Consider the following 72089-nt stretch of genomic DNA (forward strand, 5'->3'; position numbering starts at 1 on the left):
ATAATGATAATAGTGAGAAACGACCACTGTGGATAAGAACTGAATGCTGAAAGGATGACCTTTCAATATCTGTATCTGTAACCATGATACCTAAAAAAAAAGAGAAAGAGGAAGATAGGGGACAGGAAGAAGAAGCAAGAGAGAGAAAGAGAGAAGAAAAGTGTCTTCCATAGAGACAGGAGCAGGGGGAATATGGTTGATGGGATAGAAACTAGGTACATTGGTGGCAGAAAATGTATACTGGTGAAGTGATGGGTGTTAGAACATTGTGTGACTGAAAACCAATCATGAACAACTTTGTAATTGGTATGTCTGTGTATCTCAGTGATTCAATTTGAAAAAAAAAAACACTTATATGAGTAATCTCCACTGGGTGGATCACATAATAAAGAAGCAAATAAAAAAATCATTTTATACTAAAATACAGAAACCCAAAACCGTGAGGCCACTAGGTGTGGTCACTCGACCTCATACCTCTTCATTCTCAGCAATGGAAAACAAATTGTCAAATGCTTCCTTTTCAGCAGGTCTGACTTTAGGGGGGAGACTCTCCGAACAATAATAGTGAAGTTTTGTTGAGATATTGAATGCAATCAAAGTGAAAGTAAAGTGAAATTTATCAGTTACACAGGCAATGGGGGGGCTAGGGGTGTGGGGGGATGGGTGGAGCTATGCTGTGATTCTTGGTGGTAGAATATGTGCACTGGTGAAGGGATGGGTGTTCGAGCATTGTATAACTGAGATTAAACCTGAAAATTTTGTAACTTTCCACATGATGACTCAATAAAAAAAATTTTTTTTAAAAAGTTCAAAAAAAAAAGAAGTAGGTGTTTGGGTTTTTGGGTTTTTTAAATTTTATTTTATTTTTACAAAGTTGTTCACAGTGAGGGCATATGGTGCTGCCAGCAGGTCGACCTGTACCTGCAGGGTGAGTGCATCAGCATCCTTATGGTGACTTCAGGCTTCCTGATACCCCTAAATTGCTGCTGTGCCTTTGGCCAGACCCCAACAACTTGGGGCCAAGCTTACAAAGAAATTAAACGGCCAAAAGTTAGTTATGTGGGAGACACACCGACAAAGCACCTCCGGCTCAGTTTATAAGCTCATTTTTGGCCTTATTTCAGAGACCCATAAATCTCAAAAGAGATCAAAAGATGCAGTTAGGTCCGGTAGCACAGAGGTAAGCAGGAACCTGTGACTGAGATCTCCAGGCCTGCTTGGATTGGGACTGGCCCTCCTTCCCCCAGGTCCCCAGTTTTCCAGTAGCTTGGCAGTCACACCCACAAACTGCCCCTGGTGCCATGTAATCTCACCAACTGTCAAGACCCAGAGACTAAACTAAAGCTCCTGGAAGAGAACAACACAGAATTTCCTGAACATTATATTCTATCCATAACAAGCAATACAAAACAAATCGTCTAGTATTGCCTTTTTAGCAGGTTTGAGTGATGGTGGGAAGGGTGTCGAAATATTGAATGTAACCAAAGTAGAGAAAGAGTATGGGGAAAATTGTCTGCCACACAGGCAGGGGAAGGTTTGGAATGACGGGAGGGCGAGGGTTGTTGGAATACTGAGGATTTTGGTGGTGGAAAATGTGCACTCATGAAAGGATGGGTGTTTGATGATTGTGTGCCTGAAGTTCAAACATGAAAGCTTTGTAACTGTATCTCACAGTGAATCAATAAAAAGGGTGGGGAATAATAATAATAAAATAATAAAATAAAGTTAACATTCTGAATAAAAAATCATTTTAGGAATTTTCAAATGTAGGACTTAGGAAACTTCCATAAAACTGTAGTTTTGCTAACGTTTAACACCTCTGCAACTGACTTTTTTAAAAAGCACTGAACAGAGATCACGAAGATAATTCAGTGGCTAAAAGCTTTAGCCCAGCCAGCAAGGGGTTATCAGTCTAAACCCTGGAACTGAGTTTGAGCCTTGGTCCCACTCACATACCTAGAAGCAATCCTCTTAGCTCTGCAGTCTTTCCTTCTCATGGAGAAATGAAGAAATACTGAATTAAATAAGTGCCTTCAGCAAAGAAATGGGAAAGTTGATTCACAGAACTGAGTTTGCAGGAATGGAAGGTTGAAAGGAAGGACCCTGGGAGTGTTGGGGGAGGAAGCTGTTACTCTGGTGATGGATGTGGTCTTGGAATTCTGTTCCCATAAAACCATTATTAACAATATAGCAAGTCACAGTTATTCAATGAAGATAAAAATTTTACATAAATTAATAAATGCCTTTACTATGACTATGGTTATTTTTTCACATTTCTCACCAGAGTTACATGGTTACTTTTAAGTCTCTACATTGAAGATAGTACAGCAAGTAGGACACTTGGCTTGCATAAAAATGTCATATCCGGGTCAATATTCCAGTAAGCTTGAAAATTAAAAAATTTAAAATGCGGTAGCTTTGTATTTTCTATTAAGATATGTCCATCAGTCTTGGCAATTTGGGAGGCTGGGGGAGCTGAGAAAGTTCTGTAGCAGTCTTTTCTTTAAATAAAATAAATTATTCACAAACTGTGATTTATAATACTGCAATGGTAAGGTTTCAGGCATAAAACATTTCAGCATCGTATCCAGCCCTTGTCCAGGTTCCTTCCCGGAGCCTTGATCCTAACTAGACCCCCAGGGCAGCCAGTTTTCATCCTTGATCTATGGGGGATGGGAATTGAAGCACACCACAGGAGCAACCCAAGCTGCAGCATTGGGGGGGAGTGGCAGGGGGGCTCCACTTATCCCGACCCTAGCCAAGGCTCCTTCCCAGAGCCACGACTACTTAATGACTGAAAGTTATTCTCCCCCAATCATATCTCATAAGAATCATAAGTTACCCTCTTAGTTGGAACTTTCACTAGGTTAGCTAAACCACTAGAAACACATTAGCCAATAACTCATTAAAACCACTTCAATTAATACTGTATCATAAGCAGAATAGTAACACTGAGCGTGAAGGGATAAAACACATAGGTCACAATGGTAAAGCAATGTAGAACCCTACCAACCTTACTTATTGAAGAGGCTATCCCAGAAGACCCCAACAGCAATGAAGTGCTAAAGAACCTCTCATATCAATAGATGCAGAGAAAGCATTTGACAAGATCCAGCACCTGTTTATGATAAAAACTCTCAGCAAAATAGGCATTGAAGGAACTTTCCTTAATATAGTCAAAGCCATCTACCACGAGCCCACGGCAAGTATCATCCTCAATGGGTAAAAACTAAAAGCCTTTCCTCTCAGATCTGGCATAACACAAGGCTGCCCACTTTTGCAACTCCTACTCAATATAGTACTGGAAGTCCTGGCCATAGCAATTAGACAAGAAAAAGATATCAAGGGCATGCAGATAGGAAAGGAAGAGGTCAAGCTATCACTATTTGCAGACGATATGATACTATACTCAGAAAACCCTAAAGACTCTACAGAAAAGCTCCTAGAAACAATAGGTTGATACAGTAAAGTGGCAGACTACAAAATGAACACTCTAGTAGAATAATTGGGCAAAACTCAGAAATAGTGCAAGTTTGGTTCCAGACAATTTAATGAAGTGCATCATGCAAATTTTTGGCTTTCCCATCTACAAAGAAGTTATATTTGCAATATACTATAGTCTATTAAATAAAAGTACTCTATTGTAGGATAACATAGCCTCAGGTAGTTTAGGTTTATTGGGTTGTTCCCATCACAGAGCTCCCTTTCCTCTGTGTTTGTTTGTAACTTCTTTCTTTGTGTTCTGTTGACTTGTAAATATTGTTTTTCTCTTCTCCTTGAGTCCTTTGCATAGTTTTTCAGAGCCATGTCCTTTTGTACGGGCACAGGAAGACAGTAGCAAATGCTATGCTTTTGTAACCTGGGAGTCACTTGACTCTGCATGATATTTTCCTCCTGGGCATCTGTTTTCTGGACCTAAGCCTCAGCTGCCCTTACTTCCTAGCACCCCCAAAAGCAGTGTCCCGATGAGGACAGACCCAGGGCAAGTGGTGAGTCATGTGCTACCCTGGCATCGAGATGGGCCTAGCCAAAGTGCCTAATGCTTAACTATAAGTTAAGAGCTTGGTCATGGACAGATGCTGTCATAATCCAAAAAGTAACAACTAGATTCGGACCCTGCTAGGGTTAGGAATGATTAATCTGGCCTGAGCGCTGTAGTCAGTCTGAGCCTATGGCAAGATGTTGCCAGAAGAGCTGCCCTACAAGCCTCAATGTCTCTATTACTGTGTCCATACAAAAATAACTAGTATTAAGATGTTGATGGAGTTTTTGGACTAAGAAAAGTTTTTCTAACACCTTAAGAGGTATTTTACCTGTGGACCTCAGGAAGGACTTTCTTATGTTGATTTTGCTACCAGACTCTGTGTAGCCCAGAGGGAAAGGGGGAGAGACAAGTAGAAGAAGAGACTAATCATCCTGTTGTCTATTGATTTACTCAAGTGGGTGCCAATACTGTCTCCACTCGTCCTAACCCCGAGATTTTAGCAGCCTCTCCTTACTTGTTTTTCCCAACAATTGGAGGCTCTTTTCAGGGTCAGGGTAATGAGACCTGTTATCGTTACTGTATTTGGCATACCATATATGCCACTGGGAGCTTGCCAGGCTCTTCCATGCAATGACAAATACAAATACAAATATTACCAAAGGAAATACTTAGTAGATACAGTAGGGAAATATCATAGTTCAAAAGTCTGTAAGTATAGACATACTGCTTAATAATCACCTGGATATTATTTATATTTATTTTGGTAGTTACTAGTTCAAATTCACTGATAAATGTTAACCCCATATATCACATAGAAAACTAAGTATGAATACTTTTTAAAATAGGGGTCATACCAGGAAGTAGTTAGGGGGCACATAGTGCCAGGGATTCAGAGTCTCACATATATATGCTTAACTATCTCCCCAGCCATAAAGGCAATTCCTTTTTGAAAAGTTATTAGGAAATGAAGCCAGGACCTCACACATGCAAGGCAAATGTTCTACCACTGCACTAGATTCTTGGCACCCGAACGTAATTTTTAGACTTCACACTGAGTTGATGTTGTCTTAACCAGATAGCAAACACATACCCTACTATCATGTAATAAAGCAATATTAATTGGGAAATGTCTGACACCTTTTCCCTGCTTTAATAAAAAAACATAGACTGGGAGAAAATATTTGCCCATCACTCATCTAAGAAAATATATATATATATATATATATATATATATATATATATATATATATATTAAGATATGGTAGAACTTAACAAGAAAATAAAACCCAACCCTATCAAAAAATAGGGTGGAGATGAATAGAAGCATCTTCAAAGAATACTTTGATGACCAAATGGTATAAAAGAATATTATGATCATTAATCATTAGGGAAAAGCAAGTCAAAACAACAATGAACTATCACTCCACATCAGTGAGATTGGTACACATCATAAAGAAAAAAAACAACCAGTGTTGGCACAGAAGTGGGGAAAAAGGGCCCCTTATTCACTGCTGGTGGAAATGTCTGGTTCAGCCTTTTTGGAAACCTGTATAGATAATACTCAAGTTAGTGATTGAACATCCACATGACCCAGTAATTTCACTTCTTGGTATCTAACCTTAGGGACCCAAAATCTTTATTAATAAATAACCATTTTATGTTTATTACAGCACAATTTATAATAGCCAAAATCTGGAAACAACCAAAGTTTCTAAGAGAATATGACTGGATAAAGTAACTATGGTATATATACACAATGGAATACTACTTGGCTATAATCAAAACAAAGGCGTGGTGATTTTTAATAAGAGTAGTTTTACAAAGACTTTCATAATACTTAAATATTAAATTTATAAAGTTAATAGTTAACTAATTTTTTAAAACTCAAAAGTTTTAGAAGTGAGGGACTATAGGAAGAACATAATAGATTCTAGGAAAATTTCATTAATTTAAAGAAATCTCTAATTGCTAATCATGCAGTTTCGGCCAAAAATTTTAATACATATCATGATGTTCTCAATTTTTATAACTATGATATTTTAACTGAAGATTTTTTAAATATATTTTTGTACTGTTGTTCTTGTTTAAATGAATAACTGCTTAAAGTTAGAAAACATGCACTAAGTTAGCTAGCCAGACTTTTAAAACTTTGTACAATTTTAATTAGAATTTTTCCTACATCCTCTATAGAAACAAGTTTATATTCAATTACAAGTTTAATGATAATTTTACACAGATAATGTTGAAGCCAACAACACTTACTATAATGGTTCAGCTCTCTTGTATTTAATTTAGATCATTCTTATTTCTCAATCATTCTCTTCCTTAAATTATTATAAGAGCAATTTAAAATATATAAACATTAACCTGATATGTTTCAAATTCATGCATATTCATAAGCCTAAAATATTGTTTTAATGAGCACGCCTTCTATAACCAATTTAAAAATTAATTTCACTCCTATTTCCAAGTTGTTGGTTGAAACAGATGATACTATTTTCTCAAGTAAGGTCTTTAGAGGACAGCAGATTTATTGCTTTCTAAGTTGAATATAGACTCAATTCTCCCTTACTTGCCCTATTCAAATTTCTGAACATATTTGTTTCATGTTGTAAACCTCATTTTTTAAGTTTCATAGAAGGCAGATCATTTATTTTTACTAGAGTTTATCATCTCCTTTGAATTATTTTCTCATCTACAGTATCTCTTTCATTAATAATATGGTTAGTGAAAGCAGGGAAAATGACTCAAAGCACTGGAGCTCATATCTTGCATGGGAGTCCAGGTCCAATCTTTGTTTTGTTTATTTTTTTAGGCTAGGAATCCTGCTATTTATTCAGCCATTGATTAATCTGACTGAATTGGGCATGAATTGCACCAGGTTCAATCTTTGGCATTTTAATGGTACCCCTGACATCATTCGAGTATACCCCAATCTTATGCCAAAAATTATATGATCAGTGATAAATGGAAGATTATCTCTGTATGAACCTATATACGTGACAACAATGAAATGGCATATTTAGCTTCTTCCACAATTTATAACATTAGTAATGCAACTCTTTTAAACCTTAGGTCCATTTGTTAACACAGAATACGTCTATCAATTTTTAAACATGTCAGAAATCACACAGTTTTTGGTTGCTATATCACCATCCTTTCTAATCTAATCTGCTTCTAGGAACAAAATAGAATCAATAGAATGTAGCGTAAATGACACTGTGTGATTTCTGAACCCGGCCACAAAAGATGCTATCGCTGCTGCTATATTCACTGGCCCTATGTGCATGGAGTAGTGAGCTGTCAATAAAGAGGGACAAACCTGAGATTGTCATGCAGGAAGGAAACTAGAGAAACCATGGATTAGTGCTCTGGTTGAAAGATCCAGTTACTGCATTCCACAGAATGGAAAAAATTATTTTCCTCATACCCATCTGATAAGGGTTAGTATCAAAAACATATAAGGCACTGATAGAATTTCACAAGGAAAAAAATTAATCAAACCCATCAAAAAGTAGGGATAAATGAACAGAAACTTCTTCAAAGAAATTCAAAAGGTCAAAAGGCACATAAAAAATGCTCTATATCACTAATCATTACAAAGATGGAAATCAAAACAATAACGAGGTATCATCTCACATCACAGAGACTAGCACACATCAAGAAGAACAAGAATAACCAGTGCTGGTGGAGATGCAGAAGAAAAGGACTCAGTCATTATTTATGGGAATGCCAAGTGGTCAGCCATTTTGGAAAACAATATGGACACTCCTCAAAAAGCTAGATATAACAATTTCCATCAATAACACTTCTGGAAATATATCCAGTAGACCCAAAAACACACTGCAGAAAAGTCATTCGCACTTCTGTGTTAATTGCAGTACTACTCACATAGCCAGAATCTGAAAACAACTAGCGTGCCCCAAAAACAGTCATCTGAATAAAGAAACTAGATATATCTACACAATGGAATACTATGCAGCCACCAGGACAAATGAAGACACACAATTTGCTGATACATGGATGGACATGGAGAGTATCAAGCTGAGTGAAATGAGTCAGAGGGAGAGGGACTGACAGAATGGTTGTACTCATTTGAGGGAGACAAAAAAACATAGTACAAGATTAATACTCAAAGATAGCCCAAATGAGGACCAGAAGGACTGGCCCATGGTTGGGAGCTTGCCGAAATATGTGGGGGGTGAATGGCAGTTTGGAGAGAAAAAGGATCACTAATAATAATTGGAAATGATCACTCTGGGCAAGAACTGAGTACTCAAAGTAGGTAAAGGCATATACTTGAAAACCTTTCAGTACCTGTATTGCAAACAATGCCCAAAAGGAAAGAGAGGGAGAGAGGGAGGAAGGGAGAAGATAAGTGTCTACCACAGAGGCAGGTCGGGAGGAGGGGGTGGCAGAAGGGAAACTGGGGTAACTGATGGGAGGAAACGCACATTGGTGAAGGGAGAGGTGTTGAAATACTGTGTGACTGAAACCCAATAATGAACAATTTTCTAACTGTATATCTCATGGTGATTCAATAAAAAGAAAAACAGAAAGATCCAGTTGCTGATTTTATTCATATCAACATTTTTGCTTTAAATTTCCTTTTGATTTCATGTGGCTTTAGTCCTGCCTATGTGTTTCCTTTATTGATCACCTTATTTTCTGAAATTACCAGGAAAAATAGTTGACCACAAATATTTTCAAAATTCTAATATAGTTAATGACATTTTTTAACAAGTTCAAGAACATTAGCAAAATACAAGCTGGTATAAAACGTTGACCAGCGGCCTTAAAAATTCCAGTTTGAGAAATCTGAAGAGGACAGAAAAAAAATCTTTTCATCATATGGTCATCTATTGTGCTGCTTCTTTCACGCTAAATATGTACTTTCATCAGGATGAATTTGCAATTTAAAGGGATTTTTTGTGTTTGAGACTCTTGAGCATGTGTCTGTTACTTAGTAATTTATATATTTTCATGTTTAGCAACTCACTAAGGAAATTGCTGAATTTTATGAAGTGACTAAATTTAAGGGAAAAAAGTGAAATAATTGGGAAGAAGTAACGATCCCACCTTTTTATAAACATTTAAACTTAAAATCATCATATAGCTTTTATTTTTTAAACTGAATGAAATAGAATGTGCGAGTATACAGATCCTTGCTGACCTAAAAGAATGAGAAAAATTACCTTTAATTCTAATTGATATTTTTTTCAGGCTTCTTAAGCTTTCAAAATTATGATTGCAGAACTCCAAAACGTTGAACAGTAAAATACAAGCATTTTTCCTCAAGTCAATATCCATCAGTTATTTTTGAAGACACTTGCCTTCTGTTTATCTGCTTGAATCTTTAACACCCAAATTGTCATCTAATTTTTCTGCAAATTGTTTGCTGCATTCACTATTTTTGTTTTAGGGAGGGGGTATCTGGTGATAACACAATAGCATCAGTGCCTATCTCCTGAACTTTGCTTCTTTGGGGGGGTGTAAATAGCCCTCCAGAGGAAGCACCAACTTCTAGCAACAGTCCTGAGACCAAAGGCTACCAGGTGAATCCACTCTGATGGAGTTAATCAACCCCCCTGTGCACAGGCCAACACAGCAATTGGGCTGAATCATGCAGGCAACATCCATGTGGGCTTAAAATAAACTCCCCCGAAGTCCCTGGAATCGTCAGTGTATTACCTGCTCCCTGTGAACCTGATCAGGAGAAGCAAATAGTTCTAGCACTTTGGTGTTTCACATGAGAAGAAATAAAGTATGCAACCATAAAACAAGAAGAGATATAAACTACTGTCTATTGATAACACATGGAGTACTGATGCTCAGATAAATACGTTTCAATAAAGATCAATAAGTTCCCCATACCCCCATTTGAACGTTAAAAAATAAAAATCAGTTTCTCAAGTCCAAAATCTTGATGTCTTATTTACCAAGAACATATAATCATTTTATTTTGCATTTTAAGAGTAATAAAAGTTTTCATTTTCTTTAAAACCTACCATGAAGTTCATTTTTCCTTTGTGGAATACCTGATTTTTTCAACATTTTCGGTCCTTCTACTCTTCTGTAGCATCATCAAGGTGCCTCCCTCTCAGAGATGGTGTTCAGGATAAAGCCTACCAAATGCAGGACCCAACAACTTGGGAACTTGGCACTGACCATTTATCTCTGGATTGGCATCATCATTAGTGTAAAAATAAATTAGAGGGTTGGAGGTGGTGGGTTTGGGACCCACCTGGTGCTGTTCAGAGGTTGTTTCTCACTCTCGCTGAGGCGTGATCCCTGGTGAGGCTCAGAGAAGCAAACTGCAGAGCCAGGACTGAAGGGGGTCAGCTGCACGCAATGTGAGTGCCTAATCTCCTGTATTGTCATCAGAACTTTATGAATTATCATAAACTGTAGAGAGAACATAAAGTGCCTTAAGTAGGAATGATATGAAGTCTATCTACATTCTAAAAATGATTTTGGACTGGTGGAAAGAGCTTCTTTACATGAGTAATTTTACTTCTTCATTTTTTTCATGTTAGGGTATTAAAGAGCCCATAAACTCTAAATTAGTAAGTGATTGACTATCATTTCACATGGTGCTTTTCAAAGGTAAAAACCTTTGTTATAAATATTAACTTGCTAACTTCTGTACTAGCTTTATTCATTTGGTGCTAATATAGGTATACTCTGGAGGGCACTGATAACAAGAAATAACAAAGTAAGAAATTATTGTAGGTGCAGATTGCAGCTAAACAAAATATCCACTTAGTATCACACTAACATTTAAAAAAAACAATTAGTGATACAAAGACCTTAGGCTAAAATTTAGAGGTAACAGTAATCTTCAAATAGCTCCATTCTTTCTCTTATACCTAAAGTTTATAGTTAAAGTCTGAAGTTAGAGGAGAAATTACATTACACCTAAATGTGTCCATTATCAATTCCTCCTGTAATTTTCTGCCATCTCCTCCCCCTCTGAAAAGTACCAAATGCCTTTGAATTCTTAACTATTTTTTACTTCCCCTTCTAACCTAAAGACCATCATCATAAAAATTAATATTTACTGAAAGGATAAAATTAATAACAGCACAATATGCATCATACAGAATCATTGAAGTTTTAAAAATATAAATATGGTTTTGCAATATATTTTTTAAATCCCTGGAGACTGTTCCAAAGTTAAAATTTCATTATCTTCAAATATATCTTCATAATAGGAGGATTCAAAAAATTCTATGATTAGCCTTTTACTTCTAATTTAAGTGATGTCGTTGGAAAACAGAAGCAATAAATACATCATAAGCTTAAAAATGTTTCTGTAATGCCCCATTCCACTCCTGCATACCAATAAGCCTATTAATACATTAAATGCATTTGCTTTCTTTCTTTAAAATGCCAATTATTTACATCTGTTTAAAAAATAAATCTGGAATGGGAAAAAAATTCTATGATTTATATTTTAAATTTTAGAATATAAGTTCCTATTTCACCACATGTTGTTTTCATTCTGTAGAACCAGAATAGGATTCCCATTCTTACCCCCACCCTACAAATATCATCTGCCCTGAAGCTTTATGCATTTCTACACTAAGTTGCCCCAGAAATAGTGATGCTAAGTGTAAGTTCCTAGTTCAAAGGCCTGCCAGGCTGCCACTGCCCCTGCACAGTGTCAGCTGTGCCTGGAGACATGAAGCCTGCACTGGAGTTCAGTCCTGCCACCCTATTCCCAAATCACCCACCTCCCAGAATGAATTCACCTGTGTAAAGTGGATAGATGGATACTATACATGCACTTACCACCTAAAAGCTCACTGCACTGCACTGTCCTCCCATTGTTCATCAATTTGCTCCAGCAGGCACCAGTAATGTCTCCATTGTGAGACTTGTTACTGTTTTTGGCATATCGAATACACCATGGGTAGCTTGCCAGGCTCTGCATAGCAGGTGAGATACTCTCAGTAGCTTGCCGCGCTCTTAGAGAGGGATGGAGGAATCAAAGCCACGTTGGCCACGTGCAAGGCAAAAGCCCTACGCGCTGTGCTATCGCTCCAGTCCTAAACAGCTTGCAGACACACAAAATAAAATTGTCCCCAAGGCTGAGCTACCAGGTCTCTCTCCATTTGGAAGCTTTGACTGTATCAGTCTGGCCTGCTCATCACTCTGTCAGTAAACTTACATCCCACTGTCCTGCTAAATTCTTTGACCACTCAGTGACTCGACCCAGCTGGTCCTGAGCTGGAGCATCTCCTCCTCTCTTTTCACCACAGACTATAGGAGAGCCTCCCAAATTGATACTGGGAGGGCGGGGGACAGGGCGAGGTGGCATCCCCCAGGTGACTTAAGTGAAGTGTGGAGGAGAGAAGCAGCAATCTCAAGCAGGGCATCTAAGGCTTTCTTTGGATCTACCGCTGATCATCCAGGGATGATGGGAGAGGAGAGAGGGGAGAAGAGGGAAGAGGGGAGAGGCAGCATACAGGCACAGCTAGCACACAGACACTCTTCCTTTGCTGAAGCTGACTTTATAGAGTTTTTCCCAAGATGCTCTGTTGCTAGGGTGGTTGCTCATGGGAAAAGCTGGGAGCACGTAATGGTCTCTGGTGTTCTTTTTTGTGCTTTGTTACTGCTGGAGCTTCTCTCTGGGCAGTCGGGGTGTCTGTGTGTGGGGGGAAGTGTAGAGGGGTGGTGGTGAGTTAGCTAATTTCATTACTTTCCCAAATCTCATAGCCATGAGATACTCTTTTCTCTATCTGCCATAGTCATTACATCTCCATTCAAATCAAATTCTTGCATTTTTGCATATATAGGCTATTTTTGTTGCAGCTATGCTCAGGGGACACTCCTGGCATTGCTCTGGAAACCATATGCAGTGCTGGGGATCAAACTGGGTGCAGGGCAAGCATCTTACCCCCTTGTACTTTCTCAGGCCCCTCAAATTGGTTTTGTAATCTTTGGCATCATAAGTGACTTCAATGTTTATATTAATGAGCTACACATAATCCTGACCTCACAGTCCTATAATTTCATCCCGACATTCAGTGGTCCTGAGTTCAGTCACCTCCTCATATCAGAAACCTCAGTTATATCTTTCAAGGAAACTCTACTTCTGAAATCCAGTAAAAGGAAAGTTATCCTATACTATCACTTAAAGATTTAAAATACCTTTCCCTTAGGCATAATATAATAATATCAAAGTGCCTATCATAAAGCCAGTTATGTCAGTGATCTTCAATAAATGATTAATTTGAATAAGGCTAAGTATACAAAGTTATACTTAGAGAGTCTCTTGCCCGCACACCTGGCTGTCTTCCCCGGGGCCCCTTGAAGGGGATGGGTTCCAGTTTCCCTCCCCACCCCAAACAGAACTCCCGGCAGCCGAAGACCACTGGAACCTTGTTACAGCCATGATTGAGGCCCCTCTCCACACGTTTGGACGGGCCTCATGAAGGTACCAGCAGAGGAACCCAGGTGTGTGTAATCCCATCAACGACCAACATCCAGAGACTTAAAAGCGAGCTCCCAGAAGCTACAGAAGATATCTTGTAGCCTACTTCTCCCTCTGGGAGAAACTGGCAAGCTTCTGAGAGTTTCCTGCCCACATGGGACAGCCTTGCAAACTTCCCATGGTGTATTCATATGCTAAATCCAGTAACAAGCTGGATCTCATTCCCCTGACCCTGAAAGAGCCTCCAATGCGACATCATTGGGAGGGCCGAGTGGAGAGAAACTTCTAAGATCTCAGGGAAAGGACGAATGGAGAGGTTACTGATCCCACTCAAAAAATCTATGATTAACGGGATTTCGTGATCGTGATCGTGATACAAAGTTATGAATTCTGGAAAAATGTATCTTCTTAATGATAAGAGAATTATTGCAACTTTTACAATTTTATAGTTTGCAATCTTCTAAAAAAAGACTTTTTAAGTCTCTGTATGTATGAGGTTTTATGTAAAGTACATAAAACCAAACTACCAGAGCCACTGATAGGCGTTTGCCTTTCACGCAGCCGACCCATGTTTGATTCCTCTGCCCCTCTCAGAGAACCTAGCCAGCTACCAAGAGAATCGCGCCCGCACAGCAGAGCCTGGCAAGCTACCCGTGGCGTATTCGAGATGCCAAAAACAGTAACAATAAGTCTCACAATGAGAGATGTGACTGGTGCCCGCTCGAACAAATCGATGAGCAACAGGATGACAGTGACAGTGACCAGAACCACCAAACTACCAGACACATGGCTTGCAGGAGATCTGCTAGAAAGGTCTGTGTTACAATTTCGTCCTTTGATTTGTTGATGAGTTACTCTGCAAACTCCACTCTAATGATTTACTTCATTTATAAAAGCCAAATTTAAGCAGGTTTTATCGTAAAATGGAAAGTAACAAGAAAACATTTTTACCACCCCTGTTGCCTCTATGGATTTCTCTGCTAAATACTCAGGTATCTAGGAAGGCATTCAAGGCTAGGGGACAAGAAGGCTTAGAATAAACACTATGGGTGGGAAATAGAGCAGAGGGAAAGTGCTGCAGCTACAGACCAAAGAAGGTCATGGAAACCTCCAAGGCTTGAGGCAGTAGTTCAGAAAAGGAATTGGAGAGGAAGCCAGGAAAGAGCCCTTCCCAGCCAGAGCCCATTGTATTTGCTTTGTTATTTTAATATGGATTTTAGCAAGCATAAAGAATCTGACCTAGCCTGTTGGGGCAACTTCTTTCTAGTGAATCACAGTAAAAGTCAGATAGCAACAGCCTTAGCCACTAGAACGTGTCTGGAGGGTGCAATCTTTTTAGAGTTTCTCAGAGTAGTGAAAAAAGAAAAAAGTCCTGTGCCAATGTTTTCTTTATGTGCTTTTTGTTTCAGGCATCCCAGCAGTGTGCAGGGGCTACTTCCAGCTCAGAGCTTGGGGAACCGCTTTTGCTTCTGGGTGGAACCCAGGTTTCCTGCATACTAAGCAGGTGCTCCAGCCAGTGCTCCAGCCCTGGTTCCCTCTGAGATTCTGTTTTAAGTGAATTATGGGGTTGGGGAGCAGAATCCAAATTTACTGAATTGTAACTGACAAGCATTCTGGGTTTACTTCCTTGTCTTTTGTGTACAGTTTTGTTCTGGTTTTTATTTTATTAAAATGTGTGAGCAGAACATAAACAAAAAGTTTAAAATGTACAAAAGCTCTTCCCTTAAAAATATAATTGTTAGGGACCAGAGTGATATAACAGCGCAGGTAGTTCATTTGCCTAGCACTCTGTGGACCTCAATGCAGTCTCTGCATCACATATGGTCCCAGAAGTTAATTCCTGAGTGCAGAGCCAGGAGTAACCCTTGAGCATCACCAGATATGGCCCAAAGCAAAAAAAAAACCAAAAAAACAAAAAAACTGAAATGTTAACTTGCAAAGAAATTTCCAGATTTATACTTTGAATACTTAAAAGCATGCACTTTTCCTATTATCAAAGCAACTTAATAGTGATTTTTAACATCAGAATTCACAAGTTTACAGATTTCTGACCTGTATGATATCTTAATAATTATAGGAAATTCCTAAATTTGAGCCAAAAGTCATGTTTTATTTTTTAATTTATTTGGGGGCCACCCCCAGCACTTAAGAGACCATCAGAGCTGCTCTCTGCCTAAATAACCTGCTCTCAGCAGAGCTCATCTGCACAGCTCCCTCCTGCCCAAGTTTTTATTTTTTACGGAAATTTGTGTTAGTACTTATGGACTTCAATTTGTATAACATTCTACATATGTTGTTGCTACTCCTAGAAGCAAGAACTTCTAGTCACCCTCACATGTCATATATATATACATATATATATGTATATATATATATATATATATATAATTTTTTTTTGCTTCAAATTGTCTGTCCCAAAAGAAAGAGAGTAGGGCTGAACCATAATATAGCTGACGACCACTTGGGCTGCACACAGCCCACCTGGATTAGATTCCCAGCACCCAATCTGGTAACACACCAGGACTGATCCCTGACGGTCTAGCCAGGAATCACTCCTGAGCATGCTAGAACATGGCCCCCAAACTAAACCCACCCCAAAAAAACTTATATTAAGAACAGGACTGAAGGCATCACATTCCCAGATTTCAACTACATTACAACCAGGAATGACCCCCCCTAGTGCAGAGCCGGGAACAAACCCTAAGCTCTGCTGGGTGTGGCTCTAAAACAGACAGACAGACAGACAGACACAGGTCAATGGAACAGAGGAGACCTGAATGAATTCAGGGATACATAGAGAGCCAATTACACCTAAAACAAAGGAAGTATGACTATCTGATGGTAGAAGTTTGGTTTTCCTAAGAAACATCATAGAACAAATTGTAAGTCACCTACCTCAAAGATAAGGCATGCCAGGCAGTTTCGGGCTGTGGAGGCCATAGGGTGAGTTGGCTAGAAGCCCATGAGCAGAGACCACCTTCCGGGTGCTGGGCAGCTCATCCTCCCACTGGGTTAGCTGGCCACCAGCTGCCTGGTTCTCCCATCAGCCAGCATTGTTTGTCCCTTGAAAGATAGGAAGCAGGTGACCCATAAGCTCCAGCAAGGACAATTCAGTTTGTCTACAGGAACTCTCCAACTAAGTGTAAAGAGCTCATGGAGCCTCGGTAAACTGGAAAATCCTTAAACTTTCCTTCCAGCCTGTTCTCTCGACAGCCAGATCCCATTCAGCTCTCAAACGAGCACAGATAGAAATGGGGAGCTTGCCGTGAACGCTCAGTCCCCATTTCCTCCGGTGCTAACAAGAAAGTAGAGGGCCCTGCCCCAGATTTTGGGAGATCCAAGTTTTCCAGCTGCATGTGGGTGTAGTTTGGCTAAAAAGTAAATTAAGTCACTTCCAAGGGTGCAGCACCAGTATCACCCAAAGGAGGGGCCACAAGGAACCACTTGGGAAACAACAGATAGTTCAGTCACTGAGTGGAGGCAGCAGGCCAGGCACCAGCATGTATAACCAGGCAGTAATCATGAATCAGGAACGTTAATGAACTTTAGGTTCTTCCTGGGGATCAGAATGCAGAAGACCTGGACCCGCTGACAGTACTAGCTAGGGCTTTGCTTCCCAGGTAGAACTGCAGATCCTATAAGGCCCCACCCAGGGTTGGGCAGTCTGGACTCTTCACTAGAGGTGCTGTCATGTCTCCAGCTAGTGCAGCCCTTGTATACCACCCTCTGGCTAAACCTATTCAGTATTCTCCAGAGACTAGTGAGTAACCCAAGGCAAATGCCTTTCCTTTAGCTTTATCTGGGCAAATAATGACAACATGGTATGGGTTTAAGACATAGATTGTGATAGTTTGGTATATATATGTATATATATATATACATATATATACCAAACTATCACACTGTATGTATATAGTGAAGCATACCACCATAAAAGTAAATGCATCTTTCACCTTAGATAATTGTATTTGGACAGTATTTGATATCTACCCTATTAGCATATTAGCATATTTCAAGTAGACAAACCTATATTGTTAACTCCAGTCACCATGTAGAATAGGAAATTCTCATTTGTCCTCTTTTTACTGAAAAAACATGTCCTTCGCACAACATCTCACTCACATCTTCCCCACTTACTCCACACTCGCATTCCTGATCTGACAACCACCATTCCACCAATTCTATTTCTGTGAATTCAACTTGTAAATTCTACGCAAGAGAGAGTAGACTGTATTTGTCCTTTCTATGGCTTATTTTCCTTTAGCTTAGTGCCTTAAAGGTTCCTGTTGTGAACAGTAGCCAAGACAAGAAAACAACCTAGGGAGAACACTAGATGATGTCACTCATATTTCAAAAATAAAGAAACAAAAGAAACAAAACAAAAGATCTTAAAGATAAGAGATGTACAGGGAAGAGGTTTAGAGAGGGTAGCACTATAGCACTGTCATCCCCATCATGCTATTCATCGATTTGCTGGAGTGGGCACCAGTAACGTCTCCATTGTGAGACTTATTGTTACTGTTTTTAGCATATTTAATATGCCACAGGTAGCTTGCCAGGGTCTCTGAGAGGGATGGAGGAATTGAACCCAGGTCGGCAATGTGCAAGGCAAAAGCTCTACCCACTGTGCTATTGCTCCAGTCCAGAGAGGGTAGAACAGGTAAATAAGGCTCAGTTTTATAACCAAGGGTATAAACTAAAAATGCTGATCTTTCATTATATAACACAGATATGCCTTAAAAACATGTTATCAAACTACAGTGTCTTTAAGAAAGTTATTTTAAAAGAATTAGTACATACCATGTATTATGTATATACATGTTTAATATAAAATTTTTATATTTTCAACAACATAGAAACAACATAATTAGTCACCGATAGCATTACATTCAGTGAAATAAGAGAAAGATAAAGACTATGTTGATCTGTCTTGGGCTGGAGTGATAGCACAGCAGGTAGGGCGTTTGCCTTGCAGACAACCGACCCAGGTTTGATTCCCAGCATCCTATATGGTCTCCCGAGCACCGCCAGGAGTAATTCCTGAGTGCAAAACCAGGAATAACCCCTGAGAATCACCGGGTGTGACCCAAAGAGAAAAAAAAAAAACCTATGTGATCTGTCTTATAGGTGGAATCCAAATTATCTAAATTTATATACAAATATTTATATATTTACAAAGAGAAAGAGAAGTATTTCTATCTGAAAAACAAACTGATAAACTCATAGACAATTTTTCCTAGAGACAAGGTGACAGAAATGTCCAAGCTTTTGTTTAAAGTTTAAATAAGAGAAAAAAGAAATAGACTGTAAAAAACTAAGGCACGCCAAGGGGCATGTGTACTCGAGGGCTCTTTGGGCGGCTCTGTCTTACAGCCCGAGTTCAGTGCTCTGGAACCGCTGTGTATGGCTGTTGGTCAAGGGCAGGCGACGAAAGGAAGAATGAGGACCAAGCTGGTTGCTGACTAGTTACCATTTATTCAATCTTCCATCTTTCTCATCTCCCGCACTCCCAGCTCCGGCCTCCCTCTGGATCAACTGCAGCCTCCCTTGCTTCTCTAGTCTTTCCTCCCACTTCTCTCTCCCACCTTGCCCTCTAGGCTACACCCAACCAGGTAGCAAAATCAACATAAGAAAGCCCTTCCTGAGCGCAGGGCATTCCAAAGCCCTTCCTGACTCTTACAGTTTTTTTCCCTTCCTCAGTCCAAACACTTATTAACATCTTAATTCTAGTGATTTTTGTATGGACATAGCAAGAGATACATTGAGGCTTGCAAGGCAGCTCTCCTGGCAACATCTTGCCACAGGCTCAGACTACAGCACTTAGGCCAGATTAATCACTCCTCACCCAAGCAGGGTCCAAATCTAGTTATATTGTTTGGATCATGACAACATTTGTCCATGATCAAGCTCTTAACTTATAGTTAAGCATTAGGCACTTTGGCCAGGTCCATCTCGATGCCAGGGTAGCATACAACTCACCGCTTGCCCTGGGTCCGTCTCATCCCTCGTCGGGACCTTGCTTTTGGGGGTACTAGGAAGTGAGGGCAGCTGAGGCTTAGGTTGAGAGAACAGATGCCCAGGAGGAAAATATCATGTAGCATCAAATGACTCCCAGGTTACAAAAGCATAGCATTTGCTAAGTCTTTCTGTGTCCATACAAAAAGGACATGGCTCTGAATAAACTATGCAAAGGACTCAAGGAGAAGAGAAAAACAGTATTTACAAGTCAACAGAACACTAATAAAGAAGCTAAAATAAACAAAGAGGAATGGTAGCACTGTAACGGTAGTAACCCAATAAACCTAAACTACCTGAGGCTATGTAATCCTACAATAGACCATATAAATTAAAAAATTGAAACATCCATGTCCTTTCTATGGAGCAAGATTGGAACTAAATTTTTACTCTTTCCTCTAGCACTCTTCAAAAGAGTAAATAGTATGTCTGTTCCCTACTTCTCATGAGGCTTTTTATTTTTTAAAAATGTACATGTATATATTTTGAATAAAGGCAAACATACAAATACAGCCCAAAGGAAATTTGGGTTGATATATTTATTAATTAAAATTAATACGTTTATACTACACTATTTAGCTTAATTCAAAGACTTTAATTCTCTTAGTCAATAATACATTTTTGTCTCCAAAAATCTATGCTGTTTCTCTATATTTTTTCTGGTGATAAAACTTCCCCTTATAACAAAATTTTGAATCTAATTATAATATCAAAGTCTACAAATTTTTTTCCCTCCCTCCCTCCCTCCCTCTCTTTCTCTCTCCCTCCCTTCCTTCCTTCCTTCCTTCCTTCCTTCCTTCCTTCCTTCCTTCCTTTCTTCCTTCTTTTCTTCCTTCCTTCCCTCCCTCCTCTTTCTTTCTTCCTTGGAATGAAATATATGGTCAAATATAACAAAACTTTATATATTTTTTTCTTTTCCACTTTATCTCTTTCTCCCTCTTTCTCTTTATCTCCTTTTCTTTTTATATCTTTCTTTCTATGTGATTAGGTTTTGCTCTTCGCTCTCAGGTCATTCCTAGTGGGGTTTGAGTAACCTTATGTTGTCCCAAGAATAGAACCAGATTAGCCACATGAAAGGCAAGCACTCTACAGAACCACAGTTCTGCTCCCTAATCTATATCATTTTTATATCGAGAAATAGGATAGGTGAAAATGGTAAGTGTGACAGTATTGCTCTCTCTGGCCATGCTTTTTTAAAATTTTTTTATTGAATTATTGTGAATTACAGAGTTTTAAAATTATTCACGATGTAATCTCAGGCATACAATGTTCCCACACCAAACCCTTCACCACCCTTCACCAGGGTCCATTGCCCTCCACCAGTGTCCCTGGTTTCCCTCCAGTCTCCTGGCCTGCCTCTGTAACAGGCACTTTATCTGCTTTTTTTTTCTTTTTAGGTTAGCATAGTATTTTTTTTTAATTGAATCACCAGGTGGAAAGTTACAGAGCTTTCAGTCTTAAGTCTCAGTTATACAATACTCAACACACATCCCTTCACCAGTGCACATAGTCCACCACCAGGAGCCCCAGTACACCTCCCCCCAACCCCAACCCTGCCTGTGTAGCTGATAAATTTCACTTTACTTTGATTACCTTCAATATTTCAACAAAAAACTCGCTATTATTGTTTGGAGTTTCCCCCCCAAAGTCAGACCTGTTGAAAAGGAACCATTTGATAATGTTTTCATTGCTGACAATTAAGAGATATGAGGTCGTGGCCGTGCAGTTTTGGATTTCTATATTTTAGTAACTAAGTCCAGGGAAATTTCTGCCAGAAATTACATCACTGCAAACTTTTACTTCCCTTTTGTGGTGTGCATAAAATGGAAAAGCCAAGAGAGAAAAACCTCCCCCTCCTGGTGCATCATGGGGCAGTGGCTCAGTTCACAGTCTAGAGACATTTCTGCAAGCTGCTGGTGCCCAAAGTAGTTTAGCTGGACACTGGAATCATGCTTGTGCAGCAGTGGGAAGGTCATATACGTGTGGCCGCTGAGCTTAAATCTCGGAGGAGGGCGGGGCCAATACCACCCCCATCCCGGAATCTCCCACGAGTCCCGTTGCTGCAGGCTCTTACCTCCTTTATGTGTTCATAAAATGGTGGTCGCCATGCTGTGCCCTGAAAGGAAGAGCCGAGAGAGAAAAACCTTCCCTCCTGGTGCAGCATGGGGTAGCGGCTCAGTTCACAGTCTATAGACATTGCTGCGAGCTGCTGGTGCCCAAAGTAGTTTAGCTGGCCTCTGAGATCATGCTCGTGCAGCAATGGAAAGGGGCTCTGGCCATGCTTTTATTTCCTTAGGAGAACATTTTGTTTTTAAGAATATAAATTTAGTATCTTGGTCACTGTTTCTTTTGAGGTGCCTCCTGGCCTCACTGACACACGTGTTACTTCAGTGCTAACAAATACCTTTCTGTATGTGGGAGATCACACTGCTGCAGCACGAGGATCCCAGCACCAAGGGGCTGTGCTACCACACATGCAGGGGTGGGGGGAGTGTCACAGGGGCTCATACTCAGGGCCTAGAGTTATGTATATTAGGAAGACAGCAAGTGGGGCTTTGTAAGGTAGAATAATGGTTTTGATTGCTAGTTCACATAGATACAGTAAAAACACGGGTTGATAATAAGGGCAAGAGAGATATTATAAAGGTGAGGCATTTGCCTTGAATGCAGCTGTCCTGCGCTCAATCCCCAGAACCACATCTTCCCCTGAGCATCCCCAGGAGTGAACCCTAAGCAAGAGACAGGAATAAGGCCTGAATAGCATTGCCAGGTGTGTTTTCCAAATCAAGAAAATAAAAAACAAATACACAGCCTCATTTTTGCAAGGCAGGTGTTTTTGCCACTGAGCCATCTCCACGCTCCAAATTTTTCAATTCTTGTTTGTTTGTTTGTTTGTTTGTTTGTGGGACCACATCTGGTAGTGCTCAGGGATTACGCCTGGCTCTGAACTCAGGAATTACTCCTGAATGTATTCAGGGTACCATATGGGATGCCAAGGATCGAACCCAAGTTGGGCCCATGCAAGGCCTTCTGTACTATGTTTCTGACTAAATTTGTCAATTTTTCAGAGTTAGTAAAATGAAAATAATAGATTTTAGAGATGTATTATTTTTGAATATTTATAGAAGCAAAAAGTGTTTTTTTATTTGCAATTTTAACCCTATTAAATGAGAAAATCTTAGTCTTTAATTATTTTTTACTGAATCTTCCAGTTTCTAGACTGTGACTTTTTTTGGGGGAAGGATCCACACCCGGTGATGCACAGGGGTCACTCCTGGCTCTGCATTCAGGAATTACCAGGGTGTTCAGGGGACCATATGGGATGCTGGAAATAGAACCCAGGCCAGCCACGTGCAAGGCAAATGCCCTACCTGCTGTACTATCGATTCGGCCCCTAGATTGTGACTTCTTAAGTTATAAAACATTAATGATCATTATAAGCACTATTTCACAAAGTACAAATTAAGGTTCTATAACATATGAAAAGCTTAAGTGTCTATATTTCCAATTACATAGCAATTATCTTAGTTATTACATGAGAGGTTTTCAAGTAAAATCACAGTGGAAACAGGTAAAAATTAGCCACATGCTTGCAGTTTGATAAGATAATATCTGATATCAACTGCTGACAATCAAGTTTTTCAGTGGAAAGTAATCTTAAATCCTCTTAATATTTGATTACTAAAATAGCACTTTTGAATCAATAACTTATTAAAAGGGAGTAGCTATTCCCCAGTAATTGGAAAGGATGATTTTTATCAAAAATCTTCTATTTTGGTAAATTCTATTTAAATCTTCTTGGATAAAAAGACAATTTTTCTTTTGCATTGTTTCTTCCTTTTCCTGGGGTCTGCAACCCAACTGGTGGTATAAAAGCCCAAAATACAGGGACACAAAAGGAATTATCTTACTTGCCTTGCTCATGGTCAATCCCTTTCAATTCCAGCACCACATGTGGTCCCCAAGATTGTACTCAGGCAGTTCTGCTGAATGTCCAAGACTGGGTTTCTCCACTGAGACTCTAATGGCCCTGGGCACGCAATCTCAACACTGCATTTCTGGCTTTAAAGGAGGATGATAGCAAGACCAGGAAACAATGATGGCTTTATATCTGATTATTTTCTCACAATTCCTAAGAAAGATATAAAACTTCAAAAAAATGGTTTTAACCAAAGGAAGTAAGGTTAAAGGGGATTTTTTTTTCTAGACCTGAAAAATAATTGTACTGGCTTTTCATTTGGGGTTCAGGGGTGGTGAGTAAATTGGTAAAGTTGGGGAGATTGTTGTCCTGAGGTGAAGAGAAAAAGCAATTAAAAAAGCATAGGTACTTGTGAAATGTTATGATTCTCTAAACTGAGAGGGAATATCAGTTTCTTAAATTTATATTATATGCACAAGGTATATATGAACAAGCTATTGAAAAATAAACATTTATCTAAATATGGAAAGGTATTTATGTGAAAATTGAAAAGCATTTTATATTTTGATAAAAATTACTTTCCTTATGTTCTTCATTTTGGTAAAAACCTATTAAAATATTATCAGTATCAATCAGAATCCAGTCAGGAAGTGGTAACCAAACCAATCATTTAAATGGAGAAATGAATGTGAAGAATCTTGGTATGAGAGGGAAGACTGACAAGAAGGGCAAGGAGAATCTAACAATACAGGAATGCAAGCTGCATATGTCAGGAACCACCTCCAGAAGGGAGAGAGAAAGGGAATCTTAGAAGGGCCACGGCAGGCTGATCTATCAGGCCAAAATCTTAGGACTGGGCATAGTCCCTGTCACTGGTGCACTGCTAAGAATGCCTACCCCCCAAGAGTAATACATAAATATTTCCACCAGACACACCGATTGCTCATAAATGGCATTGTTTACCTATAAGTGGCACTGTTAAACAGTGTTCTTTTTATCTTATTAAATTAGTTTGTACCGGGGCTGGAGTGATAGCACAGTGGGTAGGGCATTTGCCTTGCACGTGGCCAAGCCAGGTTCGACTCCCAGCATCCCATATGGTCCCCCAAGCACTACCAAGAGTAATTTCTGAGTGCATGAACCAGGAGTAACCCCTGTGCGTTACCAGGTGTGACCCAAAAAGGAAAGAAAATTAAAAATAAAATAGAATAGTACTAAATTCTTTGACCTTTAATAATTTTCTTGTCTATTATAGCATTTATACTATAGCACTGTAGCAGTCACTGTCATCACTTTCATTGATTTGCTCGAGCGGGCACGAGTAACATCTCCATTGTGAGACTTATTATTACTGATTTTGGCATATAGAATACACCACGGGTACCTGGCCGGGCTCTCTGAGAGGGATAGAGGAATCGAACCCAGGTTGGCCACGTGCAAGGCAAATGCCCTACCCACTATGCTATCGCTCCAGTCCTATACTATATATACATTCATAAATATATAAGTATACATATATAAACAAGCATTCTTATATACCATACCTGGTTATCCTCAATTGTCCCCAAGAACATCAAGTGACAACATGGAATCATTTCCTTAGATAATGTAACTTTCCTCACACTCACTTCCTGTGTGCTGTTGTTACATTTCTATGTTATAGAGCAAATAATACAATTGTATATGTATTCCATTCTATGACTTATTATAATCAGTGAAGCAAGGAGGAAATAGCATCTTTTCCATTTTTCTATTTCTCCAGACTTCAGGAATATTACATTTTCTGTGTAGCCCTTGAAATATGAATCTGCATGACTAAGCTACTGGAAATTCACACCTAGATTTTAATAAAGCAGTACTAACTTGGAAAGATGAAGAGTCATAAGAACGTGAAACCATTTCCTCCATTTGTTCTCAAAGCATGAGGGAAATTACAATTTGAATGTGACAGAAGTCATGCCCAGCTAATAATTCCCAGTTCTTAAAACAAAATCCTATATGCTAGTAGCTCAATGGCATGTATCATTAAAAGCCTGAATTGATAATAGACATTGTTGCATGTTCAAAATGAAGCATTTCACTTTGATGTCAGAGAGCAGCATGAAAAAAATTTCAGACCCATTTCCCTGGCTGATTTAATGGTGAATTTATTTGACAATGGAAGGGTGAAATAAATGACCCATTAATGTACCATCCAGGCATGCATTTCTACGATTTCAAAAGTAACAAACATTATTGCTCCATCTCCTCAGTTTTATTCTTTTTTTTTACAGAAATGTAAAAATTGGATATTATGTGTAAAAGAATAAAGCTTTTATGGAAAGGTAAAAAGAGGTTTTATCTGAGAAGAGCAGTGCTTCTCATTTTACAACCATGATATCAAAAGAGACTTACACTCTGACCTTGCATTTGAAAGGATGCTGTATGTAATGTGATAAAAAGTCATGGAAGGATTTAGCCGACTTGTAAGTTCAGGCACTAGAGTCCAAGGGTAAAGATGCAAAAGTAAAAACACTAAGAGAAAGAAAGAAAGAGAGAAAACTGCCAAAGTAGAATAACTCCTTCCCTCTGGCAAAATCATTGCCTCCCAGAAATGAAATGTAACATCCCAGTTCTTTCAAGTGAGACCCTCTGATTTCTCCTTGCCATAGCCCTGGGGCCAAACCCAAAGCCAGGCTTCTGTTAATAAAGTACCAAGGTTGCAACAAATGTAAGAACTACACAAGGGGCTAAAATACAAATGAGAATGCTTCTTAGAAAAGATTGATGAGGAAGACCTCAAAAGAAAGCCTAGAAAGACTAAGAAATAAATGTGGCAGAACTTTAGGGAAGATAGAAAAATTTAATACACTAGAAAAAAGTTTTCTGAATTTTCTTAATGAATTTTCTTAATTTTCTCTTTTAAACCTAATGCTTAACCTCTCTTTACCAAGGAAGAAAATATAATCACAGAACAACATAATGACTATTTACAAAAGTAAGGGAAAAAAGCAGAGAGAATATAAGTCAAGAGCAAGCCTGAGCACAGCCATGTGTGACCTAAAACAATTTTTTAAATAAAAAGCTAAATTATAAAGAGGTTAGAGGAGTGGGGGGGGGTGGATAATGGCAGAGAGATTGCTGTAGGAACTCTACAACTATTAAACAATTACAATTTCTGTAGCAATACAGATAGTACTGTATACTCTGATACATCAATATGAATAATAGTACAACATTAATTAAAAGCTAAATTAAACCTGGTGTCTATAAAAGTGCTTGTAGATTTTTAAAAGACCATATTACTCTGGGAACAATGACTAATGGTATATGTAAAAATACAGCACTTTACTTTAGAATGAAATGTACAGGTAGCACCAGAAAGTTTAAGCAGGAATAGATTTCAGTATCATATTAAGAAATGAACAATGGTCATTGTATATTTGAAACAGCTAAAATTGAAAATAGTAATATAGAATTTGAAAAAGTTATTTAACAATTTAAATAGCATGAACTCATAACTGCTAAAATGGATACACTTAAAATTTTTGAGCTTAAATTAATGAAGAAAATAGTTTTCAATATTACAAAGGTAATTCATCACTTGGAATTCTCTTTACCAACAATATGGTAGATATTGGTAAATATTAATCTCTTTACCAACAATGAAAATGCAATCACAGAAAAACAAAACAGCTATTTACAAAAGTGAAAAAAAATATGCAGAGAGGATAAAAGAAGGATTTATTCAAAGCTTGCTTTCCCCATTTCTATCATAAGTACACTATGGAAATTTGAAGTTAAAAAACAAGTAGCACCTAGAGGTATTCATGCCTTCAAAACACCTACAAAGTCGAAATTATTATTTTCCCTTAGGCACATTCAGAAGCAACTTCAAATAATAGGAATCAAATTGTGCTATCTTTTCCAGATAAGATATTTACTGGAATACAATTATCAAAATGAGGTATGATCTAAGAACCAAAGAGTGAATATCAAAAAATGTCACTTCTTACATCCCTAGATGGGACTTTTCTATCTTTTCAGTTATCTGCTGTAACTACAAAATTTCATGACAATCAATGGGAATATCTTTTAAATCTAGCATATTATACTCTACTTCAGTAGATTTAAGTTGCTAGTCCACTGACTGTGCATGGAATAGTGCTTGCCACAGGCATACGTAGGTTAAATATATTGCATTCATATATAATGATATATAATAAAACAAAATATATTGATCCACTGCTCTAGATAACAATGACTTGTACATATTACAGGTCCAATAAATAGTAAATGAACTCTGAAGCCAGATGGAATAATTATTATTTCTATTTGGAAGGAATGAAAGGTCCATTTAGCTGCAAAGAAGACTGGGAATTTGTTATTTTAGTTACACATTAATATTCTTAATATTGTTTAACTACTATTACTACTGATATAAAAATAAGTTCACTCTTCTTAGACTATATATTTTTAATTGCTATATCACAATCCACATCACTATAGTACTTTTGCAATTTATGACTTTGATCACAATTCTGTCCCATATCAAAGTGTTTAAGTTGAACAATACTGTTGGCAACTACTAAGCCATGATGACATGATTTTGGAAGTTGTCTCAAACAGACTTGAAAAAAATGAACAAGGGCTTTAAGAGATTAGAGCTAGTCATTTTATTGATTTGTTTAAAAAAAATTCCTTTGATTAGTTTAGTCCTACTTTTGCAGCCACCACACGAAATTGTTCACAGTGATACATAAGAATGTGGTATTATGTACGCTTCTAAATTTTTATAGGAAAACAGCAAGACTAAAATCAGATCTGCTTAGATTCTAGCTTTAATGGTTATTTGGAAAACAAGTTGGACTCTCTGAGACTTATTGTCAGGATCTTAAGCAGATATAACACAGTGCCTAGGATGGTTTTTAAGTGGTATGCAAAATAAAGATGTCTATATACATTTTTTTGTTAATTGTTAATCTGTTTGGTTTAGCCAGCATCACTCCTGATTGGTCAGGGCTCATGACATTTACAAAGTTAAATATCTTGAATAGCCACACAGTGACCAAGCTCACTGAAGTTTCACGAGAGTTCAAGATGCCGTTCATTGATTTCAAGAAGGCCTTTAATTCGGTTGAGACTGAAGCGGTGATCTAAGCCCTAGCCAAATAGGGTGTTAAACTCAGTATATCAAGATCCTCTTCAAGCTGTATTACGGATTCACCACCAGGGTCTCACCATTCTACAAGGAAGTGATCATTGACAAAAAAGAGAGGGGTTCATCATGGTGATACCATTTCACCGAAACTCTTCAGTGCCACCCTCGAGAACATCATGTGATGACTGGAATGGGAAGGAATGGGAGTGAAGATAGACGGTCGGCAACTACACCACCTCCCCTTTGCTGAAGACATCGTTCTAATAACACCAAACATTTGCCAAGCGTCACAAATGCTGGCTGACTTCAACTATGAGTGTGTAAAGGTCAGATTACAGTGGAATCTCACCAAGACAATGTTCATGAAAAACGAACTAGTTCCTGATGTTCCATTTGCTCTCAATGGAATGAACATCTCCGAATGCAACAGCTATGTGTACCTGGGTTGAGAACTCAACATGAGGAACAACTTGGCACCAGAACTGCACAGGAGAGAGAGAGCAGCGTGCAACGCCTTCAAGAGCGTTGAAGAAGTGGTTAAGAGGACAAAGAACCTACGACTCTGGGCACATCTTTTCGACTCCACTGTTCTTCCTGCACTAACATATGCCTCAGAGACCTGTGCCATATGAAAACAGGATGAGAATGCTACTCAGGTCTCCCAAAGAGGAATCAAAAGAGCTTTGCTTGGAATATCACATTTCACTCAAGTGAGAGAAGGAATCCAGAGTTCTGACCTCCCTTGATGGTCAAGAATCAGGGATGCTGTCTTGTTTGCCAAAGTGTTGAAAATCAGATGGGCTGGACATGTAATTCGATTTAGAGATGACCGCTTGCTTAGAGCTGTTACCGACTGGATTCCACAGGACGTCAAAAGACTGTGTGGCCGCCCACCAATGAGATGGTCAGTCTTCTTCGTCAAAACCTGAATGAATGGTTTGAGGCTCTTCATGTTCCTAGAGCGAGCATATACCATTGGGTGACCCTAGCATGCGACAGGGACAAATGGAGTCGAGCAAATTGAAGATCAACTGGATGATAAGTGATACAAGTGATAGAATCTGTTTGGTTTAGCCAGCATCACTCCTGATTGGCCAGGGCTCATAACATTTACATAGTTAAATATCTTGAATAGCCTTTAACATTCCTATAATATGGAACTTTCTTTTTAGGAATTAAATATATCTCAATCTTTCAGTAATTCCTTCCTTTGAGTCACAACTATATGTAACATATAATGCAAAATGAGCTATTAATGCATCTTCAAATAAAAATGCATTTCTCTCCGTGTGTGTGTGTGTGAGAGAGAGAGAGAGAGAGAGAAAGAGAGAGAGAGAAAGACAGAGACAGAGATCTCTAGAGCGAGTAGGTTCAGGAGTCTCCCAGCATTGCCCAGGAAGTATGGGTAGAAGAGGTGCAGAGATGCTCCTTGAGAGTCTCAGTCATCCAGGAAAGAGGATCACTATGGGCATCTGAGGATGAGGTGCTGCTGGGGCCTTTAGTGCCAGGGATTATCCAGGCCACCCTACTGATACTGGATGACTCCAGTGCTATACCAGATGATGATGCTTTGGGGGACCTTGTGATGCCAGAGACTAAACCAGAGTTGGCCGCACACAGGCATGTGCTTTAACTCATGTACAAACTCTCTGGCCTTATTTGTTTTTCTAAACAAAAGATAAATTTATTGCTCTGTGAATCTGAAAGTTGTGATTTTCTTACCTATATGTAAAGATGAAAGTTAGCATTGATAATTTCTCAAAAATGTTTTGACTGGTTACTACCATGAAAACAAATGATATAACATACTGTTTATTTGAAATGTTTAATTAAAATAGATAATTTTGTACCCTACTCATTTAGCACAGTGGTAGAGTGTTTGCCTTGCACACAGCCAACCCATGTTTGATTCCTCCACCCCTCTCTGAGAGACAAGCAAGCTACTGAGAGTATCCTGTCCACACGGGCAGAGCCTGGCAAGCTACCCATAGCATATTCAATATGCCAAAAACAGTAACAACAAGTCTCAGATGTTCCTGGTGCCCGGTCAGGCAAATTAATGAACAATGGGATGACAGTGCTACAGTGCTACTCATTCCCTCATTGAGTAGGGTTGTCAAAATGTTAGTTGCCAATGCCTATGATAACTAATTATAATGATAACATTTCTAAGTCAATTAACTATGTTATAACATACTCATACTTATTTTCAGTTTTCCAAAGATTTTGTACAGATCAGTTTCAATGATTGTAGGTTAAAGAACTAATAATTGAGATATTACCACAAAATAGTAGTGAAGAAGAATTGTAAAGTATTTTAACTTTCCAAGGATGGCAATCACTGTAACAAGTGAAGCATTTTCAGTCATTATTTAGAGTTTGACTGCCACCTACAGGGGTAGTTTTTGTCTTGTTTTTCTTCTATTTCCAAAAGATCAAGGGATTAAAACATTTTTCATTTGTTGAAATTTTTGAGAAAAATAATCGTGAATAGGGCTATTTATTCCATTTAAAACCTGAATTTTAGAAAATTTAAACGACCAATCTTGCATTTGAGAAAATGTAAATGAAGGTTTAAATTTTGAATTTCTCTGTGTGATTTATTGGGTTTCACTCCTTATTGTGATGAGCTAATCACTTTCTTTTACATGCAAAAATACTTAAAGATTATCTTAGTACCACAACAGAAAACCTATAAAGTATCCTAATGTAATACTACTTGCTTCTGCAAACTTTAAAAATCTTTCCCCTTAACCAAGATTCACTGAGGCATTATCACTTAGAATTTTGATAATCATTGGGTTTCCTGAATGTAGAGTTCTGACACCACACCCACCACCACCTGCAGTTTCCCTTCACCAATGAACAAGCATCATTTAGAAAATTTTAATTTAAATAAACTTTCTAATTGCAGTAACCAAAAGATTTATCTTATTTCATCTGAATATAATTTTCTGTCAGCCAACGTTTTTTTGGTCATAATTAACATCTTTTGTTGCATGATATATTTTGTTCAGATTTACCTCTGCCACCATAGAGCAACTTGTCCTTAGAGAGTCTGGTTTACCTTTACTTAAAGGTGGGGTTTCTGGAACCAGATGTAATCCAACTGGCCTCTTTCTGATTGCCCTCAGGAAGACCCATATTCTCCCACTGTTGCTAATGGTCCTCTTTGGGCTCTTAGTTCGGAGGAGTCTGGGGAAATAGTCATTCCACTGCTAGAGGAGGAAGATAGGAAAGAAAAGAAATCTTGGGGTAAATAAGAAGTTGAGGAAGATAAGTAAGCAAGGGAGGAGGGAGCAAGGGTAAAGGGCTGCAGGTAATAAGTAAATAAGGTTAAAAAATGAGATTCAGTTACAATCAAACTTTGTAAAGTGCCTGTCAGTGTGGTAGGCTGCCAGGTGGTAAGAAGTTGGCTCTGTGGTGGAGTTGGAACTAGAACACTTGAGGTCTAAAACCCAACTGCCAATAACTTTTTAAGTCATGGTGCTTTAATAAACTTAAGAAAAAAGGGAACTGCTCCAAAAATGTATTCCTCTGGGTGATGTAATTTCTGGATGCAATAACTGATATTACTTAGAGCCATGCTTTCATCAGCCTGAGAATAAAGGAAACATTGAAGATAATGAAGCATAAAAAGAAAAGAACTTGACCTTTCCAGATATTGTTAATAAATGTGATTAAACAATCCTGATGTCCATCCTACCTCCCAGTACATCATGTGATGAATGTTTTTATAGATTACTAGACTTAAATAAGATTTACCTTATAAGCATGAGAAATAACTTCAAATACTTCATATAGGAGCTGAAAAATGTGCACCTCTTGGTTTCTGAGCTGAAGAGTTGAATCTGTCTTACCCTCTCCACTCTCATAAATACTTTGGATTTCACTATTCTCACAGTTATTCATTTCTGAGGAAAGAATTTAAATTAGGACTATACCCTGTCACCGTTCTTATTATAATTTGTTATGTTAAGTTTATTGAGGAGGGGATATGATGAATAAATTGATTTTTTTAACCATTGCGCACATATGTACATTACACATGTACTTACATACCACAATGCAAATATTTGGTAGGCCCAGTTAAGAAATGGGGATGGTCCTGCTCATGGATTGGAAGAATTAAATATTGTCAAAATGGCAATTCTCCCCAAAGCATTGTACAAATTCAATGCGATCCCTATAGGGTTACCCTTGACATTCTTCAAAGAAATGGAGCAGGCGCTCCTGAAATTCATATGGAACAATAAGCCCCCACGAATAGCTAAAGCAATTCTTGGGAAAAAGAAAATGGGAGGAATCAACCTCCCCAACTTCCAACTCTACTACAAAGCGGTAGTCATTAAAACAGCATGGTATTGGAACAAAGACAGAGCTGCAGACCAATGGAATAGGGTTGAATACTCTGACATACACCCCCAAATATATGATCATCTAATCTTTGATAAGGGAGCAAGAAATGTGAAGTGGAGCAAGGAAACCATGTTTAACAAATTGTGCTGGTAAAACTGGACAGCTACATGCAAAAAAATGGGCTTAGACCTCCATCTATCACCATGTACAAAAGTCAGATCAAAATGGATTAAAGACCTCAACATCAGACCAGAATCCCTAAGGTACATTGAAGATAAGGTCGGCAAAACCCTCCACGACATTGAAGCCAAAGGTATCTTCAAAGCTGACACGCCACTGGCCAAGCAAGTGAAAACAAAGATAAATAAATGGGACTATCTCAAACTAAGAAGCTTCTGCAACTCAAAAGAAGCAGTGATCAAAATACAAAGACAATCTACAGAATGGGAAAGGATATTTATGCAGTGCCCATCTGATAAAGGGTTGATAACAAGGGTATACAATGCACTGGTTGAACTCCACAAGAAGAAAACTGTCAACCCAATCAAAAAATGGGGTGATGAAATGAACAGAAACTTTTCCAAAGAAGAAATCCGAATGGCTGAGAGGCACATGAGAAAATGTTCAAATAACTAATTATCAGGGAGATGCAGATCAAAACAACAATGAGATATCATCTCACACCACAGAGACTGGCCCACATCCCCAAAAACAAAAGCAACCGGTGTTGGCGTGGATGTGGGGAGAAAGGGACTCTCCTTCACTGCTGGTGGGAATGCCGACTGGTTCAGTCCTTTTGGAAAACAATATGGACGATTCTCAAAAAGTTAGAAATTGAGCTCCCATTTGACCCAGCAATACCACTCCTGGGAATATATCCCGGAGAGGCAAAAAGGTATAGTAGAGATGACATCTGCATTTCCATGTTCATTGCCGCTCTGTTTACAATAGCCACAATATGGAAAAAACCAGAGTGCCTGAAAACAGATGATTGGCTAAAGATACTCTGGTATATTTACACAATGGAATACTACATAGCTGTCAGAAAACATGAAGTCATGAAATTTGCATATAAGTGGATCAACATGGAAAGTATCATGCTGAGTGAAATGAGTCAGAAAGAAAGAGACAGACATAGATAGATCACACTCATATGTGGAATATAAAGTAGCTGAGAGGTACAAGCTTACAATGTTGTGATTCCTGGCAGACATTTCTCTGGACTTAGTTACTAAAATACTAAAATACAGAAATCCAAAACTATGCTGCTGCTAGTGCGGCCTCCTGACCTCATATCTCTTCATTCTCAACAATGGAAAACAAATTACCAAATGCTTTCTTTTCAGCAGATCGACTTTAGGGGGGGAAACTCCAAATCAATAATAGTGAATTTTTTTGCTTAAATATTGAATGTAATCAAAGTAAAGTGAAAGTAAAGTGAAATTTACCAGTTACACAGTTACCAGGTATATTGTGATTCTTGGTGGTGGAATATGTGCACTGGTGAAGGGATGGGTGTTTGAGCATTGTATAACTGAGACTTTAACATGTAAGCTTTGTAACTTTCCACATGGTGAATTAATAAAAGAATTTAAAATAAATAAATAAATAAAATAAAATAAACATGTGTGTATACAACAACAAAAAAAGAAATGGGGATGCTAATTAATGAGATAGAATATATTTTTATTATAAATATATTTCTGTGTAAAGTTACAAAAAACTATATTTTAATAATTCCTTTTACCATTGTGTAACTCAAGTAAAGAAAAAACAGCCTTAACCCACAATTTATACACTGAAAGACATTATTATACTTTTCATTATGAAGTCTTTATATGCAGTTGACAGTATTTTTCTTTTTTAAAAAAGTCCTTTGAAAATCTACATATCCTGGGGTTAGAGTAATTGATGGTACAGATTGCGAGCAGGGTGATGAGCACTGGAGTAGGAAAAACACAACCTTGCAAAACGGCCCCAAGTGAAATCTCGCAAAGAGGAGCAACTGGGCAGAGAGAGCCAAACAGGATGCTTGCATGTTGTGTCTGGCCTTAAGCCTCACTTGACCCCCTAGTATATGAACGCTTAAAACACAGAAACCATCACATACGCATTAAGCAAGTCATTCTAACCTCAACATATAGCCTTGAAGGGGATTGGACCAGGGACGAAGCGAGGGGAAAAGCGATAGGCCAATAGTGTTAGGCTCTAATGTGACTGGACCTCCAGGGAGCCAAGACTCCCTGTAAGAATGTGTGTATGTGGCAGTAAAAATGAACTGTGACCACTGGATTGGCTCCCGGAGGTGTTTCTCTGCGTGCCCGTCCTCCTACACCCCACGAAGAGGTTCCTGCCCAGACCCTGTGCACAACAGGTCCGAGCACTTGGGGGATGACAATTCCTTTACAAAAGTACTTGTCTTGCATGCATCTTACCTGGGTTCAGTCTCTAGTAACTCATACCGTTTTCTGAGCCCCAACAGAAATGATTCCAAACTCAGAGCCTGTAGTAAGCCCTGAGTACTACAGGGTGTGACCTTAAAAGAGACAAAATATCTACATTTCCTGCGCAGAGAAATAACACAGTGGGTAGGGCATTTGCCTTGCATGCGACCTGCTGGGGTTTGATTCCCAGCATCCCATATGGTCCCCTGAGCACCGCCAGGAGTAAGGCTGAGGGGATAGTATGGGAGGTAAGGCACCAGGGATCTATCTCCCACCCTACCCTTTTTACACATTTCTTGGGAATAGGAAATATCCTTTCACTAACTACTTTTATGGTTTAAATTGCTATAAATGAAAATATGTTCGCATTATCTTCTATGACATTTTTAATTAAGTGCAATATGTTAGCATAAAAGGATTCATTTATAGACATGGAAAACTAACGTTTAAAAATATCTTCATTAAAAATCAAATTGGAAAGATGGTTCTGTGCATAGGGGGCTTGGCTTGCATGTAACCAGCATGGGTCCAAGCCCTGAACCCCATATTGTCTCTTGAGTCTCCCAGGAGACATCCCTGAACAGAGAACAGAAGCAAGCCCTAAGCACTGGTGAGTGTGGCTCAGAAACAAAAGAGGAGTGGAAGTTAGGATGAAAAGAGAAGAGGAGGGGAGGGGAGGGGAGATGGAAGGGAATGCGAGGGGAAGGGTGGGGAGGGGAGAGGAGAGAAGAAACAGAAAAAGAAAGAAGGAAATAAAATTGCCTTCAGAAAGTCAGATAGCAATGTGGGGAGATGTATATTGTTCTCGCAGTGTTCTCAGGAGGAACTGTGGTTCACACAGCTATTTCATAAAGCATTGTCACCAAGAAAAGTTCCCTTTAACACAGAAACCCTATCTTCTTAACTTCAATTTCAGCTAGAGCATATGGGAGAGATGATGAGAAAGATCAGTCGTGCAGATTTATAAAGAAATTGGCACTGAGTTCATGACTACGGGCACTCAGCTAAGTGTCTTATCTTCTGTAAGAAGATAGGAAAGCGGTTAGGGAAAGAACTTGCACAGAAAGTCATGATGACATTCCGGAAGAAAAGTTTGATGCCATGTATATTCCTCCGACATAGATGCTTTCCTTCCTGTCAGCCTGGCCCTCTGTCAAGACAATACTCCAGGCGAGGAGATACTGCCAGATCCCAAGGATAAGAAGGCACTAAGACTTAGTTTACACCTGAAAGCAGGAAGCTGCAGCGGACTCAGGTACTGAGACCAAGACACTAAAAAGGAAATGCTGATACAAATGCTGCCAGTGGCCCAGGAAAGTAGGGGACCCAGCAATGCAGAATTGAGAAAAGACTGCTTCCACCTCTTTGTCCTATTGCACACAATTACACAGCAGGGCAAGACATCTCACCAGCCACCCAAGATAGCTGTCAAGCTGCTCCTGGAGGCCACTAGTTGTGTAAGCTTAGTGGTTGTTTTCTGCCACCAATTACTCAGGGAGTCATGCACTCAAGCTGGAGCAAGGAATTGCTCTTAGCAGTAAAGCAAAGTCCATCCTAACCTCTGCACAGGCCTTCCAAGTGCTTTGCCTTTCCCTCACAGCAAAGATTTTCAGGGGGAGGCAAAAGAGTGAAGCAAGTTAATTTTTATTGAATAAAACTTACTTAGAAAGACATGAAGGGAGAGAATAAAGAAGTGTGTGACCAAGAGGGAACTGGGCTTTCCCAGAGTGGTAAAAGCTATCAAAGAGAAAAGCAAGTTAGGGGCTGGAGCAATAGCACAGCGGGTAGGGCATTGGCCTTGCACGCAGCCAACCCAGGTTCAATTCCCAGCATCCCCTATCATCCCCTGAGCACGGCCAGGGGTAATTCCTTAGTGCAAAGCCAGGAGTAACCCCTGAGCATCACCACGTGTGACCCCAAAAGAAAAAATAGGAGAAAAGCAAGTTAGATACATATTCAGGGGAGAATTTGAAGAGCAAGCCCCTGAGTGGCTTTTGGGAGAAGCTTCCATACAATTTTTCCAAATGTTTTTTTTTTTTTCTGAGTTTTGCTTTCATAAAAGTTAATATTGGTATTGTCACAGGAAAGCCCTCACTGTAGGCGGTTTCCTAATCTCTCAACTCTTCATTATCTCATCCCTTGCACTATTGATGGCTTTTTCATAATTTCCTAGATTCTTTTGTAGCTTCTTTTCTGAAGGGTTTGCCCTTTTCTGGTGAGGCCTGATATCTGCATCTAGACAGTGCCTCAGGTTCTCATCTTCAAAGAGCTCAAGATTTATATTTCAAAGGGATGTAGTCTTCATGCCTTTGGGCTACCCCAGGGCCAGGCAATCTTTTCTTAAATTCAGTTGTATACCAAAAGTTTATTACTTGAGGTCCCCTACCTCTCTGCCTGCAAAACAAACAACTCCCTGAGCAAATGCATAGGTGATAGAGCTTAGACTGTTGCTGCTTTGCAATTAATCTGCCCAGGGAACAAGTGCAGAGGGTGTGTGTGTGTGTGTGTGTGTGTGTGTGTGTGTGTGTGTGTGTGTGTGTCTGTGTCTAATCTGTCACTGTCACATCATGTCACTGTCATCCCGTTACTCATCTATTTGCTCGAGCGGGCACCAATAACATCTCCATTGTGAGACTTGTTGTTACTGGTTTTTGGCATATTGAATACACAACAGGTAGCTTGCCAGGCTCCGCTGTGCAGGCTAGATACTCTCGGTAGCTTGCTGGGCTCTCCGATGGGGGGTGGAGGAATTAAACCTGGGTTGACTTCATGCAAGGCAAGCGACTTACCGGCTATGTGGCTATGCTATCACTCCCACTATGCTATCAGCTAATTATCATTGCTAAAACCTAACAGTAAATAATCTCACATCCTGCCAGTGGCTCTTTACCTAGGGTAAAGAGATTAAAAGATTGGGTGGGAGAGAGTACAGGCAGAGGCTTTGCTTATTGCCAACCCAAATTGGATCCCAGGCAGGAAATATAGTATCCCAAGCCTGCCAGAAGTGATCACTGAATATAGAACTAGGAGTAAGCCCTGAGCACCAAAGTGTGGCCCCCAAAGAAAGAAAGATTTTGACTGAGTAAGCGGTCCTGGAGCTGATATCAGTATCTAAAGCTTCTCATATGCTTGCCTTGGGCTGTGTCCCACAACTTCTCAGTGTAATTAGATACTCCTCTGGCCTCAGACACCCCCCAAACACTGCTCCAAACATATGACCTTGAATGTGTAATGCATCGTTTAGGATCTCTGGGTTACATAGGTGACTGGACACAGCTACACCTTTATAAAACTTTGGAGATTTCTCCATTCTCCCACCGTCACCGCTTGCGTGTCCAGCTTTAAGCAGGCTCCCACTCACCGCTTTCCCCTCTGCCAATAATTAGTTCATCCCAGCATCTTTGTTGCTTGGCTTCTGTGCTGCAGGCCTCCACTGGCCTCCTGTGGTACGGGCCTCAGGCCCTGGGGAGTGATCACATTGATAATGCTTGGAATCCTTTTCAAAGTCCATTCCGCTGTGTAACGTACTTTTCACGGAGCAAGATTTTGGAGAATTGTCCCCACAATATACACAAACTTTAAGAGCAAAGGAGCGAGGACTATTTCTGTGCCACGGGCCTTAACTTCCTCTCTGGAGGTTTCTCGTTCTGCCAAGTTCATCTCAATAAGCATGAAGAATCCCGGATGCGCTAGAACCGATTTCCCTACTCAGCACTGCTCCCCACCACCCGCTCCCCAGCTCCCATCCAGCCTTACTTAATGACTCTCCTTCATTCTGCAACCCAGGCCCACTGCTCTGCCTGACTGAGAAATTTAAAATCTTGTTCTCCCGCCTCAAGCTTGCCTCCACCGTGAAGGGAAGTGGGCTGTGACTGGCCAGTTTCAAGACCTCACTATGTCCCATGTCACAGTTACCAGAAAGTGCTCTCAATAAAAAGAATTAAATAAAACTTTGAAGATTTTTTTCTGGAAAGTTCTTTACTTTGCATCCACCCAAGGCACAGTCCCATGAATTCCTATGTTCACGGCCACCTGGCCATCTAGAGCAGCCCCTGTCTTTGGCTTCTCCCTGGTCTCTTTGTCTGTGGCGGTCAGTTACAGATTTCACATGTGCTTACCTAAGCTGGTCACCAATCTCAGGGCACCTAAAGGCAGAAGGACTTTAATGCAGCATTGTGGGATGTGCAACTCCAGCTGCCCAAGGGCTGAGCCAAGAGTAACTAATGATCCCTTTGCTGTACCTGCCCAGGTAAAGTGAGCCTTGAGGCTGGATGCTAGCCAGAGTGATTGCTAGACCCCACTCAATTTTGAGAATTTGTAGCCCAACAGGTACAATCCTTTGTGTACATTTTTCAAACTTCTGGGCCACTTTAGGCAGTGCTCAGGGCTCCTGCACGCAAGGCTAATGCCCCAACCCATCAAGCTGTCTCCCAAGCCCTAGTAACCTTTCACTAAAAGTAAAAAGTTCCTTCTTTATCTGAGTGTGCACAGCCCCCAACCAACCCACATTGTTGGTTTCAGTGAAACTCAGGTTGAAATTCCACTTTAATGTGCCCTTTCTAACTGGCAACTTTCTGTTTGTTCAAAGTGAACAAGTTGAAGGGGGCAGTGTGGCAAGCTGGAATGGATATGACTTAGAAGGTTATGTAAAATGGCATGCCCATGACTGAAAGATTTATTTTTAAGAAAACAGACCAGGTCCAAATAGTTCCTAGGCAACAGAAATGAGGGCCAGGAGGACTGGCCTACAGTTGGAAACTTACCACAAGGAGGGGAGAGGGGGAGAGGGCAGCTAGTATAAAAAATTACAAAGATGCATGTGCGCGCGGGAGAGTGCGATGATGTGTGTGTTGTGTTCTGTTGTTCTTGGGCTCTCGGCGCAGTTATCTCTCATGTGTGCTGCTCAAATTCGGTGCTCTCGAGCTGCTGTATATGGAATGGATCGAAATGGCTCCTCGTGCTCTGCTTCTGTGTGTGCTGCTGTGCTTTCTTCTGTCTGTCTCTCTGTCTCTGTCTCTGTCATCTCTCCTCTGGTTTTGTCCCACCTCTCTCTGTCTCTGCTTCTGTATCTTCTCCTTACTTCTGTGTCTTCTCTCTGCTTCTTTGTCTTCTCCTTGATTCTGTCTTGCCTCTGTCCTCTCCTTGCTGTGTCTTCTTCTGTCTGTGTCCTGCTGCCTCTTCTGTCTCTACTGTCTCCCCTGTCTCCTCTGTCTCCACTGTCTCGCTCTGTGTCTTAGTTTACATAGCAATCACATAGGGTGGTGACACAAAGGTGGGTTGAATATTAACAAATCAACAAAGAGGTGGTAAAACCATTCCTCCAGAAGATTAACAAAAATCTCATCTAAAGAGATTATTCCAGATTACTAGGAGATCAACTCAAGGGTGGGGTCCAAACAAGGGTGAGTCAAGGTGTGTCCCTTTCTTCCTTCCTCAGCTAGTAATCCACTTAAATAGTTGTAGTAAATCTACTTCAAATATTTCTAGCAATGTCATTCTGTATGAGCACAGTAAGAGATGTATCAAACTTAAAGTTTGGTTCTTTCTGAGGACATTTCACTATATTTTCTAGATCACAGTCCTCAGGTCAGATTAGTCTTCCTAACCCCAGCAGAGTCCTAGTCTTGTTGTTACTTTTGGATCATGACAGCATTTGTCTATGACCATGTTCTCAACTTATAGTTGAGTATTGTGGCACTTTGGCCTGGCCCATTTTGATTCCAGGGTAGCTCACAGCTTGCCCTGGGTCCATTTTGTCCCTCATTGGGATCCTGCTTTTGGGGTGCTAGGAACTAAGGGCAACAGAGTCAAGAAAGCGGTTGCCCAGGAGTAAATATTATTGGAGTCAATCAGTTCCCAAGTTACAAAGCATAATATTAACTGTCTTCCTGTATCCATACAGAAAGAACATTGCTTTAAGGTAAACTAAGTTCCCTATGGCAAGGCTGAAAGGGCAAACCCAATGTTATCCTACAAGCTAGGATAGAGAAGGGACCACTATGACAATGACAGTGGAAATGATCACTCTGGACAAGAATTGACTGCTGAAAGTAGGTAAAGGAATATACGTGATTACCTTACAGTACTGTACCACAGACCATAATGACCAAAAGAGAGCGAGAGGGATAGAGAGAGAAGAAAGCATCTGCCAAAGAGGCAGATTGGGGGTGGGGGTAAGAGGAGGAAAACTTGGGACATTGATGGTGGGAAATGTACACTGGTAAAGGGAAAGGTGTTGGAACATTGTATGACTGGAACCCAATTGTGAACACTTTGTAACTGTTTATCTTATGGTGATTTAATAAAAATAAATACATAAACAAATAAAAAGAAAAAAATAGTTCCTAGGTCCAGAAAGACAAAGTTGGTTTAAAATAGCACCGTTTTATGTAAATAAATGCAATCAACTTGCTAATAATAGTGGATTTAGTCATGTCATTCTATTCAGATGCTGAAATTCAGCTCCCCAAAATCTCAAATATGTTCTTACTTGAAACTACTAACATCATACATGTAACTACTTAAGAAAATGTCATAGTGGAATTGAATTGTCTCCTAACCTACTATAACTTATGTGCTTATTTTTTTTTATTTGCTGTTATTGTTTGGGAGGGGTTCACCTCCAGTACTGGTCAAGATTTACACCTGGTTCTGCACTCAGCACTCACTCTGGGAAGAGCTTGGGGGAACATATGGGATGCTGGAGATTGAACCTAGGTTGGCCACATACAAAGCAAGTGGCTTACTCACTGTATTATCCTTCTGGCCCCAATGTGCTCCTAAAATAAATAAATAAATAAAGCTATTTGAAGGGCTAGAGAGCTAATACAGGGACTAAGACACTTGCCTTGCATGCAATTGACTCTGTACCACATATGATCCCCAAGCACCACCAGAAATGGTGTGTGAGCTCAGAGGCAGGAATAAGCCTTGAGCACAATTAGGTGTGTCCCAAATGACTTGAGTAAAAGAGCACATGAAAAACATCAAGCTCCTGGAAAGAACATTACAGGGAAGATTCGGAGATAGGGATTATGCATCTATTATCCAAGGAATGCCAAAGATTTCCAGGAAACCACCACATGGAGGAGATTCTTCCTCACAGCTCCAAGGATCCAGCCCTGTCTACCACTTGTCTTAGACTTCTACACCTCAGAGCTCTGATACGACAAAGATGCATTGCTTACATCACTCTGTTTGTGGCACTTTACGAAGGTGGTCCTAATAAGGAAATAAAGCAGTTCTGCCAACTGGATCCTGTAAGCTAACTGGGTAGAAAAAGAAATAACTATGAAAAAAAACTGAGAGAAGATGAAAACCCCCCTCCCATTGCAGATCTATGCTTGAGACAAGAAGGTCTATTCCCAATTTAGGAATGAGAGAAATTTCTGTTAAATTAAGTTTGGAGTTTGATTACCTGTGAGTTCACAAAATAATGTGCAGGGGTGGCGGGGTAGGAGAGGGTTGGGGGGTTTTGTTGCCAGCCTCCCAGTCTCTCAGCCTTCCAGTCTCCCAGCCTCCCAGCTTCCCAGCCTCCCCAGGCCTCCCCGGCAGAGAGATAGAGAGACAGGGAGACTGGTGACCACAGGCTGATGGTGAAAATGTCCCATTTAGTGCAGAGCTGCTAGCATACTTATAGAACATCTGAAGGAGTAGGAGGTATAGGACCTAGGTGTGATCGATCATTTACATGGGTAAGACATCTGGGAATTTACTTAGATCATTTCACTGTCACTATATCACTGTCATACCATTGCTCATCAATTTGCTTGAGTGGGCACCACAGTAACGTCTCCATTATGGGACTTGTGGTTACTGTTTTTGGCATATCGAATATGCCATGGGTAGCTTGCCAGGCTCTGCCATGTGGGCGAGGTACTCTCAGTAGCTTGGCAGGCTCCCCAAGAGGAAGGGATGAATTGAACCTGGGTCAGTCATGTGCAAGGCAAATGCACTACCTGCTGTGCAGAAGTACGGCTAAACAACATCCTTAAAAGAGCACAGATGACCACTAGAATCATTTTCAGCCTTTAGACCACGTTCTCATCCTCCTACTGTGGAATATAGAAGTTCCAAAAAGCACAAACTCTGAGCCTTTGGGAAATGAACATGACTTTTGGCCACTGGGGCTGGAGAGATTGGGGACACTGACTTGGGTTCAGTCCTCGGCATCAAATATGGTCCCTGAGCACTGCCAGGAGTAATTCCTGAGTGTAGAGCCAGGAGTAAGCCCTGAGCAGCAGCCAGTGTGGCCCCAAAACAAAACAAAGATCTTTGGCTGCTACTTTACTCTTCAAAGCTCATTGAATCAGGAGCTTATTTACATAGATAAAACATAGAAAATTATCTTTTGAGGAGATTAATGCAAAGGTGACACTGTCTCCCAGTAACATCTACATTGCTTCTATCTTTACCTCTATTTGTTTATGTTATCAATACTTGGATAACACCGTAAAAGACAAAGATTCCAACACTAAACTTCTCTGGACTCTGTGAGCAAGTAATTTGACACTTAGCTCTCTGGGCTCTGGGAGAAGCAAGACATTTACCATAAGTCCCAGTCTAAGTCTCCTCAGGCCTGTTCATCTTGTCCTTCCCCCTGGCAGCCCTGTCTCATAAGTCATAATAGCTTGCATCAAAACCATACATTTATGCTTTCTGGACTGTCCCATTTTGATGCCAAGGTAAGTTTGCACACCAGGTCCACCCATGGCAGGACCTTGCTTTTGGGGTGTTAGGAACTGAAGCCTGAGTAAAGTAATTGTGATGGATGCCCAGGAGTAGATATATTTCAGAGTTGATCAACTCCCAAATATTAGGAGCATAACATTAATGGTCTTTCTGTGCTTAACCAAAGAACATTGCTCTATAGTAAAATATAAAAAGGCTATAGGGGAAAAGGAAAAGCAGGTACAAATACACAGCACTTCAAATACAGAGCACTACAAATACAAAATTCAGAATTACCAAAAAGTTTTGGCTTAGAAATAATGAAGACTGATTTGGGGAACTGTGACAATAAAAGGTAAATTACAAAGGAAAGGTTAAAGATAAACTTTAACTAAATTAAGGATGCTAGCAAGAGCATGGTAAATTTCTCTGGGAGGAGGAAAAGGGGCAATTCACTGATGAAGTCTAAAACACTTAGGGTTAACATTCAACAATTACCCAGGCATTTTCATTTAAATTTATACTGAATCTGTATGTTTAGATCACCTCATGTTTTAACAAAGAGTAAGTAGAACAGTTATAGGATATTCCAGGGTTTTCATCCTGAACAGGGAAAGGTCGCTCTTACTCTATCCAGTAAGAGCGGCCTAAAAAAAAAAAAATTGTTAGGGGCAGAAAGGAAGTGAAAGGATAGGAAGTTAGTGTAAGTGGAAGAGAATATGCCTGACATGTGCAGAGCCCCGAGTTCCATTCCCAAACCACCCATATATTAGGGGGAAACTTTTTTATGCCAAAGACCATTTCAATATTTATAATAATACAGGCACATGGGTTGCAGGCAACTGATAAAAAGCATATGTGTCTCCTGTCATGTGCCAGAGTTAGAATGATTTCACAGGCTTTTTATAGCCCAGAGGCCAGAAGTTCCTCACAACTACTTTAGATAAACTACTGTGCTTCTTTTCTTGTTTTTTGGTATTTAATTTCAATTTGAAAATGACTGGAGAGGCCTCAAAAAATGTTATTGCTCATGTCTTGTACTGTTTTTCTGTACTAGGCAAACCACAGCTAATAAAAACAGACAATGGTCCAGGATACACTGGAAAAAAGTTTGAGCATTTTTGTAAGAAACTGCAGATTTCCCATCATACAGGGATCCCCTATAACCCTCAAGGGCAAGGGATAGTGGAGTAAGCCCATGTCACGCTTAAATCATATATTCAGAAGCTCCGGACAGAAAAGGAACTGTACCCAGTCTCGCTTTCCCCTAAGGTGTTACTATCTCATGCTTTGTTTGTTGTGAACTTTCTCATACTGGATAAAGAAAGCCGCAGCACGGCGGACCGTTTTTGACATACTTTCACCAGTCCCACTTACGCAAATGTGAGGTGGAAAGACCCTCTGAGTAGTCTATGGAAGGGTCCTGATTCAGTCCTTATATGGGGCCGAGGGTCAGCCTGCATATTTGATGCTGCTGGTGGTGTAGCCCGCTGGCTCCCTGAACGACTGATAAGGCAGTCGACGCACCTGCTCCAGTTGAACCAACTTCCGCTCAGAGGATAAATGAATCCTCTGAGGACAGTGTCCCTTCTGCTCTCTCCTAGGAAAATGCCACTGCCCTGGAATTTGCTTCTCCTCATTGCCACCGCATCCGCAACTGCACTGTCCTGGCTGAAAATAAAGAAACCTCCCTCAACAGAGGATCTGCCAAAGAAGATGCAATCTCTACAGGTTGGCAGAAGAAACCCCCAGACAAAGGCCTTTAGCCTTTGCAAAATATTCAGGGGCCACATCAAAGATCAGGCCCGAAAAGGAGAAAATACCCCCAGAGTACCCTACACTTTCTTTTCCCCTAAAAACCTATTCCTGGCAGTCTTGTTCTGCATTCCCGTGGTAAGTGAAGCTAAACATGTCTTACATTCCTCACCCTCCAATTTTACAGGTTGTGGATTGGACCATGCCAGGACCTCGTGTCTGGACTAACAACCCCTTTCTTTTACCCTCTCCATGGGATTCACAGATGCCTCAGTTGCCGAATGAAGAAGGAACACCTTTTAATTTTTCTCTAGGATACTCACTTGATCCTGTTTGCATTGGAGTGCCTCCCTGTCTCCCTCTTCGCCTTCAGACTTGGATTCATACCAAGCCCCTAATCCATACTACCTCTGATCACTCACAAAAAGAATTTTCTCTTACATGTATTCTTTCCATTGATATTACACCCACTAACTTAACCTCTCTAGGTCAACCTCCCATTCTAGTTTGTGAGTGCATCTCTATGAAAGATTGGAAAGACTCTCTCAGGGAGTGGATGGAATGCCGGTCCCCTCTGGGCAAACTATCTTATCATAAAGATTATGAATTGGTAGATTGGGAACCTAGAGGCAAGTTCGTCCCTGACTGTTCTGATGATTCTGATTATGCTAAATGTCATTTTCTCCCTGCAGTCGACTGGAGCATCACCTTTTTTAGTTCCATCCCAAGTGTACACATCCTGACCCAGAAACTGCTGGCATGGCACGATGGGGGATATGCCCTGCCTCGCCCTCGAGCTACACGTAATGAAACACTCTATCCGGAACACATTGACTTATGGAAAGTGGCTGTAGCCTTTAGCCCTGGCCATTATTGGGATGGTTACTTACGTGGCTCTAAGCAGTTCAATTTTACTTATTACATGAGTTATAGCTCCTCTTTCTACATGCAAGCATGTGTCAAGCATCTTTATGTGTTTTCTCGTGGCACCCTCTCTTTTGACTCTGCAAGAAAAAGGGTTTCTTGTTGTGATTGTGCCTTATTTACCTGTCTCAATTCTTCCCTCTCAATCCAAGATTCTCCCTACAGTATAATTTTGTTAAAGGCCAGATCACACATATGGTTATCAGTGAACCTGACCAGAGAATGGCAACGCTCCCCCACTGAAGGGCTCCTGACTGAAGTCGTGACACGACTGCTGCGGCGTTCCCTACGATTCCTTGGGCTCCTGATCGCAACTGTCCTGGGACTCATTGCTGTAACCACTACTGCTGCTGGTGCAGGAATAGCTCTTCAGAACTCGGTCCAGACACACGATTTCGTCAAAACATGGCAGAATGACTCTCACCACCTTTGGACAATGCAGGCCACTGTCAATCATGACGTTGAACAACGATTGGACACTCTACAACAAGTGTTACTTTGGGCCCAGGGCCAGGTTGATATCTTAGAGCAACAAATGAGACTGTTTTGTGACTGGAATAGTTCCTCTTTTTGTGTCACCCCCCCATAGATATAATGGGTCCGCTTACACTTGGAAAAAAATTAGATACCATTTGCAAGATCTGAAAGGAAACATGTCCCTAGACACTCTCGCCCTTCAGAATGAGATTGTTCGAGTGTTTAAGGATAAACTCCCAGGAGTTCAGTATGAAAACTTAGCCCAGGGCATTGCAGAGCATTACAGGGTCTTGACCCTAGGTCATGGTGGCAAAGCATTACCCATGCTATCGGTAGTGCTGGTACAGCTTTGTTGATCATGTTCATTCTATTGGTTTTAGGATTCTGCCTCCTTCGTAAAAGAGTAGCTGACACTAAATCTATGACTCATCGGAACTATTATGATCTTTGGCGTTTTGTAAACAGAAAAGGAGGAGATGCTGGAATATAGCTCTAAATATTTTAGGCCTGACTTTGGTTGGTCCTTTCTCCCTTGCTACAAGACTTTAGCTTTATCTGGTATTAGCTTTATCTGGTATTAAAGTCAAGCCTATATAGGTTCACTATTATGCTTGATTTGCAGGACGCTGACCCCTCTGCGTAGATTCATACCTCATCTCCCCCCTGCAATGACCCGATCATCCCTTCCCTCCTCTCCCTGCAAAAATGGAGTCTTTTGTGTCACAAGGGACACCGGACAATGCCTCCCCTGACCACTTTTAATTTAAATCAAAACAGGGGGAGATGTAGTCAGACCTGCCTGGCTCTCTGATTCTAACAGAGGCTTGTAGCAAGGTTGTCACTATGGTTGTCATTTGTTTCTCAATAGCCTATGCCTGTAACAAAAGGACATGTCAATCTGCATTTGTATGTGGTTCCAGACACCATTTCCCCCCAGCTGAAAATGTATAAGTAGTAGCTGCTAGTAGAATAAACTCTCTCTTCCTCCTTGCTGCTTTCTGTGTCTGCGTCTGTTCATTCGGCTGCGTCCCCTTCTTAGCCCCACAAAGGGTCCTCCCTGCTGGTCAGGACATGGGACCCCACAATAAAAAAAATTGTGTATCAATGACATGGCAGCAATACTTATAATTTCAGAGATGGCTAATCTCAGGTTGGAGAGATAGTACAATTAATACCAGGCTTTCATTGCATGCAGCTGTCCTGGGTTCGATCTCTGGCATTCCATATTCTGTCAGGAGCATTACCAAGAGTATTTCAGGAGTGCAAAGCCAGGAGTAACCCCTGAGTATCAACAAGTGGGTGACCCAACCTAAAAAAAAAGATACTAGTAAATTAATCTTAAATTAATAATAAAGTTCTTGTATCATTTGTATCACTTGTCCTGTTGCTCATTGATTTACTCAAGCAGGCACCAGTAATGTCTCTATTCATCCCTGTTGCATGCTAGTGTAGCCCAATGGTGTCTGCTCATTCCAGGAACACAATGAGCATCAAACCGTTCATTCAGGGTTTCGACAAAGAAGTCTGACCATCTCATAGGTGGGCAGCAAGGCATTCTTCTGACATCCCATGGGATCCTGTCAGTAACAGCTCTAGTCCAGAAGTTGTCTCCAAATATCACTACGTGTCTGGCCCATCTGATTTTCAATGCCTTGGCAAAGGAGACAGCATCCCTGATCCTTGATCATTGACAGAGGTTAGAGCTCCAGATTCCTTCTCTCACTTGAGTGAAACGTGATATTCCAAGATAGCTCTTTTGATTCCTCTTTGGGAGACCTGAATAGTGTTCTCATCCTGTTTTCATAGGGCCCAGGTCTTGGAGGTGTATGTTAATGTAGGAAGAACGGTGGAGTCAAAAAGATGAGCTCAGAGCTGAAGGTTCTTCATCCTCTTAACAACTTCTTGGATGCTCTTGAAGGCATTCTACACTGCTCTCTTCCTCCTGTGCAGCTCTGGTGTCAAGTCATTTGACAAGTTGAGTTCTCAACTAAGGTATACATAGCTGCTGCATTCAGGGATGTTGGTTTCTTTGAGAGCAAATGGAATATCAGTAACTAGTTCATTTCTCATGAACAATAATCAAGTTATATTAAAAAATTTTATACTTTTGAAATAAATATATGTTTCTGAGAACATCTCACAGTGGCTTCTATAACCCCACTGTGAAACTCAAGCAATTCCAAGTGTGATACATTAAGACCAATTATTCTTTGTCTAATGTTGAGCAGGTGGAAATGATTAGTAATACTTAATCTAATTGCTTAAATTTATCTGATAAAACATAAATGAGTTCAAAGTCAGTGATTCAAAGAATTATATCCTCCTATATCTGATAAACAGAATGATGTGGCTGCCTTTCAAACAACTTGATCTTTTTAAGAGAATCAACCAAATATTTCACTCAAACTGGATGATCGAACACCTAACTTCTTTTCCTACGGCAATCAAACAGAACTTCCATGGATTGCAACCTTGCATGCAAACTCTCCTTTTATTTGTGTCCAAATACTTAGCCTTCTCTTCTCTTACTATTTCTTTGGATAAGTGAATTTCTATACAAAACTAATACTTCTAATTCATCTATTTCCTGCAGTCATTCTTTAGATTTCCCATCATTGAGCTAATTCTTCTATCCCTGTGTAAATATAAAACAGTGTGCTATCCAGATTCTAGCAGTTATCAAGTTTAACTCTAGGGTCACCAACAACTCTAATAGCAGTTGTACTTGGCAATTTGTTAGTAATACAAATGTGCTCTCTCAATATAAGTCCAGCGAATTAGTAATACAATATATGGATTCCAGAAGTCCGTATTTTAATAAGCCCTTTACTTGATTTTCATTCACTGAATATTTAAGAATGATTGGTCTAGTAATCGTCCATATCTCCTCTGACAATTATATTCACTGGCAGATCATACTTATTAGTGTGTAATATATAATCCTTTTTTATTCTCTCTCAACTTCATATTAAATTGTACCCCTTTGATCTTAGGTACTGTTCCTAGTATACCCATGCATTTTTCTTGTTTTAAAGAAAAAAGTTTCAAAATTATTGTCTGGAGCCATTTTTTCTCCCCCGCCCTTTAAAAAAATTGGGGGACACACTCAGCTGTGTTCAGGGATTACTGCAGGGCTCTTCATTCAGGGGTCACTCCTGGTAGTGCTTGAAGACTATATGGTAGGTGCTAAAAATTGAACTCGGGTTGGTCATATGCATGGCAAGCCCTTTGTTGTATGTGATTAATCTGACTTCATTTTTATTGAGTTCACAATTCCCAAATCTTGATTACTGCAAATAAAACTTGAATCAATGTAAGGAAACAAATATCTCTTTGTGATCCTGCTTTCATTTTCCTCATGGAAACAACCAGAAGTTTTTGGATCATAGGCTAGTTTTTGTTTTCCATAGTGAACTACACAAATGTCCATGCCCTCCAATAGTTTACAAATTTTGCATTTTCTCCACATCCTCAGTAGCGTGTATATTAATATTTTTAAAACTACAAGGGACTGAGATATAGTTCAGTGGGGTGGGGGTTAGCACTTGTCTTAAACATGGCCAACTCAGTTTCCACTGCTGACACTACATACGATTCCCTCTATTTGGAGTAATCCCTGAGCATAGAAGCAGAAGTAAATGTTGAGCATAGCTGGGTGTGACCCCCAAAACAAAATTAAATTCAAATAAAAAATCCAATAGTTATAGATTCAATAAAAGTCTCTAGTGAGGGGTGGTGGTGATGGGGCATAGCAATGGTACAGCTGGTAGGGCATTTGCCTTGCATATAGTTCCCTGACTACTGAGCACTGCTAGGGGTGATTCCTGAGAGCAGACCCAAAAGCAAGCCCTGAACATCACCGAGTGAAGTCCACAAACAAACAAGCAAACAAAGTCTCCAATAAGGCTTCTATTGACCTCATTTTTTAGGATCTGTTTTTATACATACATATTCACTTCCTAGATAGGTTTATTTAGTTTCATGACTGCCAATGCTGGCTTGGCCTCAGATCTCTTCCTTTTTTTTTTTGTTTCAATCTAGAACTCTCACCCTATATGGCGCTTAGAACCCACCAGGAGTGATTCCTAAATGTAGAGCTAGGATTAAGCCATGGGCACCAGCAGGCGTGGTAAAAAAACAAAATTCGATTTAGCCAACTATAAGGCAAGTGCCCCATATGCTATAATATCCCTCTGACCCCTTAATTTTAATTTTTTAAATATTGAGTTTGATAACTTACACTGTCATTATGACCATTTGGGAATAATGAGAAATAAAACGCTCCACAAATTCTCTTCTCAAGAATGTAACTTTGAACTTGGATAATGTTTTTAAAGCAACCATTCCAGTACTCAGTGAACAGGTTTTCCCCAATCAGACTAAGTGTTCATAAAATCTACTCTATGTCATGTGAGAACATCATGAGGCTGTGGAGTCTTGCTCTGAGCTTCCCAATTCCCATCTTCTTAAACAAAGTCAAGATACTGGAGCAGCCAGGACTCAGGCATAAAAACCAGTAGCTCTGTTATTTCTGCAGAGGGAACTTACTTGATTTAGACTGTGGTCTGTTCAAGTGGCAATCTACATAATAAATGAAGAAGATGCAATAGCTCTGCTAGGAAAAAATGTGTCGTTTATTACAAATGACTAACTGGTAGAATAGCCTAATATTTACCAGATATTAGATAGTGATAATACTAATTTAGATTTTAGAATATGTAAATATTCTTTCAGTGGTTTTCAAAATGAACTTCCTCATGTTTTCTTAAAAGGAGTTTTGGGTTCTACCACCTATCAAACATTTTTAAGTTATTTATATTCATTTATTTATTATAAATTTAAATTATACAAAATAGTCCAGGGAGCTGGCTCAAGTGGTAGAGTACATGTGCAAAGCTGTGAGTTCCGTTCCCAGAATTACATGATCCCTTGGTACTGCCAGGTATGAATACCACCACAACAAATAATAATTTAAACAGGCAAAACTTAAATCACTTGCAAAGAACTTTGCTTCTGAGGTAGAATGAATATTGGCATTTAAGAAAAAAGCAGATAAATCACTGCTTTAAATGGTATTTAGTGAACTCTAAATTCATTTTAATTATGCATTTGGCAGAATTAGAACAGCCCATGAACAGCTGAAAGAGAAGAATTAATTCCTATTAATGATTTGTTAAGGTTCAGGAGCATTAAGCTTAAGATTGCATTTGGGAACATTTTGTCCTATATCTGTTCACAAGTATTAACTCTGATTTTATGAATGCAGGTTAACCTAACGTGGAAATTAACAGGAAAACAAGCAAAAGCTTTAAGCCAGAAGTGAGGGACTGCACTGCTTATTGATAGTTGTTGTTAACTTCATTATCTTAATATTACCTACATTGTGTTCTTTTTATGTTAAAATAAATCTAGTAAGTACACGGAAATCAGCAATGCTACAAATAAATTGTTGATGGCAGAGAAGTAGAATATTTGTAGCACTGTAGAACTGTTGTCCCATTGCTCATCAATTTTGCTCAAGCGGGCACCAGAAATGTCTCCATTGTGAGACTTGTTGTTACTGTTTTTGGCATATTGAATACACCACTGGTAGGTTGTCAGGCTCTGACATGCGGGCGGGATACTCTTGGTAGCTTGCCGGGTTCTCCAAGAGGGATGTCCCAAATAAAAATATGTGTGAAATTAATTTCAGTAATATCTCTGAGAAAAGTTAATGAAAAGTCATGCGTAGAGAATAGATACATATTAAAGTAAAACTAACATGAGTTTTACTTCTAGGGTGTGGTCCTTAATCGAGAAATTGATCTGGCAGAAAGAGCATGGAGATGCATGCTGAAAGTAGACTAGAGACTGAACAGGATGACCACTCAATACCCTTATTTGGAACCACAACACCCAAAAGGAAAGATATATATCAAATTGGAATGCCCTGCTACAGAGGCGGGGTGGGGTGAGGGGACGGGACTGGAGGGGTAAGAGGGATATTGGGTTCATGGGTGGTGGAAAATGGACACTGGTGGAGGGATGGGCTCTTAAACATTGCATGAGGGAAAAACAAGCACGAAAATGTGCAAATCTGTAACTATACCCTCACTGTGACTCACTAATTAAAAAATAAATAAAAATAAATAAAATTAAAAAATTAAAAAATAAAAAATTGTTTTATCTACAATAGATGCACATGAACATATGCATATGTGTGCATGACTGTTTTCACAAAAACACATATTAGAACTAGGATATAGTCAGGACAAATGTGAAATTCTAGTGTTAGCTACAAAAGCCTTATCACTTTGCACTGGATTTATTATATAAGGGACACAGGAGAAAAAAGGAAGTGTTAATTGTTGACATGTTTTTTTTCTTATCTGATTCATTGTCAGTGATATATTTTTGTATTCCACTCTGAACTCTGTTATATAACATATCGACACACTGCATCTTTAGTTCTAATTTTAATTTTCTCCTTTGATTCCATGTCTTATTTTCTGTGATTCAACAAATTCCAATCTTTAAAATATAGACATTTTTAGTTAAAAAAAAAGAAAGAGCATGGACTAACTTCTCTTTTTTTATTGAAATCATTTGAAGTTTGCAAATGAAATACTTATGAAACTCACCAAGCACTTCATGACAGAAGGGAATTTTGCATCATGCTGTTTTGCAGCTCTTACATGTGCTCCAGAATAAACAGAAAATGGAGTTTTGCATTGAGTTTGCCTCTTGAAGGAACAAGGAACTTCTACTTGCTTACTCATTCTTGGTGACTTTCCCATAAAGATTGAAAATTAAAAATACGTTGCAATCCTTAACAGTACTTGGCAGAATGTTAAAGAAAGGCTCATTAAAGAAATATTGTTATGACAATTGCCACTCCATTCTATGGTATGTGTAAAAGCATTCCACTTTGTGATTGATAGATGTTAAGGTGTAGGTACATAGACCCTATCACAATGAAGTAGTATTCACAGCAGCATTTGATATTTCAAAATACCCTATTGTTTTCCAAATAATCTACCTAATGTATCTCGTACTCTAGGATAACAAACAACAATAAGATACAAAAATGCAGGAGAGAGGAGCCTGGCCACCTCAATGACAGGTCTGATTGTAGGGAATCTATTTGAGAAAATAAAATACATATCAAACTGAGCATCTGGACATTATTTCCAAGAAAAATCACTAGAAGTTTGAATCATCTGGAAGGAAGATTTTGAGATGAAGTATAGGGTGCTCAAGGAGCTCTCCTCACCCCACTTCCCGTTTTAACGCCAAAGATATACCCTAAAGAGCAAGAGTAATACTAGATTTGGATACAAAATGGGTACTTGCAAGTAAGACAGATGACTCACTGGAAAAGATAGTGAAAGATCTGAGACAAATATCAGAGATTGCCTATCACTGCCACTGTCATCCCATTGCTCATCGATTTCCTCAAGCCGGTACCAGTAACGTCTCCATTGTGAGACTTGTTACTGTTTTTGGTATATTGAATACACCACGGGGAGCTTGCCAGGCTCTGTCGTGCGGGCGAGATACTCTCAGTAGCTTGCTGGGCTCTCCGAGAGGGGCAGAAGAATAAAACCCGGGTCGGCTGCGTGTAAGGCAAATGCTCTACCCGCTGTGCTATAGCTCCAGCCTCGTTAAAAAAAAAAAAAGTGCCTTGTTGGGATTTTATTAGTGGGAGCATAGATAAATTTAGGAAACTCCAGGATTCATATTCAGAATCTAGTCATTTAAAGAATTTTATTCTAAGCATGGTCATGTTTAAATGATGTATTTTTAAAAATAAATTTCTCAGTAGTGTAAATGACAGACTGAAAAGGCAGAGTAAGGGCAAAGAAACTATTAGGATATCACTGTCAGTATTCAGATGAGTTGATGAGGATAATGAGGTCAGCTAAAAAGACATATTAGAATCAATGAGACATAATGACCTTTTGGGAAACAAGTGGATGAAAGCGATGACAAATCAGATGAGATCTAAAATCTCAAACCAAACAGGAATAGGCATGAAAAGAATTCAATTTTAAGGGAAATGTTATATGTCTATTTTTAGACACGTTGAAATTTGAGTGGAACTATCAAGTCAAATGTGAAATAATCATAGACAGGAGCTTAGAAGATAGGGCTGGGAATAGAAATTTCAATGTAATGGCGAGTACAGATAACAAAAATGCTTTTAAATATACAATTGAATCTTTCAAGTTCATATTTAAAAGTCAGATATTACATCCATGGTGCCACTAATAATGCTTTTAAAAAGATGCTGTGCACTGGAGAGATAGTAAAGGGGGTAAGGCACTTGCCTTGCACATGAAACACTCTAGTTCCAATCCCAGCACCACATATGATTTTCTGAACACTGCCAGGCAGGAGTGGTCACTGAGCACAAAGCCATAAAATTGCCCTGAGCACTGCCAGGGGAGTCTGAACCTTCCAATTTTTCAAAAAAGAGATTGTATTCTAATTAATTTTATGTTTTTAGTCTTCCAATCCTTCCATTTCAACTATCATTGGTTTAATGAATTGTAATGTAATCGTTTAATTTTAATTTAATTATTTAATCATAATTATTTAGTTACTCTCATACAGAATAAATCAAAACTTTATTATTTTACATGTTGAGTAAAATTGCTAACTTACACCTTTTTTTTGGGGGGGGGGGGCTCATAGCCAGCGATGCTCAGGGGTTACTCCTGGGTCTGCACTCAGGAATTACTCCTGGCAGTGCTTGGGGGACCATATGGGAAGCTGGAAATCGATTCCGGGTCGGCCGCCCTACCCACTGTGCTATTGCTCCAGCCCCAATTTAAACTTCTCCTTTTTTTTTTTTTTTAACTTCCAAAGAGTGATTTCAGAGAGGCGGTAGGTAAAACCCACATCCTTCCTCCTTCCGCCCTGGGACACACGACATCTCCTCGGCCATGGGTTTCACGCTCTGGAGCAGCTGTGATCGGAAGTCCTGGGTACGTCCGTGAATGGGGCGGCGTTCAAAGCACTCTACAGGGACGGGCAGCACCACGCGCTGCAGCTTGGACAGCCCTGCCAGGTGCTGGAACAGGCTCCGCAGGGTAGCCATGGTGATGACACTGTCGAAGAGGCAGAGCTCCTGGAGGTGGACACACTGACTTAAGAGGGGCAGCAAGGCCATGAAGGTGACATCTTCTAACCTGCAGCCACCGAGGTCTAGTTCTGCGGGGTAGCCATGGATGACTGAAGCAGCGCCTTTAACACATTGGGAGCCACACGGGAAAGACAAGTGTTCCTCAGATTGAGCTTTTTCAGACTCGAGGCTTGCGGGCTCTGGGACAGGCAGCAGATGTCCCAGGGCTCCAGGTTGCAGTAGGGTAGCTCTAAGATCTCCAGGGTAGCAGGCAGTTAGCTGAAGAGGTAGTACACATGGCCTGAAATGTAGTAAGTGGACAGGTGGAATGCCCAGAGGTGGCTCAGCACCTTGGCGTGGAAGAGGAAGGAAAATAAACTAGGCAACACCTGGTCCCATTGGCCATGACTTTGGATTCTGAGAACAGACAGGGAGATGCTCCCCAAATTTGTCATCTCTTTCACTTTTCTTGTAACATTGATCCCCTCTGAGTGGAAACCTGGGGGAATATCTAGCTCCAGCTCCTCTATGAATTCCAGCTGCATGAACATTAGGGTGTTTTCAAGCCACTCACACGACTTATTCCTGATGCACAATTTCCTAACAAATAGACACAGAGGATGGCAGCTAATCTTCATCCTCCTCTGAATACAGGGAAAAAATGATCTGAGAATATTGATCGCATGTAGAGAGGTTCATATATAGATCCACACACTCCCAGGGCAGCCAGTGTGTGCACCTCTGCCTGGGCTTGCTCGCAGTAAAGGCGGCCTTTGTGTCCTTCCATATGGCTGATGATGCCACGCATCCAGCTGCATCTTGAGACCCATCATTTTGCTCAGAGTCTGGTCGGAAATCCACCATCCTCAATTTTGGCCTCCTGGTGCCAGCATGAAGTGTCAGTGGGGTATCCAGGCCTTCTAGTATAGCACGGAGGCAATCCTGGTTTTCAGGACTGCTCCAGTTGAAAGAACCCAGATTGAGACAGGTGAAGGGCCAGACCTGCACCAAGGCTCTGAGGTACTTTTTGTGTTTCCCTTTGATGGCCTCATCCAATAGAATCGAGAAGAAGGTGATTGGAAGCTCATTCAGGGTCTGTTTGATAGAAGTTTTATCTCTCAACAGCTGGTGGATAGCCAGGTCCTGGAGCTGAACTGGGAACCTCTCCATCTCCTTGGCCTTGCTAAGAGGCAGTAGACAAAGGAATGGTCTGGAGTTAGGCGGGAAAGGCGAGGGACTGAGAGCCTCCCCCCAATTTAAACTTCTTAACTGGTTGGATTATAGGCTGAGAATATAAGAATTTTTTATAAGGTGAGAGTATAAGGTGAATTACATGGTGGGAATATAAGATTTTTTTTTCCTCTGGCACCAGGAGAGTATAAAGTTTATTTCATTTGGGACAAAAAAAAAATCCAGGCAGAAGCAAGATAACATGGGACATAAGAGGGGCCATTTCAGACAGGAAATGTCATGCATGGCATACACTCATTTCCAGGGCTCTAGAAAGTTCCCTAGTCTCCATGGTTGTTCACTGCACTCCTTCCTCAGAGGGAACCATTTCCCTGACTGGACTATTAAGTGCTACTGGGATATCTGTAAAATAAGAAAAAATTGGGGAAATTTATATAAAGGTGAATTACAATTAACTTTTTAGTATTAATTTAACTGATGTATTTTAATTTACTATGGTACTGCAAATTTGTTTCTACCATGACTCTCAGAAATAAATAATATTTAACTATTACTATTAAAGAGTTTTTAGCTATTAGGTTTATTGCATACAGAATAGGACCATTGACTGAATTTAATATTACTATTCATTACGGGCAGAGCAGAGTCCCAGCAATTGAAGACCTTTGGAACCAGCCACAGCCCTGCTCAAAGCCACTCTCCACACATTTGAATAAGCCTCATGCATGAAGGAACCAGCAGAGGATCAGGCCTGGTCCTCTTCCACCCAGATTCCCCATTTTCCAGTTGCTAGACAGTCACACCCAGAAACTGCCTCCCCCCCTGTAATCCCATCAATGGCCAACATCCAGAGACTATAAAACCAAGCTCCCTGAAACACACTGTGGCCACGGGACATCTGATAGTCTAATTCTCCCTCTTGGAGAATCTGGCAAGCTACTGAGAATTTACTGCCCACATTCGGGAGAGCCTGGCAAGCTCCCTGTGGCATATTCATATGTCAAATACTGTAACAATGATGAGTCTCATTCCCCTGACCCTGAAGAGCCTCTAATGTGGCACCATTGGGAAGGATGAGTAAAGAGAGGCTGCTAAAATCTCAGGGTTAGGATGAATGGAGATGTTACTGGGCCCACTAGAGCAAATCTATGATCAACAGGATGACAGTGATACAGTGATACAGTGTTTTATTTCGGGGCAGGGGTGATGCTCAGTCTACTGTTCCTGACACTTCATAGCTATACCCAAGGATGCATTGCCGGGACTATCAGGGACACCCCAGTCACCCCATATCAGGGACCTTCAGAGCTACACCTAAAGTGCTCAAGGAACCCCATACAATTTGGGGCTTATAACATGGGTCCTAAGCATACTTTGCATACTGTCCGGCCTGATTGCTAAACAATCCCTCCAGCACCTCTGTGCAAATATTTTTAAAATTTTTAAGTGGTAATGTCAATTTTCTATATACGTTCTATCACTTATTTAGAATGATACTATTAGTAAGTTTTAATAATTTTTGAAAATTTTTTAAAATTATTAATTTAAATTAGTAATCCATCAGTTCACCTTTTATGATAAATCAGATTTTTGTAATTAAAATAATATATAATTTAGTGGTGCAATAATATTATTCTTGAATATGCAGAAAAACATTTTTATGAAGAAACTAAATTATGGATCAAGGTCCAACAAGGATGAATGAATTTCAATGTAAACAAATAGTGAATAACTTGCATTGATTCACTAATTTGAATGCACATATTTGGCTTTCACATAAGAAAATTGGATTCACTTGTATCACTTGTCATCCCATCGCTCATCAATTTGCTCTAGCAGGCGCCAGTAACATCTCCATTCGTACCTGTCAAATGCTAGTATAGCCCAATGGTGTCTGCTTGCTCCAGGAACACGAAGAGCCTCAAACTGTTCATTCAGAGTTTTGACGAAGAAGTCTGACTATCTCATAGGTGGGCGACCAGGTGTTCTTTTGACATCCTATGGAATCCAGTTGGTATCAGTTCTAGTCCAGTAGTAGTCTCTAGATTGCATTATGTGTCCAGCCCATCTGATTTTTGACACTTAGCAAACAAGACAGCATCCATGATTCTTGATTGTCAACGGAGGTTGGAACTCTGGATTCCTTCTCTCACTTGAGTGAAACATGATAATCCAAGCATAGTTTTTCAATTCCTCTTTGGGATACCCGAATAATGTTCATCGTGTTCTCATAAGGGCACATGTCTCTGCGGTGTACGTTAGTGCAGGAAGAATGATGGAGTCCAAAGGATGTGCCTGGAGCTGAAGTTTCTTCGTCCTCTTAACAACTTTATCAATGTTCTTGAATGCATTCCATGCACTCTCTTCCTCCTGTACAGCTCAGGTGCCAAGTCATTCGGCATGTTGAGTTCTTGACCTAGGTACACATAGCTGCTGCATTTGGAGATGTTCGTTCCGTTGAGAGCAAATGGAACGTCAGAAACTCTCATGAATTTCTCATGAACATTGTCTTCGTGAGATTCAGCTGCAGTCCAGCCTTTCCACACTCAGTCAAAGTCAGCCAGCATTTGTGAACCTTGGCTGATATTTGATGTTATTAGAACAATGGCATCAGCAAAGCGGAGGTGGTGTAGTTACTGACCATCTATCTTCAATCACATTCCTTCCCATTCCAGCCTTCACATGATGTTCTCGAGGGTGGCACTGAAGAGTTTTGGTAAAATGGTATCACCCTGACAAACCCTTCTCTTTGCATTGATGATCATTTCCTTGTAGAATGGTGAGATCCTGGTGGTGAATCTGTAATACAGCTCAAGAAGAATCCTGATATATTGAGTTTGAACGCCCTGTTTGACTAGGGCTTCAATAAACACTTCAGTCTCAACAGAATCAAAAGCCTTCTTTAAATCAATGAACATTAGACAGAGAGGCACCTCAATGAGCTTGGTCACCATGTGGAAATGGTTGATTGTGCTGAATCCATTTCGGAACCCAGCTTGCTGAAATGGTTGTCCTTCATCTAGTGTTCTGCCAATCCTATTCAGGATGACTTGAGTGAATAACTTGTAGATGATGGACAACCAGTAGATCAGGCGATAATTGCCGATATTGTGAATGTCTCCCTTCTTGTACATCGGGACAGTCCTGCTGGTTTTCCATTGGGACAAAACTTTGCATTCAGACAGGTAGTGTGCGAAGAGCCGAGTCAATGTATTGATGAGTATTGGTGGCAGATTCTTCAGGTGTCCGGGTCTGACATTGTCTTGACCGGGTAATGTACCAGTCCAGAATTACTGATGAAATAGCATGTCGGATATTGAAAGGGAGAACCCTGGGAACGACATATCCATCCTTCAGAATTTGATATGTGGGCAGGTGGACATGGCTTTCGAAAAGGTCCAAGTAGGAGTCATGGATAACCTTCTCCATTGCCCTTCTGGAAAATGTGATACATGTCGGAGGGCAGTCATCCTGGTCTTGTAGTTGGTGAAGAACAGCGGGCATTGCAAATACATTTCGTGGCTTCTGCCACATTGGCCAAGACTGCTGCTTGTGTCTCTTTGAGGTCTTCCTTTTTTGACTTCTCTGCACAGCTTTGCGAGCTAGGACGTTACCTTGTGATTGCCTGAGGCTCGAGCCAGACCACTTCAGTGAGTGAGCTCGAGAGTTTCCGAAGACAGGAGTCTTTTTGTGGCTTTCTCTCACTTGGCATTCTTTGTACAATCATGGAAGTGCTGAACAAGTCAATTGTATTCCTCATCAATGTTTTCAAAGACAGCATCTTCCCAAGTTGCCACAGTAGTGCCAAAGAGCTCCCAGTTGGTGGTCATTCTGGGAGTTCTCTTCTTAAACTTTGCAGCCCTTTCTCCCCGCTCTGTGAAGTAGAATTTCACATGAAGGAGACGGTAGTCTGATCCTGTTTGGGATTTTGGGACAACAGGACATCAGTCAGGCAAAACCATTGATTAAATATGATATGGTCATTTTTTTTTACGGAACTCTCCACTGGGAGACTCCCATGTCTAACGTTTAGATTTGGCCTTCTGGAACTGTGAGTTACCATGGATGGTCTTTGCCAACATGAACTCAGACATTCTCTCACCCTGTTCGTTCCATTCTAGGCCATTTGCCCTAATGTGGAGTTCTTCGGGCGACCTTCTCAATCCTATCTTGGCATTAAAATCACCAACAATGACCTTGTAGAAGGTGTGGTATTCTTTATAGAACTTCTCAAACTCCATGTGGAACTTCTCAATTTCTTATATATCAAAGTTCAATTTTGGTGTATAGACGACAAAGATAGAAACTTTTGGCAATAAGCCACATCTGTTCAAATGTAAGGATCCGATTCTGGTTGCTAGGCATTCAAACAAATCAATGCTCATGGCCAAGTTCGTGTTGCCAAGGTGGCAACACCGACACCTGTACTGTCGCATGTTCAGAGAAACAGTTCTTATCCAGTGTCGAAAACAGCATGATGTGATTGATGCCTTCTCATCTGTTTAACTAGATTAAGCAGAAAAAATTTAGCAATTACTCAGCTTCTCACTTATCTTTATCCACATTTCCTCTGTAAAGAAAATCTTTGCTGATCTAAACAGTTACATAATAAACAGGGCATATTTTGAACTCATAAAATATGAGCAGTGTATTTTAATGTGTTGGAAATAACAAAAAGAATGATGTACAATGTCATAATACCTGAGAATCTTGAGAGGAAACCCTGAATTTTCTAAAATCTGCATATCTGTATGAAAGATAAGATAAAATTAATTTTATTAAATCATGCAAAAGCATTCCAAATGAACTTTATTTTTTTTTAATTTTTAAAATTTTCTTGAATCACTGTGAGATAGTTACAAGCTTTCACGTTTGGGTTACAGTCTCACAATGATCAAACACCCATCCCTCCACCAGTGCACATTCTCCACCACCAATATCCCCGGTATACCCCCCCCTTTCCCACCCTCCCCCTGCCTCTAAGGCAGACAATATTCCCAATACTCTCTCTCTACTTTTGGGCATTATAGCTTGCAACACAGACACTGAGAGGTCATCATGCTTGGTCCATCATCTACTTTCGGCATGCATCTCCCATCCCAACTGGTTCCTCTAGCCATCATTTTCTTAGTGATCCCTTCTCTATTCCACCTGCCTTCTCCCCTCAGCTCATGAAGCAGTCTTCCAGCTATGGGGCAGTCCCCCTGGCCCTTGTATCTATGGTCCTTGGGTGGCAAGCTCATGTGATGCTACCCTACACTCCACAAATGAGTGCAGTCCTTTTATGTCTGTCACTCTCTTTCTGACTCATTTCACTTAGCATGATACTCTCCATGTTTATCCATTTGTAAGCAAATTTAATGACTTCATCTCTCCTTACATCTGCATAGTATTTCATTGTGTAGAAGTACCAAAGTTTCTTTAAGCAGTCATCTGTTTTAGGGCACTCGGGTTGTTTCCATATTTTGGCTATTGTGAACAGTGCTGCAATGAATATATAGGTACAGATATCATTTCTACTGTGCTCTTTTGCATCCTCGGAATATATTCCCAGAAGTGGTATTGTGGGGTCATGTGGAAGCTCAATTTCTAGTTTTTGAAAGACTGTCCATGTTGTTTTCCAGAAAGGCTGGACCAGTCGGCATTCCCACCAACAGTGAAGGAGTGTCCCTTTTTCTCCACATCCATGCCAGCACAGGTTGCTTTTGTTCTTTTGGATGTGTGCCAGTCTCTGTGGTGTGAGATGATATCTCATTGTTGCTTTGATTTGCATCTCCCTGATGACTAGTGATGTGGAGCATTTTTTCATGTGCCTTTGGGCCATTTGTATTTCTTTTTTGAGGAAGCTTCTGTTCATTTCTTCTCCCCATTTTTTGATGGGGTTGGAGGATTTTTCTTATACAATTCTACAAGTATCTTGTATATCCTGGATATTAATCCCGGATAAATATTCTTTCCCATTCTGTGGGAAATATTCTTTCCCATTCTGTGGAGACACATCCCCTGCTCTTGGATAGGGAGTATTAACCTTATCAAAATGGTAGTACTGCCCAAAGCACTATACAAATTCAATGCAGTCCCTATCAGGAATCCCATGACATTTTTCAAAGAAATAGACAAAACACTCCTGAAATTTATATGGAGCAATAAACCCCCACAAATAGCTAAAGCAATCCTTGGAAAAAAGAAGATGGGTGGCATCACCTTCCCCAACTTCAAACTCTACTACAAAGCAGTAGTATTTAAAACAGCATGGTATTAGGATAAAAACAGACCTGCAGACCAATGGAACAGAGTTGAATATCCTGTCACAGACCCCCAAATATATGGCCTCTTAATCTTTGACAAAGGAGCAATAAATGCGAAGTGGAACAAGGAAAGCCTCTTCAACAAGTGGTGCTGGGAAAACTGGAGAGCTACCTGCAAAAATATGAACTCTGACCTCTGTCTAATGCCAGGCAAAAGTCAGATCAAAGTGGATTAAAGACCTCAATATCATACATGAATCTATAAGGTTCATAGAAGAAAATGTAGGCAGAAGTTTCCATGACACTGAATCTAAAAGCATCTTTAAGGATGAAACAGCACTGACCATGCAAGTGGAAGCAAACATAAACAAATGGGACAACATCAACCTAAGAAGCTTCTACACTTCAAAAGAAACAGTGACCAAAATACAGAAAGAGCCCACGTGAACTTTAGTGCTTACCATGGAACATAGAAAACTTCCAGGATTTAATTCAGGAGCATTGCTTTGGTATAAGGACAAAGTTTTTGACAACACCCAAAAATTTCATCATTAGTTTAAAATATATGTAAGACAAAACACATTAAAATTAAGAATACACTGACATATGACATACAAAATGCATTATATCACACTTCTAATCAATATGGTTATACATATACATTTTTTAAGTATTCATACCCTAGATTTTATAAACAGAACCAATCATGAATCAGTAAGAAAATGTATTGCCAATACAACAGTGTCAGAAGTTACAAAAGTCAGACCAACAATTCAAAGTGTACTTAGGCTCACTTATTATCAGGAAATTTCTAAATAAAATATCAATAAGGGTCTGGAGAGATAGTACAGTGATTAAACCACTTGCCTTGCATGTTGTTGGCCTGAGCTTGATACCCAGCACCACATATAGTCCTCAAGCACTGCTAGGAGTGATTACTGAGCATGAAATCAGGAGTAAGCACCTACAAATGAGCCCCATAGCAAACAAACAAAAAAGTTAAACTCCTTTGGCACATTTTATGGAACATAACAATTCAACAATCTCAGAAAATAGAGCTCTTCCTAATGAATTTTATTGCTTTAAGACTCCCCAAAAGTATTATTTATCAACAAAACAGAGAAAAATTATTCCATGCTCATGGGAGGTTGTCTAAGCCATTATTGATATTATATTTCTCTTGGTAGATATTTGATTAATTCTGTCAAGTCTGTTAATTCCAAAAGTGAACGATCCTATGAGAGAATTCAATCAATGCTGCATTGATTGGGAAACACTTTATTTAGATAATTATTTTTCTCTTCATTGATGGGAATTATTTTCTGTGAGTCATTGTCAGAGTTGTCATCATTGTCATCATCAGAATTCCAGTGAAGTTTCCTTGAAAAGTACAAAATAACAATTTTAGAGGCCAAATTCTTTTCATGCCAGTGCATAATGCTGATAAGCTGCAGAGAGGCAAGCCTGGAAAATTGTATTTAGATTAAGTTGAGTCCCCCGAAGTGCCAAACACCTCTGAAGCTACTTGTAAGGTGAACTATGAGTTGTTAGGCTTCCAGGAAAGCAATTGGCTGCACTGGGACCTATACTTGTCTCTGAAGTAAGACCAAAGACTGAATTCTGCTCTGAGCAAAAAAAATCAATGTGAAAAGCAGTCTCTTTATTTTTTATGTCCCATGGGTAATGGTAAAATGTTGAGTGAAAAAAGTGATAAAAACCTTTCTAGGTTATTAAATTGCTTATATTGCCCTTGAAACATAAGAGGTTCAAAGTTTGATATTTCTGTTGGACAAAAAGCAAATCTGGCCTTTGAATTCGGGACTTAATAGAGCATTAAGAAATAACAAGGTAATTGAAGAGCCAGCTAGTCCTCAAGCATGCACCAAGACAGTTATTGGAAAAAAATCAGACCCTGTCCATAGGAAGCACTCAAACCAAAATGAAACCAAATTGACTACCTGGGAAAGTCCAGCACTGCAAGGAATCAGGATTCATTGTACTTTCCAATGCAGACCTCAACTAAAGCAGTAAATCAAAGATTAAATTTCATGACCTTTCCTTTTTGCTTATAAAATGTAGTCTATTTTAATTTAGAACTGCATAAAATGTAAAGAGAAATCTATTTCAATTAAAGAAACCCCTGAAGCAGAGTGAGGGAACCCTATAATTCCTTTCTTAGTTATTACATTACCATCGTAGCTATTATTTATTTAGCATGTGAACTGCATCTCCAATTTAGAAGTTGTTTCACCTGCCAGCTGCCTCCGTGGAAATAAAAGATGCATCATCAACATCAGGGATAAAAAGTCCTTTTTGAGTCTCTACCAAAAAAACAAATCAGGAATCATTAACTCCACTCTCTCAACCCTTCTTGCCTGGTGAATGACATGATATTTGCTTTATGCTTGTGATACTAGGAAGAGGAAATTTTAGAAAATGTCAAGTATTTTTGGATACAGAAAATGGCATGAGATGGTTTCCTGAATTACTCTCACATAATTATCGCAAGTCTCTACCATATAGTACAGAGGTTAAGACACTTGTATTACATGTGGCCAACCCTGGTTTAATCCCCAGCATCACCAGGAGTGATTTCCTTGAGCACAGAGCCAGGAGTAAGCCCTGTGCACTGCTGGGTATGCCTCCACCCCCCTAAAAGCCTCTATGATGGGAACATAAGCCTCTCCAATAGGGACTAAATCATAGTCATCAACTATAGTGGTTACCACAGCAACATACATTTTTAAATTGTATACTTCTGCTAGTTAGACTTTTAAATCTATGTATAAAATGTATTATTCATTATTAAATTTGTAGAATTGATTTTTTAGGATTACTCACAGATATTATTTTTAGAGATGGCTATCCTTGTTTCTCAAATATTTCTTCATGGATTATTTTTCTTCATTCTAGAGCATATCTATTAAAAAGTCCTACTGCATCTCTATTGGTGATAAATTTCCTCAGTTTTAGTTTATGTGAAAATGTGTTTCTGTTAACATGTCTATTTCACCTTTACCCTTGAAACTTTTTTTCGCCAAATCTATAATGCTGATTAATAACTATTTTTTCTTACTTTTTAAATCTATTATACTGCATCTTTAGATTCTTTTGTTGCCTTTGAGAAGAAAAATACAAGTTTAACTACCATTAATAAAATTGTGTTTTTTTTTATTCTGACAATATTTCATTTATGTTCTTTCTTCAATAGATATTAATAAGAAATTCAACTTATATTTGTTTTTTGGTATAAACTTTGCATTCCGTAAGAGAGGATTATTAGCATTAATCCATAATTTTATTTGTATTATTTTGTCATGTCTTTTTCCTTTTATTCTAAGATATTTATGTCATTATATTAGCAAAAGGTATTAAAGAAGAAACAAATGAGTGGAAATATAATCCACTGTGATACCTTTTAAGAATCAATATTGTTCAAATGTTTATACTATAAAAGCTATCTTGGTATTTCTTGAATTCCTATAAAAATTCTAAAGGCACCTAAGTGAATTTACAACAGATTAAAGATTTAGATGTTAGGTCCAAACCCAAAATGTAAATCAAAGAAACAGACAAAATACTCTTCAGGAGTGTATTTGGTGATTCACTCCGCTGACAAGGAAAACAAAGAAATAAAATAACAAAATGAAGAACACTACACTGCAAAAGAAACTGTCACTAAAAACAAAAAGATATTCTCAAAAAGAAATTCTACTGAACCTAAGAAGAAAACATATACAATACATCTGACAAAGGGCAATGAGAAAGATGTATGAGGAATTTACAAAACTGCAACAAAAAAATATATCTATAAAAAAAGTGAAGACCTAAACTCACATTTTAAAAGCCTGAGCGATAGCACAGCGAGTAGGGTATTTGCCTTGCAAGCGGCCAACCCGGGTTTGATTCCTCTGTCCCTCTCAGAGAGCCCAACAAGCTACCGCGAATATCTTGCCCGCACGGCAGAGCCTGGCAAGCTACCCGTGGCATATTTGATATGCCAAAAACAGTAATAAGTCTCACAATAGAGACGTTACTGGTACTGCTTGAGCAAATCGATGAACAATTGGATGACAGTGCTACAATAGTGCGACAGTGCTATATATACTAACGGCCATCAGACACACAAGAAAAAAAAAATTCTTCCTCATCACAGATTCTCTTGCCCGTGCGCCTGGCTGTCTTCCCCCCGGGCCCCTCGGAGGGGATGGGCTCCAGCTTCCCTCCCCACCCCGAGCAGAGCTCCCAATGGCCGAAGACCTCCGGAGCCTAGCCACAACCATGCTCAAGACCCTTCTCCACACGTTCAGAGGAGTCTCATGCATGAAGGTACCAGTAGAGGAACCCAGGTGTGTGGAACCTGGGACTGAGACCTCCAAGCCTGCTTGGGACTGGGCCTCCTCCGCCCAGATTTCCCATCTCCCAGTAGCTAGGCAGTCACACCCAGGGACTGCGCCCCCCCCCCCCCCTCGTAGTCCTACCAATGGCCAGCATCCAGACTTAAAAGAAAGCTTTTGGAAGATATCTTATAGCCTACTTCTTCCTCTGGGAGAACATGGCAAACTACTGGGAGTTTCCTGCCCACATGGGAGAGCCTCACAAGGTCCCCATGGTGTATTAATATGCCAAAACTAGTAAGAATCTGGGTCTCATTCCCCTGACCCTGAAAGAGCCCCAATGAGGCATTGTTGGGAAGGATGAGTATAGAGAGGCTTCTAAAATATCAGGGATAGGACGAATGGAGACGTTACTGAGACCACTCGAGAAATTTGACAATCAATGGGATGACGATGATAATGATGATGATCACAGATTATTAGGGAAATACAATCCAATTCATCATTTTAAATAGGGTGCTTTCAGTCAGACAGAAAATGGAATAACTAAGGAGAGGAGATAGCAAATGTTTTTTTTTTATTGAATCATCATGAGATACAGTTACAAAGCCTTCATGTTTGAGATTCAGTCATACAATGGCAAACACCCATCCCTCCACCAGTGCACATTGTCCACCACTAATGTCTCCAGTAGGCTCCCCCTTCTCCACCCCCCCCCTGCCTCTATAGCAATTTCCCCCATACCCTCCCTCTATTTGGGGGCATTATGGTTTGCAATATAGATACTGAGAGGCAAGATATAAAACATTTGAAAAGGTCAGTAACTTCTTCTTTGATCCCTCATCTGCATTTTCACAAACAGTCAAGGACAACCAGAGAAAACCTAAGCTTTTAGAGAATACTGTAAAGAAAGAAAAAGTCAACCTACTCTGCATTTGTAACTTGCTTATTAAACAACTCATAAAATGAGCAACACCCACTTAACAAGTAGAAAGATGCTCAGAAAAAACGTACAGATCAGTGAGTTTTGTAGGCAGAGAAGAGGCAAGAAAAGGGAATTTATATTTGGATTAGGTAGTTCACCTATAGGAAATGGAAAAGTGTCCCGTGAAAACGGTCTTATCTTCCTTTGGAAAAGGGGAGATTAACTTCAGCAGAGACAGAGATGTAGCTCAGTGGTAAGGCACATGCCTTCTAATGAGTGAGTCACTAGGTTTGGTCTCTTAATTATCACTGTATCACTGTCATCCCTTGCTCATTCATTGATTTGCTCAAGCGGGCACCAGTAACGTCTCCATTGTGAGACTTGTTACTGCTTTTGGCATATCGAATATGCCACGGGTAGCTTGCCAGGCTCTGCCATGCAGGCGAGATACTCTCGGTAGCTTACTGGGCTCTCTGAGAGGGGCGGAGGTATCGAACCAGGGTCGGCCGTGTGCAAGGCAAACTCTCTACCCCATGTGCTATTGCTCCAGCCCTTAATTAAAAATAAAAAAATAATAAACATGATTAGGGAAAGGAGATTGTTTCCAAAGATTTTCTTAAAAGAAAAAATTCACTTGAACGTAGAAGGACTGAGAAAGACCCACCCAATCTACTAGTCTATGCTCTTCTGTTAAATAGGTTCTTTTGATAATTCTTCCTGGAGTCTGACATCCCTTTAATATATATATATGTATAAAGTACAGGTATAAGAACCTATATAGGTATAAGGACCTATATGCATATATATATATATGCAGTGCATAGCTAATGGTATTGGTGAAGTCATGAGAGTAGGAAGTAAGAGAGGAAAACAATACTAATAGACTCCCTTCCAGGGAGGCTCCAAGGAAACCCCAGTCCTGATTCATGGTAATAAAATATAACTTCACTGCAACTTTATGACACTCTGCAAGTCTCTCCCTTAGTTCCAACCAGGGGCCACAAGCATAGATCAGGGTTGGTGACAGCTGAGTGAACTTGAACTCACCATACAACCTTTATATGCTGTCATATGAAAATTGATGCCCAACTATCCAAATATCCCCAACTATCCAAATATCCCCTAACTCTGTGCCATGACAACCCACGGAAGTTATCCTGACAACTCATGTAAGTGGTCAAATAAGGTCAAACTTGTTAGACACCAAGATATCTTGGGGAAGAGAGTCAGAGGGAACAGAAAAAGCAAGGAGTCTGAAGGCATAAGAAGAGGAGAAACAAAGATCTACCTTGGGTCCCCACTCCTGTGCTGAGGGACTGTCTTTGCTATCTTGCCTTTTCCTTATATAAAGGCTTCATTTTAACCTCGATTGGGCACTTCCTTCCTTTATCTTCTTTAAAAAAAAATGTTTGCTGGCCAGAGAGAAAATGGACGGGCTTGATCCTTGGCAACCAATATGGTTCTCAGCACCCCACCAATATGGTTCTCAGCACCCCACTGGAAGTGATTCATGAGCACAGCCAGGTGTGATGCCCAGTCTAATCAACCACTGCTTACATCTCATGTTTGCCATGAAAATCCTTCTTGGGGAGACATAAGAATCGATGTGTATATTCCCAGTAGTGGTATTGCTGGGTCAAATGGGAGCCAGAATCTGGAACAAACCCGAGTGCCCGAGAACAGATGACTGGTTAAAGAAACTCTGGTACATCTATACAATGGAACACTATGCAGCTGTTAGAAAAAATGAAGTCATGAACTTTGCATATAAGTGAATCAACATGAAAAGTATCATGCTAAGTGAAATGAGTCAGAAAGAGAGAGACAGACATAGGAAGATTGCACTCATCTGTGGAATATAAAATAACAGAGTAGGAGACTAACACCCAAGAATAGTAGAAATAAATACCAGGAGGTTGGCTCCATGGCTTGGAAGCTGGTCTCACATGCTGGGGAAAAAGGCAGCTCAGGTAGAGAAGGGAACTGTCACTGTCACTGTCATCCTGTTGCTCATCGATTTGTTTGAGCAGGCACCAGTAACGTCTCTCAATGTGAGACTTACTGTTTTTGACATACCAATATGCATGGGTAGCTTGCCAGGCGCTGCCGCGCGGGCTCGATACTCTCGATAGCTTGCCAGGCTCTCCAAGAGGGGCAGAGGAATCAAAAAAAAAAGTTAACTGAAGCTAATCTAGAAAGTAAATTCAATAATGTCTTTAAAAAAAAAAGAATCAATGTGTATGCCAATGTGCTGGCCCCCTTCATACTTTATCATTATTAATCCTACATTCTTATCTCAAGGATTGCATTAGGCTCACATCTAAGATACATCTCATCTAAGACCTCTAAAATATAAATTCAGTATTCAGTCAGCAAGGACTTTTGAATTAACAGGGGCCCGTCAGAAGATACTTTTTCTTCCTAATTTATTTTGAATTAAATTTCTCTTCAAGGAGCTGGAGTGATACTACAGTTAGTACAACAGATAGGGTACTTGCCTTGCATGCAGATATCCCAATTTTTATTGATCCTTGGCACCACGTATGGTACCTCAAGTCCTGCCAGAAGTGATTCTAAGCACAGAGACAGGAGTAAGCTCTGAACACCTCTGAATGTGGACCCCAGAACCCACCCAATAAATATCCTTCTATTGACTATACCCTTCCTGCTTGTCAAAATACATAAACCTAAAGGTCTGTAGTAATGCTCTGCATTACTACATGTAGGTGATTGAGGCCAGGACCTCATATGTAATGCTAAAGGTCTGCTTTCAAAAACCTGTCATATTCTTGTCTGACTTCCACAGGGCAGTGCTGAAGTTCTTTCTTTAATCAAAAAGTGCTGAAATGATTTATTTAAATTGACAGCTGGCATGCCAAAACAAATAATACTTACTCTCTACTCCCCATTATCAAAAAAGAAGAAAAAAAGCTAAATTTTAGAAAAATTTTTAAAAAGTTACTTCATTAGTACTAGCCAGCAAATTCCATATTGACCAGCTAAAACTACATCCCTGAAGAGGTTGAAACTAAAATTAGGTTAGTGAGTCTTACTGGATTTAGCACAAATGTCTCCATTTTGGAACTGCAGTTCTCTCTCTCTCTCTCTCTCTCTCTCTCTCTCTCTCTCTCTCTCTCTCTCTCTCTCTCTCTCTC

At 39.9% G+C, this 72089-nt stretch overlaps 1 pseudogene; it reads left to right on the forward strand.

Moving 5' to 3' along the window:
• The first annotated feature begins 28437 nt into the window (after positions 1 to 28437).
• On the forward strand, positions 28438 to 38994 carry LOC129402282 (ribonuclease kappa-like; annotated as a pseudogene).
• The last annotated feature ends 33095 nt before the right edge of the window (positions 38995 to 72089 follow it).

The sequence above is a fragment of the Sorex araneus genome, chromosome 1, assembly GCF_027595985.1.
Source record: "Sorex araneus isolate mSorAra2 chromosome 1, mSorAra2.pri, whole genome shotgun sequence".
In the NCBI taxonomy this organism is placed as follows: domain Eukaryota; kingdom Metazoa; phylum Chordata; class Mammalia; order Eulipotyphla; family Soricidae; genus Sorex; species Sorex araneus.